Here is a 72,089-nt window from a genome sequence, read left to right on the forward strand (position 1 = left end):
GGCTTTTTATGAAATAGAAGAGGTCATCTTGGTGTGTCATTTTTTGAAAAATTGTGCATTTATTCTCATTGCCACACAACTATACTTAGAGTCTGAAAAGGATCTTCTATGAGAAATAGTCATTTGCCCTCGATTGTTCAGATCTTAGGCAAGGTCACCGAAGAGTCAGGCACAGCCTGGCTATTTATTCATGTATTTAATTAATATTTCGTTAGAATTGAAATGCCAGGGACTGATGAGGGACTGGAGGATCGCGTTAGTGATTTAGAAGTGTGGAGATGTGGAGATGAAGAGACAAAAAGTAATGTCTAAAGGAAGCATGGAATTAAATTCTGATCATCTTCTCTAAGACTTTAAAGACATTTAACTGGGCATGGAAATATGCCATTCCTTTATTTTAAACATTGACTCACTTATTCATTTAACACATATTTACTGAACATCTGAGCTGTGACATAGATTGGCTAAATCGAGAGTACAAAGAAGTTGTAAGATTGGAGAAATGGATGTGAAGTTTAGCACTTACTCTTTGTTTAAAAGGCACAGCCCAGTCTTCCTGCCTCCTAGACTTCTAATGAGCTAAAAGCAAAATTAACAAGGTTACCATTTAGGGGGTACCTTTGTAACAATAATAAGCGACTTTCTGGAAGGATGGAATGCCAGCATCAGTCATTGCGGTAAGACCAAGGAAGGCATTGAATGTGGATCTCTCCACTGCTGTTTTATTTTGTAAGGCAGTGCAGAGGACTACCTTGGAATCATTTATTCATCTTTCATCCCAAATGGTCACCACGGTACACTTGTAGGAATAAATTCAGCAGTGAATTACTAAATGTGTAAACGAATCCTGCGTCTCATTTTGGGGGTGGTTCAAAAGCCCGACTAGTGGCTTTCCCCCATGGTTGCAGGTCAAACAAACATGATTATGAAAGGTGTGCTCATACGATTTTCAAGAAAAGTGGAAATGGATGCAACGTTTACTCAGGGGGTTGAAACAAAGAAAAAAATTTCCCCAACCAATGCGTAATTCATGATAAAGAATTCTTTATTCTTAATAATTCTTTATTTTTATTTATTTATTTATTTATTTTTGGGTGGAGGAGAAGGGGCACAAAGAGAAGGAGAGAGAGAATCCCGAGCATGTTCTGCCCTATCAGCACAAAGCCTGACCTGGAGGCTTGAACTCACAAACTGCGAGGCCATGACAGGAGCTGAAATTGGGAGTTGGATGCTTAACTGATTGAGCCACCCAGGCACCCCAATAATTCCTTATTCTTAATGGCGTGTTGATACAGAGTTCTTTGTTCTTACTAAAGGATTCTTGATGGTGTCCTTGCTATTCCACACGCACCCTTGCTCTTATTTCAGCTCCGTGTGCAGGTCTGCCCTGCCCTTAACAAATGGAACCCACAGACAAAGAACAGCACAGCCCTCCCTGCTACATAGTCTTAGTGAATCCCCTCCGGCAGAAACTGTCCTCACAAAGGGGAGATGTGCCACCATTTGAAATGCCAAGCTGTGTTCATTGAGCAAGAGGGCTCCTGAAAGTTTATTTTGGCATCACCATTTAAGTGTTTTAACATCCTCTTGACAGCATTGTTTGGTATGTCTACAGAGCGTGAGGGGGAATGAGAACTCTTCCATCTCAAGATGGAAATTCTTGATAGGATGTTTGCAGAAGCTGCAGAACTGGGAAGGAGGTGGAGTGCTCCAATCCAGGTGACCACCCTGCCTGAGCAACTTTCTATTCTCCACTTCCTCTCAGGGGCCAGGGCCTAGCTAAGGAAACAGGCCTTTTACTAGGCTCAGGAGCCCCAGTAGGCTAAATGGGGCTTGTTCAAATTCTTCTGTGCCCTTTACGTACCCCTTTCATTTCCTCTGGATAGCTCTCATCTATGCATGCCCCAGTTCCTCAAGGCTCACCCACCACGAAGACCCAACCCACACAAGTCTTCCCTCAGTGTGGGCTCCTGAAGGAAGTGTGTGTACCTGCTCTGCAGCACCGTGAACTCGTCTTCTCATTGAGGCCTTTTCATAATGGTAGCCTTAATGCTACTTGGAAATTGTGGCCTTAGAAGACAGTTTTTCAGGGGTGCTGGGTGGCTCAGTCGGTTGAGTATCTGACTTCAGTTCAGGTCAGATAGCACAGTTCCTGGGTTCAAGCCCCGCATTGGTCTCTGTGCTGACAGCTCAGAGCCTGGAGCCTGTCTTCGGATTCTGTGTCTCCCTCTTTCTCTGCCCCTCCTCTGCTCATGCTGTCTCTCTCTGTCTCAAAAATAAATTATAAAAATAATTTTTTAAAAAAAAGTAAGCAGTTTTTCACAGTGACTCTTATAGCAGAGGGCTTAATACATCAGCAATGACTGAATAAAAGCAAAGCATTTCTAGATGAATCAAAAATAGGATCCTGAGGTCACTAAATCTATGGCACCATGCTGGAACTTGGAGGTGGTTTGGACATGTGGGAACAGAAATAGGTGAAATGACATGAGGAAAATATAGGAGAAGGAGGTGGGGGGAATCATGATTCATTGAAAATTGTGTCCATTATTACCATGTAAAGACTTTGAGGGAGAAAACTTAATACTTGAATGTACCAAGATAGGTTTGCTCAGTTTAGATGAAATCTCAGGAGACAAGGGGACAGATAACTGAACAATGGTCCCAGAGGGACTGTATATGAGTGTGAAAAGGTCAACACCACACACACATGTAGGACTCCTGGTGTTTTCAATAATGAGGAATGCTTGTTAAGACACGGTTATCTCTAAAGCCATGTGTCGGTCTGCTAACTGAAGTTTAAATGGCCTTTCTGCTCCCACCATGGACAAGGATAGACATATGGCTGTCCAGTCATCTGATATCCCATGTGCAGAAATCTCCTACAGTATGGGAGAGAAGGGACGAGAACGGTACATGTTTTTCAGGCGGATTTATTGCCAGTGTCTTTCCAGATCCCAACGTGCGCTGTATCTTTGCAGTGAATTTTCTCTCAAATTCTATCTGGCTTGGCTTTTTCCAGCATCCTTTGGAATACATTTGTCTCACAAATGCAGCAGGTCGGGAGGAGATGGTGAGGAAATGTGTTAACTGTGGTCATTGAAAGGGCATATTTAACATGGTTAAAGGATATGAAAGTTATTTTCCAGGGACACTGTGTTTGCATAAAATTTCATGAACCTTCTTTAATCAAGCAGTCAAGAAGCATTTATTAGTACTGCTTTGCCCCTACGTTAGTATTTCACTTTGAAGTGATCTGTCTACTTCTCTTCATTTCCACGGCCACCGTCCCTTCAGCCACCGTCTCTTATTTAGTCACTGCAAAGGCTTTCCACTGGTCTGCCCCTCTTGGCTCCTTAAAATCATTCTCCACATACCACCCACCTATGAATGAATTTTTACAACATACATCAGCTCATGTCACTCCTTGCTGAGACATTCAATGAATCCCAGTTGCATTTTATAGACAATTCCAGTTCCATACCATGCTGTGCCAAGGCATACTCACTGAAAAATTGTAGATACTATTATTCTAAAAGAGTAATTATTGTGGCAGTGAGGATGATGGCAACAACCATTGAGATCTGAGGACATCATGAGCTAGAGCTCGCACTGTGGGGACAGAACTGTGAATGGACGGATTGCATTAGGAGTCAGAATTGGTAGACCAAGTAGACAATGAAAGTGATACAATGGGAAAATTAGAGAATGAGTTTTAGCGTTCTAATTTTATTGTAGGTTATTATTTTTTCGGTTTTTTTTTTTGAGACAGAGAGAGGGAGAGTGCATGCAAGTGAGGGAGAGGGGCAGAGGGAGGGACGGAGAGAGAACCTAAAGCATGGAGTCCAACGCGGGCTCAATCCCATGACCCTGAGATCATGACCTGAGTCAAAATCAAGAGTCATACACTCAACTGACTGAGCCACCGAGATGCCTCTAGGGCTCTGCTTTTAAATGATGTGATTGACTGCAATAGAGAACACAAGAGAAGCATGCTGGGCATAGCACAGAAAGAATGAAGAGGGAAATGAGGGAAGGGAAAGATTGGAACTTACATATTTTATATATATTATATAATATATAACATAATATATATTATATATATTATATATATATAATATATTGGAGCTTATATATTAACAAACACTGAGGGAGCACTTGCTATATTCCAGGCACTGCTCCAAACACTTGACAAGTATGAACTCATCTAAAATTCAGAGCAGCCTTCCAAGGCATCTGCTGTTAGTAGCCTGTGTCCAGATGAGCAAAATGAGGGAAAGAGATGGTCCATACCTTGTGTAAGATTCCACAGGTTACAACCAGTGGATGTGATATTGGAACCCCAGTGCCATGCATGGCTCCCAGTTCATGTCCCGATGAACATGGACATCGGACATGCCTCTCTGGAGGTCTCCAGTGGCACAAAGCACATTGGCACTGCCAGGCGGCCATCACCACCATTCATCTCCAGAACATTTTCATCTTTCCAAACTGAAGTTCTGTACCCATTAAACCAGAATTCTCCATTCCCATCCCACCTTAGTCCCAGGCTGCCACCATCCTTCTTCGTGTTTCTACAAATTTGAAGATTTTTCTTTATAATCAGGTACTTTCTTTAGGAAATTCACAGAACAAAAGATGCGTCTGCAACCTTCAAGGTTTGGGGGAGGATTGAACCCCTTTTAGGAAATAAGGAGTTTGCCTAATAGCAATGGCATTTTATGGCTTTTTCTTGTTCTTCTATTCTTCTGCCCTAAGTAGCCTGTCCCCATCTTCAGTAACTGTCCTCTGAGCACAGAGCATGGTTAATGACTGTTCCAATATTAGATTCAACCGCTTATGTATGAAGGAATTGGCGAATAGGGTTTTAATATGATTGATTACTTTGGTTTCTCTATGAAAATCTTCTCTGTGCTCGTGTAAGCTCAGAGGTTCTTCCTGGTAAAGGCACTGGATTTATAAACTTTTGAATTTCTAGAAGCACCATGAAAACCAAATATCTTTGATTTAACAGGAGAAAACCCCCCTTTTTTCTATAATTTTTCAGTGATGGCAAATCTATATAATCACTTTAAGGAAAGGGCTGAGTGTTGGAGAAATAAACATACAAAATCTGCATATTTAATCAGGAGATACTCTTAGGGGAAGCACAACACAGAATTCGGAATCAAATCATGGGTCTGCCATTTAGCCATGGATGAACTTGGACTAGAAAGTGTATTCTTCTAAGCCTAGTTTCCTCATCTGCAAAATGGGATCTCACTGGCTTATACAAGGAAAGACTGGGGTATTATATGGAAATGCATTCATGTATGAGGGCAGACCACAAAAGCCATTTTGGCTTGGCTTTATTTCTGGTACACCACATTTCTGTTGCAGATTTTGATCTGTTTGTTGAGGTTAGATGTTCCTCCCAAATAAAAAAGGTATCTTGCAATAGAATTACCTGAACGACATTAACTGAATTCAATCCAAAACATCTTTTTACATTATTCTTAGGTTTCATATGAAAGTAACAAATATAATTGTGTGTGTATGTATATATCCTGTATTAAGAACCCACCATAAGTGAATAAACATTACCAAACAGTTTGTGGCAAGATAGCATGATCTAAAGACAACATCTCACGGGTTGAAAGCAGTGACATCTCAATAAGCAAGAAGAGGGGCGCCTGGGTGGCTTAGTCGTTTAAGCGTCCGACTTTCGCTTAGGTCATGATCTCGCGGTTCGTGGGTTCGAGCCCCGCGTCGGGCTCTGTGCTGACTGCCAGCTCAGAGCCTGGAGCCTGTTTCAGTCTGTGACTCCCTCTCTCTCTGACCCTCCCCTGCTCACGCTGTCTCTCTCTCTCTCCTAGAAATAAATAAAACATTAAAAAAAATTTAAAAAAAAATAAGCAAGAAGAGTGTCTAAGAGCTGGAGACGGCAGGTCTATGGGACAGATATCAGATTCTAGAACCTTCTAGGCTTTACCCAATAAAATGTCATTCCTTTTTAAATTAAATATCCTATTAAAAGCTTTTAACATTATTTCACAAAATAAGTTAAAAGATGTAAGGGATTATGTAGACTTAAGTGTCTTCTAATTTCTACTTGGTTTTAATTCCACATATTACTGAATTTCCATCAGTTTGAGTGGTTTGGAGCACAGCGTCAGCTCTGAACAAATATTAAGCAGGCTGAGGCTCTCACGTACCAAAAACTTTGCAACGAGCTGTCCATTTTGCAAGAATTCTTGTTTTATTTTATGAACTTGTGTACCAATGGTTTAAATTTCTGTGTTTCTCACTTAACATGAAGTGAAATCATGGAGGATACAGTCAACAGGTCGGGTTTCCAGAAGAATCCATATTGGGTTGAAACATGATGAAAACACTATGGAAGAGGTGGCCAAGTCTTGAAGTAAATGGTATCACTTCCCATTCTCTGCTCTAAGAGGAGAGGGGGGTGGGGTTCAACACTGCATTTCTTTATAACAGAATAGGAGTTCCATAATACTTTTTCATGAATGAGTGATCTTTTCAAGAGTCTAGCACCGGCTGCAAGATAAATCTGCCTTTTAAGAACCTCTCCTCTCCTCCCTCTCCCCTCTCTTTCTCTCCTTCCTCTTCTCCTCTCTCCTCTCCTCTCCTCTCCTTTCCCAATCCTTCTACCATAGTCACCAGGAAAGGAATATTCCACTTTACTCAGTCTGGTTTCTTGGAGAAAACATGAATTTTAGGGGATTTTTTGGCTAAAGATCTCCCTTCACATACATATGAAAAACACAACTTTAACACCTGCAACATTTTCTCTGTCTGTGATGTTAAAAAGTGCAAATGAGCAGGGCATTTGGGTGGCTCAGTGGGTTAAGCATCCAACTTCGGCTCAGGTCGTGATCTCGTGGTCCGTGAGTTCAAGTCCCACGTCGGGCTCTGTGCTGACAGCTCAGAGCCTGGAGCCTGCTTCAGATTCTGTGTCTCCCTCTCTCTCTGTCCCCACCCCGTCAAAAGTAAATAAACATTGAAAAAAAATCTTTAAAGTACAGATGAGCATCACTACACACGTCAATGGCTTGTTATTTTCTTATCCAGTTTAATCTTGAAATGGTTAATCTACTCTTGGGAGAAGAAAGAAGTACACGTTCCCTGTTGAGATCTTCTGTGTTCGATTTTATTTGGAAGGAAATGCATACCGGCCCTCCGGGTTCACCTTGCCTGGCCCATGTGGCTCTGTAGTCCTCTGTCTACACAGAACTCCAACACACGATTTCATTGTTTCATTGCGGCCAGGTGAACAGCTTTTGTTATTCTCGTTGTCTGCCATCAAATCACAGTTAACTCCTCTATCCGGCTTGGGAGTAAGGGTTTGACCCAGACTTTACTACTAATTAGCTAATTTACTACTATGCAAACTCGCACACGTCCTGCCTTTGACAAGCCTCATTTCTGCATTTGTAAAAGGAGTAAATTAGACAAGATTATAACCCTCATGCCATCCAGCTCTAAAAGTTTATGTTCTCAATTATTTATATATCTAGTTATCTATAAATGTGCTCAACAGCATTAAATGCCACTTAGGCCATTCCTATACCACCACCCCCCCAACTTCGTTCTTTTTGACTCTAAGTTATTCAGTGTTGTCACAGTGGTCTTTTCTCTGCTTCTAGTCACTTTCTTTCTACCCTCAAAGGTCAATTTTACTGCATTTCTTATCTGTTAATTTTACTTAAAGCAATCTACTAAGTCCACGGGATCGCAATTATAACATCAAAATGCAAGTTCAAACGAAAGAATAAATATGCAAAAATTGGGGCGCCTGGGTGGCTGAGTCCATTAAGCGTCCGACTTCGGCTCGGGTCATGATCCCACAGTCCGTGGGTTCCAGCCCTGTATTGAGCTCTGTGCTGACAGCTCAGAGTCGGGCCCCTGCTTCAGATTCTGTGTCTCCCTCTCTCTCTCTTTCTTTGCCCTTCTCCTGCTTGTGCATTCTTTCTCTCCCTTTCTCTCAAAAAGAAATAAACTTCAGTAAATAAGTAAATAAAAATCTTTAAAAAAACTAAAAAAAGAATAAACATGCAAAAATAATCAGAAAGATCTGAAAAAGAAGAGTAAGAAGGGAGAACAGCCCAAATAAATAAGAGGGGCACATGACGAAGACGTGATAGTTAAAGTATTTAGTGCTGGTGCAAAATATGATGTACAGGCTGATCAAACCAAACAAGCCTGGAAATAAACCCAAGAATCTAGGAGAACTTATTTCTTTATAACATTGAAGCTTCAAATCTGCAGGTAAGTCATAGCCTGACTGTGTGTTCACTCAGAGCCAAAGGAAGCTGGACTATTTATAACTCATAACAAGATAAATTTCAGATGAAATCAAGGTATAAATATTTTTTAAAACCATAAAATCTCAGGAGATGTGAATATATTGGTATAATATTTCATGACATCAAAACATATATAATTTCTTTTTTAAAATTTATTTTGAGAGAAAGAGAGAGCAAGTACAAGCAGGGGAGGGATGGAACTAGAAAGAGAGAGAGAATCCCATGCAGGCTCTGCATTGCCAACCCAGAGCCCGAAGCGGGCCTCGATCTCACAAACCATGAGGTCATGACCTGAGCTGAAACCAAGAGTCAGATGCTTAACTGAGGCACTCCTCAAAACATATATAATTTCTAAACATGGCAAGGAATCTGGAAGCCATAAAGAAAAAGTCAGATAATTTTGACATCAAGAATTTAAAAATATGTATGTGGAACAAACAAACAAACAAACAAACACTAGAGACAAAGCCAAAAAAAATAAATGGAAGAAACCAATGGCTTCATACCTGACAGAAAGCTAACTTGATTAATAAAAATGTCTTACAAATTAATGTGAAAAAAATTTGACCCTAAGAAAAAATAAACAAAGATTGACCATAGGAAAAAAAAAAGTAGAATATGGCCGATAAACAGATAGGCAAATATAAATAGCACTGATGCTCTCAGGCTAGATCAGTAACTCTGTGTACGTGAGGTGCTTGGGTGAAAAACATAGACCTTGGTGCTTCATATTTCAACCTCAGCTCTTCACTCCTTAACTGTGATCTAAACCATTCTGGGCCTTAGTTTCCTCATCTTTAATTGGGGAGATTAATAATGGTACACACCTCCAACTTTTTACAAGAATTCAGTGGGTTGATATTTCAGTGGCCCTCAGATCATTGTTGGGAGCTCAGTAAGTGGAACATGAGTGCTCTAACTCTAACGCTCTAGAAGACAACTAGGGGCAGGGCAGCAATAGAAGACTTGCATCCCTGTCACACATCCCACCTGGCTGACGAAGGGTTATGGGGCAGTTTGTCTCACTAATAGACCAAAAGCACATAGGACAGGGATGTCCGGGTGGCTCAGTTAGTTATGCATTGGACTCTTGATTTCGGCTCAGGTCATGATCTCACGGTTTGTGAGTTCGAGCCCCGAGTCAGGCTCTGCACTGACAGTGAGGAGCCTGCTTGGGATTCTCTCTCCGTCTCTCTCTCCCTTACCCCACTCTGCTCTCTCTGTCTCAAAAGTAAATAAGTATCCTTTTCAAAAATGAGAGACCAATGGAACGCATGTGCTACTTAGACATTATTTCTTCATATTTAGTACACATTGTTCTTTTTTGAGGAAATTGTACTGGGCACTAAAATTTTCAATTTTGTGACCAATTTAATCCTCAGGAGAGGTTTTAATAAGCTGGGAATCTCTTCTCCTTCATGTTGTGGAGTGGGAAGTGGGTGGGTGGAGTGGGGGAGGTGGGGGTGGGACGGTGTGGGAAGAGGAGAGATGGAGTTGGGGGTGGAGGGGTCACCCAGGACTGAACATCTCTGGCCCCAAGGCTCCTGGGAAAGCCACACAGTTCCAGTGGGCCCACCCTCTGCTCTGTGGCCAGCTCAGGCATCCCAGCACCCCACTGGCTGGCCCCGGGTGCACTGCTACAAAACCTCAGTATTAGAGGCCCCATTTTCACCAAGCACCCCTGGCAGAGAGCCTAGAGCCCTGAACTGGAATGATTGTCCTGAAACCCATGTAGCTTAAGCCAAAAGCTTATGGACAGATGCAGACCCAGAATGGCCAAGCGCCTACTAGATTCTATCCCAGTCTGGAACTCATCATCTTCAAAAGTCATCCCACCATAAATCATTCACTGATAAAGAGTTATAACCCTCTGCGGTCCCAAGTTCATATTCTCTATAGTAAATCAGAGGATTGATGGGTCCCATTTATTTGTTTTTTTTTTTTTTCAGACTCCTAATTTAATGCTGAGGTTATCATTACTTCACCTCCTTAAACCCGCCACCTATCACTCAGAAGGGAGTTAGACCCTGTGAAATACTTAGCTCAAGTGCATTGCCAAACAACTTCTTTTCCTAAACCTTTCGTCTTCGGGAGAAGTTTCCAAATGCACATTGATGAGAAAAAAAATCGCAGGGGGAAGCTTCAAGCACTTTTTTCTGAATGTTTTTGCATTTCCTATCAAACGCATGCCAGGGAGGGCGCGTACCTTCCCGTCAGTTTGATTTATTACATAAATAATATTCCATCCAGTGTCAGAACTCCAGGGTCTCCGAGTTACTCTTCACACAATTCAATGAGAAAATTGCTCAAAAGAGCTGTTACGGTATCTAACAGGACTTTCTGTAAGGAAGCTCAGGGGATGGTTGGCCATACTTTTCTACGGGAAACAAAACAAAACAAAACAAAACAAAAAACACCCAGTAAATGTGGGTTGGCAGGAAATGCCTGGAAAATGTGAAGTGAGGAAGGAGTGGGAAGGCAACGTGAACGCAAAGGTCGTGTTTGTGACAAGAAGCGTGAATGATGCCATTGCCAAGCTATTTCCAAACCAAATGGACGATGAGCAGACGGAAACGGGCTGGCGCAGGCTTTAAATAAATCCGCTGTTTTCCTAACAACCACCTCTCCCAAACCACGGACTATCTTTAACCGTAAATCACTTACAGTCTTAAGCGCACATCTGTATAATAATTTAGGTTTACAGGGTACATTCACAGATTCGCTGCAACCTTCTATATTTGCTGTCAAAACGAACAGCACTGAGCATGTATTTAAATATAAGGGAATGAAATTCTGAGAATATAAACAACAATAAAAGAGCCTATGACACTGTCTATATTTACAGCCAACGGCTTTATTTCGGATGGGGCAGGAAGAGGCAGGCAGGCAATTCTAGAAATATCAATAAATCTCTTTCCTGTGATGACATTTTTAAATTGTACAAACCTATTTTTACCTGTTTCTAGATGTGTTATATAATTTTAAGGCTTTCGTGACATTTTTGGCCGCAGAAAACCCTAAGGCGGAACTGCCCACCTCTTCAGTGTCAATTTTTCCAATATCCCATTCAGTCATCCATCCCCTTAAAGGGTTCCTCAGGCTCCCTGTAGGCCACAAAATCAAGTGCAGAGACTCTGGAGACCTCACTCAGCCCTTTATTTGCCCAGCTTAGCTCAGAGGTCTTGTCGCAGACTCCAGCCTGTCCCCGGCTTCCTGCTCCATCGTGCGAATATTCCCTGTTGTGTGAATATGGTACATACACATTCTGTCCTTCCCTGTTCCCATTCAGCCAATGATCAAATGATCGTCATTCTTGACTTTCCCAGTGAAGAGTCAGCCTGCCCTCCTCCTTGCTCCTTGGGGGGTCTCTGTTCGTAGCTGTCTGTGGTCCCCTAACATAATCATCCATTTATTTTTCTGCCACCTTTACTAGACCTGCCAGACTTCTCGTGTGCATGTGCTATGTCTTATTTTGGCGATAATTCAAACTACCAGAGGGACCAAGAGGAGCTTAACGGGCTTGATCCACAGCCATAATCTAATGAGAGTATTTTATAGCATAATAACATTATCTCCATTGAGTGAACATGTCCTTGGTTGAAGAACTTCATTCAGTTTTCTGAGCAGGATCAGACGGAAGCATGTTTTGAATTTGCACTGCCACAGTGGTTTTTCTTAAAATGATGACATCCATGCTGATGGCTGGCTTAAAAGTCTTCCCTTGTCTCACTTAAACTTCTCAGGAACCCAGAACTCTTCCTTGTACCTGAGGAAACTGCCTCTCAGGGCAAGTGAATGACCACAGGGCCCAAAGGTGGGTGCTTAGTTGCGTCTGATGCCAAAACCACAGCTCTCCCCTGTGTTCTCGAGGACGGATACAATTTCCTTGACGTGGTTTGTGAAGAACTTTCCTGACTGGCCCTTGTTTATTTCTCAAGCCCAATGTTTGCCACTAGCCTCTTGAACACTAGGTCAGTTGTCACCCTGAGCGCCATTTTCTCTCCTCCTGTGCCCTGGGCCCCGGGCACTGATTTGCCCAGAGTGGGAATGCCCCACAGCCCTTTCCCTTGCTCATGCCACCACTCTTTGCTTTTTTGTTTGGGAACAATGGGCTCCCAGAGACCCCAGGATTTAGCACAGTATTCTTTTATGCAGCAAAACTATTCAATGAACTCTATTTGTACTGGAGAACTTTAATGAGAAAAGTTAGGGAAGCTCTCCACTTTGTTTGTAATTAGAAAGTGATTTAAGCTTTGAGAACAGGAGTTTCTAAGCACAATGGTGACAATTTAAAGGACAAGTCAGGAAAGGGCATCCTAACAGGAGAGATGGTGAAAATCCTACAACCTGGAAAAAGTCTCAGATTATTATTATTATACCCACTGACATAAAAGTTTTTCAGTATCAGAAAAGTATGATTATCAAAAAACCATTTGGTGAATCTAGTTCATCAGAGTGCATGTTGTATTAAAAGCATGGGAAACATATGTATCTAACTTTGAAATAAGAAGATTAAATACGTTTTACCTGCACAACAGGAAAATTGCCTCACTTAATTCATGCAATGAAAAAGAAGCCAGTCATTACCTAGATATTTAACCAGTAACCAGTGTTACAAATACCCCATATATTAAGTAACGTAATTGGATTGTGTATTTGTTTATCTGCTTATTTTATTGAATCAACCTTTAGAATAGACGTTTACTCATGTAAGAGGACCCAGGGATTTTCCACTTACAGGTCATTGTTATGGTAGCCATATAGGTACCAACGGTTTCTTATGTGCATTGGTCCATAGATCTCTGTAAGTATATAGTTTTCTTTTATTTTCTTTTAAGTTTACTTATTTTGAGAAAGAAAGAGCATGATCAGAGGAGGAGCAGAGAGAGGGAAGGAGAGAATTCCAATCGGGCTCCTCACTGTCAGCACAGAATCCCATGTGGGGCTCGAACCCACAAGCCATGAATTCATGACCTGAGCGGAAAACCAGAGTTGGATGCTAAACCTGCTGAGTCACCCAGGCACCCCATAATTTCCTCTGAAGTACTGGGTTTTTTGTTTGTTTATTAATTTTGACAGACAGAGACAGTGCGTGAATTGGAGAGGGGCAGAGAGAGAGGGAGACACAGAATTCGAAGCAGGCTCTAGGCTCTGAGCTGTCAATACAGAGCCCAACGCGGGGCTCAAATTCACGAACCACAAGATCATGATCTGAGCCAAAGTCTGATGCTTAACTGACTGAGCCACCCAGGCTCTCCTCTAAGGTACTGACTTAAATAGTGAGAAGACTCTGGCTTATTAGTAAGTGGACTTATTTCTTATTGAAATTCAGATGATGGTAAATCTTAGGTCACTTCCATTGGATGCCTTTAACTCATCATCCAGGCTTTCCCCACTCACTGTCACTCTCAGTTTAAGGCCATCCCTCAGATAAAGACAGAAAACTCTTCCACACCGTGCCTGAATCGGTCCCCTTATTTCTCTGGGAGTAAGATGTGAGCCTTCTTTTATGCCACAGGTGACATGAATGATCTCTCTCTTCCCGCGACAAGCATGGAATTCTATCCAAGATGAAATACTGCCTGGTACTCCACTACCAGAAAATGCATGGGAAGGGAAAATTCTTCAGTGTGAGCACTGAAAACCGCTCATCACCGAGACCTGTTTGGTTGGCTCGCTGGACCACCACGTGATCACGGGAGATGAAACAGAATTCATAGTCATGAAACATGTTAAAGTTACATCCTTACCAAAACCTCAATCTTGACCTTATCTTCTGATTGTTCTCTCTTTTAATAAAATTTGAAGTTTATCTTCCGGTGGTTTGGGGAACAGGGAAATGAGTGTGAATCCAAAGACAATATAACTGACTCCTTATGGAGTGCTTAGAAGGATCCTTTTTAATGTTTTATTTATTTCTGAGAGAGAGAAAGAGAGAGACAGCGTGAGTAGGGGAATGTCAGAGAGAGACACACACAGAATCCGAAGCAGGCTGTAGGCTCTGAGCTGTCAGCACAGAGTCCGATGCGGGGCTCGAACCCACAAACCGTGAGATCATGACCTGAGCCGAAGTCCGACACTTAACCAACTGAGCCACCCAGGTGCCCCTGGAATGATTTTTTTTTAACTTTTATCTGGAGGTAAAACTAGAGCTAAGCCTTTCATATTATATTTACAAAATGTTTTACAGTTGTATTTGGCATTTTCCTCCTGTTTTCCTATACAACCCTGTGAGTTGAAATAATTAGCATTGCCGTTTTGTAGATAATTAAGTGAGGCTGGAAAGGCTGAGTCGCTAGTCTCCGCCAGCCGGTGGCAGGCAGTGCTGGGAAGGTAATCCATCTGCTAAGATGCTCTGCAACTCAGTCCTTAAACCTCTGCCTGAACTGACAGGTAGGCTGAGAGCTACTTTATGTAATGAATCTCTAGATATTTTAAGCCACGTGCCTGACTTCTAAGGTTTTCTTGAGTCACTTGACAAAGAGAAAAAACAAAACAGAACCCTTTTCCTCTACCCTAAAATGACACAGTGGCCGGGGCTCTTAATTGAACAGACAAAAGACAGATTCATAGGAGAAGTTTACTTCAGATGCAAGGGGGGGTGGGGTGGGGGGGTGGCGCTCACAGAAAGGAAACAAAAACCCCAAAGAGGCAGTCAGATTTCTATACGATTGGAACTCAGGGCAATGAACTTAGAAATGACAAGGCAAAGGAAAAGGCTTTTGAGCTTTAAGGGGCAGCAAACTTCGGGAAGGTAAATATAGGGCAAACCTAATGGAAGATTAGGGTTATTTTAGTCAAGTTTGTTACGCACATTTCTCTTAGTGCCTCTCTGGGCAGGTAGGAGTCATTCTGATCTTCTTGGTAGGGGACAGGGGAGTGGATGCCTTCACAAAGCAAAAAGTAGGAGGGTAAAGAGTTTTTTCTGCAGTCTGCTGTTTCCCAATTATCTTTGGGTAGAAGCAATCGGCACACCACAGGTGGCCTAGCGTGGGGTGGCACCCAATCTCCATCACACTCAAACGCCAGAGTACATAATTCTCCAAAGCAGGGGATCTCCAGTCACCTGTCCCAAACTTTCGTGCTCCAAAGATGGTACTAAAAGGGCCCTGGCTCGTGAAATTTGTAAAGAGCAAAGAAGAGAGGATGAAGAAGCAAGAAGGACAAGCCTCCTTGGCAATAGCATTGTCTCTGAGAGCTCTGGTCCGACCCAATCGTCATCACCCATCTACTCCTAGGTGACCAGGATGACAGATGCTTGTAGGAATCCACTAAACATGTACACATACGAATGCCCTGTGACCAGTTGATTGATTTGAAAAGACTGGCAAACTGAACGGGGGTCAATTGTGCCCACGTGACTACATCTATTGCCAATGAAAACGTTGTAAAACTTCGCAGGAAAAGTCGAATGGGTTTAATATGCTCTAAACAAATTGATGCAGGGAATTAACCAATTATCCAGTGGGTTGAAATCAAACCATCCTCTGCCCTTCCCCTCATCAAACAGCTACCTCCATCACTCTCCCGCACCGCACACTCCTCCCCATCAAAGAACAGCAATCAAATGACTTCTGACACCTTTTTCGTGGCATGTAAAGCCACTTGTAAGTCCCAACCATTTGGGCGGGGCTTGCCGTTAAATCCTGTGTTTTGATTCTGCTAATTCCTCTAATGTTTGTCAGGAGTTTAGAATTAACTGGATTGAGTTATAATTGAAAACAGTATGTAAAAAGTAAACCCCACAAATGCCCAAGGCGGCATCACCTCACTGCTCTCCTGTCTTACCCATTCCAACATGGCTGACTGACAGACAGCTCTTTCTGGTGCATGTCAGGAGGGATATGCAAAGAAGAATAAAACCTTTACATATTTATTTGTTCTCGATTCGTATTACCATGCATACACTGCCAGTTAATGTCTGTGGAACAGGAATAAAAGAACATTCAGCTGTTTTACTGCCTCGAATCCCGTTTACCTTTGCAGGCTGTTGCTTTCACCCTTTTTTTTTTTTTTTAATTTTTTTTTTAATGTTTTATTTATTTCTAGGAGAGAGAGAGAGAGAGACAGCGTGAGCAGGGGAGGGTCAGAGAGAGAGGGAGTCACAGACTCCGAAACAGGCTCCAGGCTCTGAGCTGGCAGTCAGCACAGAACCCGACGCGGGGCTCGAACCCACGAACCGCGAGATCATGACCTAAGCGAAAGTCGGACGCTCAACCGACTAAGCCACCCAGGCGCCCCTGCTTTCACCCTTTCAAGGGCTTCTATCTTTCTGCAGCCCTGAAGCTCCAAGCCATGGTTGCCACCAGCCCTTGAGACCTGAGCACAAGGTCCCTCATCCACTCAACAGGCCAAATTCCTACTCTGATCTTTGCTTCCTTCACACTACATGAGCTAATTTGGATCCAGAAACACTCGAACACAGGAAATACATCTTGAAATCCTTAGGCTCAATGACTTACAATGTTATTTATCCTGGGGCCCGGGCCAGGGGGTTGAAAGTGGGTGAAACATCAAGAAGATCCTGTGACTTTAATGTTGTAGCTTGAGGCATTTTCATAGATATCCTTAGGCAGTAAGAAGACGGCTAACACCTGCCAGATTGGTAGTACTTATTGAATATTCCACCAATTGGAAATACATACTGTACAGTGCTCAAAAATATGTAACAAAGAAATAAGATTCAAAGATTAACAGGTTCTGGTTCACACATGGGTCAAGAATGAGAACCAAATTAAGTAGAGGACTTCCAAATTCTCTTTTCATTTAGTCCCATGGGGTCAAGTCAAGAGTGAAAGAAAGTCAAACAAATTAACTGAACAATTTAGGCCACAAAATCTGCTACCATGAACTTTCTGAGCTTAAGTGCACAGCTTTCAACTTTACATTGTGGATATGTATATGAAGATACCACGTGATTCCAACCTGTGTCTTTTAAAATATGCAATATAAAGGGTGCCTGGGTGGCTCAGTCAGTTAAGCTTCAGGCTCTTGACTTCGGTTCAGGCCATGATCTCATGGTTTGTGAGCTCAAGTTCTGTGTTGGGCTCTGTGCTGACAGTGTGGACCTGCTTGGGATTCTCTCTCTTCCACTCTCTCTGCCCCTCCCTGACTTGTGCTCTCTGTCTCCAGAAAATAAATTTTTAAAAAGTGAAAAAAATAACATACACATCAACATCTGAATCATAATTCAGATCATATTGCAGTCTATGATGCAGGAACACATTTATTTATTTATTTATTTATTTATTTATTTATTTATTTATTTTTAAAGTTTTATTTACTTTTGAGAGAGAGAGAAAGAGAGACAGTGCACAAGTTGTGAAGGACAGAGAGAGACAGGGAGACACAGAGTCTGAAGCAGGCTCCAGGCTCCTACTTGTCAGCACAGAGCCCCATGCAGGGCTTGAACCCATGAACCATGAGATCATGACCTGAGCTGAAGTCAGACGCTTACACAACTGAGCCACCTATGCACCCCTACATTTATTTAAAATAACGAAATAGGATAGTATTAAACCTTACCTGATAATTCTTATTAACTGTACATGGAGCTATTATCTGCTCAGAATCTGCATCCAGAAAAGTAAAAGGCCAAACTAAACAACAGCTGAGGCAAATAGATTTGTCTTCGTCTATATCCTGAATGCCTTCTGTTGAGCAAAAGGCCCCACCAGAAACCAAAGTCTCTTCTGCAGAGATTAACTGGGAATGACCCAATCTCCCTGGGGACAGCAGGGGGCACTTTCTTAAAAGTCAAGTGGAGGAGGAGGGCCGTCATCAGGTTATTAATGTTGAAATCCTACTTGTGCCTCAAAGCTAGGAAATTGACTTCCAATGTGCTGTGAAGTATGTGAATAATTCTCTCAATAACCAAATCTTGGGCATACTACACGAGGGTTTTTTTTGTTTTGTTTTGTTTTTACTCTTACCTGCTATATTAGTCTGCTAGAGCAGCTCTGACAAAATATCATAGACTGAGTGGCTTACACAACAGAAATGTATTTTCTCATAGTTTTGGAGGCTGGAATCCAAGATCAAGGTGTTGACAGGTTTGACTTCTCTGAAGACCTCTCTCCTCTGCTTGCAGATGGCCGTCGTCTCGCTGGTCTTCACATGATCTCCCTTCGGGGCAGGTACATTACTGGTGTGTCTCCTTCTAAGGACAAGTCACACTAATTAGAGCATCTACCCTATTAGCTATGCGTCTTTTACTTTAAAGACTTCCTCTAAGACCCTAGTTCTAAATACAGTTGTATCGTGTGTTCGGGCTTCAACAGACGAATTTGCCAAGGGATACAGCCCAGTCCATAAGACCTCCCCTACGGCAGAGCTTGAATACATAGGAAGGAGGCACTACAGTTTCCTGTGTAGCATGGAAATACTTGGAATTCACTTTTGAATCTCTACTGTGATGTGTTTGGAGGGCATGGACAATGGCGATATTATTGACACCCAGTATTTGTGAAATATTTTGTATTTTAGATGGCACTTTTATACCTATATTGTAGGTTTGGCAATCCACATTATTTGCACATAATAAATACGGAAACAGATTCAGTGAGATTAAAATGCTTAGTCCAGGGGCACCTGGATGGCACAGTTGGTTAAGGGTCCCACTCTTGATCTCGGCTCAGGTGATGATCTCTCAATTCATGAGTTCGAGCCCTGTGTCAGGCTCCATGCTGACAGTGCAGAGCCTGGTTGATATTCTCTCTCTTTCTCTCTCTCTCTCCCTCTCTTTCTGCCCCCTGCCACTCTCTTTCAAAAATAAATAAATAAACTTAAAAATAAATAAATACAATGTTTAGTCAGTTCTCGTTATTTACCTTAGTGCCCCTTCTGTATTTGAGAAATTTCTGGTTAATGGGATGTCTTCCCACTGTACTATCTAGAACAGCACCAGACCTCTTTTTTCCCTCTTTTTTATTATCTAACTCAACAAGTTGGAAACACCTTACAGGCTGCTACAATGTCAGTGTGATGTTAATCCTGCACTGCTGAATGAACATTGAGATCTGAAAAGAGGGGTTGGCTCTCAATGCATCACTAAGACCCTGAACTCAGGGTGAGGACTGAGCATGAAATCCAGATGAGAAAGCAAATGGCAAAACAACATTTTATGGATCTACATGGGTAATCATCACGACCCAAAGAGTCACATGGCTACAGCAGGCTACTAGAGTGTAATAAGCTACTAGCCCAGAAATGAAAGATTCAACCACACCTCATTGTTAGCATGACAAAACACACAGAGAGACCAATGTGACCCTGAGAAAGTTGTCTATCTTCCTGAACCTCAGCCTTAGCCCCCATGAAATGGACTTCTCGGCTTTGCACAAACCCAGTAACAGGGCAAGAACCAATCAGTGTATGAAATCTGACAGGTGCACGCAGGGTTTTGATCACCACCAGCCATTCTTTCTCCTTTCCACTCCCTAGATAAGTGTTTCAGATGTGTGTCGGAAGAAAATAAATCATGTTGAGTTAAGTCTGCATCCTTCCAACCAAAACCAATATAAATTGTCTATTTTCCTTGAGTTCTAAACACTTCCACTCTACTACCTTTAGCACGTGGCTTGCTGGTCTATAGGCACAGATACACCGAAAGTAATGCTCTCATTTTATTTATGAACACAGAGATGAAGGAATGGAAATGTTAAACAACTTAAGGGGAGCACTGTAGACCGAGGTCAAGAGCATAGGCCCTGGAATCAAACTGTCTGGGTGCTTTGCCTGCTGGCTATGCATGAAGGGCTACTTGTATAACGTGTACTTCTGTTTCCTCACCTTTAAAATAGGGATAATAATGGCAGCAATTGGAAGAGTTGTTACAAGGATTAAAGAAGAATATACATGGGGTGCCTGGGTGGCTCAGGTCATGATCTAATGGTTTGTGGGTTCGAGCCCCCACATCTGGTTTACCACTTTCAGTGCAAGAGCCCTCTTTGGGTCATCTGTCTCCCTCCCTCTTTGCCCCTCCCCCCACTTGCATTCTCTCTGTCTCTCTCCCTGCCTCTCTCTCTCTCTTTCTCTCTGTCACTCTCTCTGTCTGTCTGTCTCTCTCTCTCAAAAATTCTTAAAACATTTTAAAACATGAAGAAGATACCTGGATGGTGCCTGGCATATATTACTTACTGTCTCTGTGCTCAAATAGCTAAGAGAAAGCAGAGCTGGCATCAGACCCTGTTTGGAGTTTCCTGAGATGAACCAAGGGTTGTAACACTGCTTGTCTACAGAGCGGAAAGTCAAGAAATTGCAAGAAACTGGGGAATTTGGTCCTTAATGATGATCACCCTGGGGACTGTTCTTCCTTTTCATTGAATGACAGAGCAGAGAATGGCGCGAGGAAATGGTGACTTTCCCAGGAAAGTCAGAGACACGAATCACCTTGTCCCAGGTCTCTGTGTACCAGTCCACACAGCAGTCTCTGTCCTGACTACACCCTTGCTGCCGGATATGCAACTCGCCTCCAGATCTGGAGCCACCACACTGTTCTCCAAATCGCATCATTAGAAATGCGTCCTGTATAGATTTTCATGTTTCTGAATTTTTTTCGGATCCCCCCGTTCCCAAGGTAAACATGCTTTTGAGCACTTAACCAAGGCTTTTTCCCGAGGAGCTCAAAGGTCAGTGTTATAACTCAGAGCTCTGACATAGGCAAGATCTAATTAGTAATTTATCAGCACTCACATTTTCCTTCTTATTTTTTTTCCGTAGCTTTTACCACATGCTAATTTTGGTCTCAGTGTTTGGACACACAGTGCCCATGATTGTCTAAATCTTTGCTCACTCTAAAGCTCGTTTGAAATGCTGACCAAAAAACCGATCACAAATTGACCCTGCTTCAAAGAGATTCTATTTGCCCCCGAATTCTTATGCACTTGAAACATCAAAAATTAATATCTTTTTATTTGAAATGTACACTGTATCTTTGTCTTCATATGCATGCATGTGTGTAGTATCGACCTTCTTAGCTAAAAGATGCTTTTCTCAAGGACAGAAGCACTTGTTTTTTAGTCCCAGGTGTAATCCTTAATATTCTGCTCATAGTATAGAACCTGAATATATATTGTGTATGAATGAGAGTACAAACTCTGCTATTAGTAAAATGAATATATTCTTTTAAAATTGTCCTTTTTAAAAGTAATATGGTATGGCAGGTGGACTACACAAAAAAATACAGATGTTGGGGTGCCTTGGTGGCTCAGTCAGTTAAGTGTCTGACTTCGGCTCAGGTCCTGAACTCACAGTTCATGAGTTCGAGCCCCACATCGGACTCTGCACTGACAGCTCAGAGCCTGGAGCCTGTTTAGGATCCTGGAACCTGTGTCTTCCTCTCTCTACCCCTCCCCTACTGATGCTTTCTTTCTCCTTCTCTCTCTCTCTCTCTCTCTCTCAAAAATAAACAGTGACAAATTTTTTTAAAGATACAGATGTTTATGCAACATAGTTCACACGTTTCAGTAGTTTTAGTATTTAGATATTTATCTAAAATCTTTGGTATTTATCTAAAAAAAAAGAAAAGAAGCTTTCATGGACTCTTGAAAAGTGTTTCCAGAAAAAATGTTATGTAGGGGTCCATCTGAGGCATACCAGGGGAAATGTGCAGGGTTTTCTTTAAAATCTTCAGGCAAAGAAGAAAACAAAAACTCAAGGGAAGACCATTGAGGCTAGATGTTGGGCACATGGCTTTATATTTATATATGTTTGAAAATTTCCAGAGTAGAAGGAATAACAAAGGAAGAAGAAAGAAAATATCAGAGACAATAGTGAAGACTCCTTGTTAACCACTTAGAATGCAGATGATGGCGGGGATGGGTGAAACAGAGGTTTATTAACATTCCCAAAGCAGGAGCCCCAAGTAGGCTGGCTCAGTAACACAATTGTAGCCATACCAAGAATGTTTAATTCTTTCTACGGATAATTCGAAGAATTGCTTTATGGTTTTGATGGCCCAGAAGATGATATGATGTAGAAAACAGTCATCAAGAGGTTCCTGGGTGGCTCAGTTGGTTAAGCATCTGACTTTGGCTCAGGTCATGATTTTTAAAATTATTTTAATATTTGTTTATTTTTGAGAGAGAGAGAGAGAGACAGAGTGTGAGAGGGGGAGGGGCAGAGAGAGAGAGAGAGACAGAGTGTGAGTGGGGGAGGGGCAGAGAGAGAGAGAGAGACAGAGTGTGAGAGGGGAAGGGGCAGAGAGAGACGGAAACAAAATCCTAAGCAGGCTCCAGACTCTGAGTTGTCTGCACAGAGCCTTAAGCAGGGCTCGAACTCAAGAACCAGGAGATCATGACCTGAGCGGAAGTCAGACGCTTAAACGACTGAGCCACCCAGGTGCCCCTCAGGTCATGATTTTTAAAATAAGGATGATATGGTATGCAAGAAGGACATTCTAGGTATGGAGAAAAGTAAGAGAGGTAAGGGAAGTTTACAATCGCAAGTCGACAGAGGAGGGACCTTCCATCTTATACATGTGGTCAAGCTGATAGCAGCTGAGGGCTGGGCCAGGGGCATCCCTGGTGGTCACAAGTCAGGAGTGAGCCTAATGCATACCTGGTGGTGTGCAGGAGAGTCTTCAAGGGCCATGTGAAGGTGGTGTCCAACCCTTTGAGCATGGAAGTCAGTGCAGCTACAACGAGGAGCCCGTGGGAGGGAAGAATTCTCTGAATTGCAAAGGATAAGCATACCCTTCAAGTAACAAAATACATATTTTAAAATATGTTTATAATTAATTAGAGCAAGTGTGGAATGTTTGCACAGCATAGGGATGTCTCAAGATTGGACAATATTAACTTTAGAGACATGTGATCATTTTCTTTCTCTATCAATCTATCCAAGTATCTAGCTGTATATACAGTGCATAATGGCTAAGTAAAGTTTTAGGGTTTAGATAGTGATAAAAACGCAAGCAAGGGAAGGATTTTAAAGAAATCATTTTCATGAAAAATACTACTTACATAAGTCTTTTTAGTTAACTGTACTGTTTACATTTCTCGTTTTAAGCTTATTTTGAAGTACCATTTTAACATCTTTCATTTTCTACTGTTTTGTCACGTATTTATTTTGAATATAATGCAGCACAAACAGTTTAGATTTCATTCTTGTCTCATCCTTAATATGAAATGTTTATAGTTCATGTCCTGAAGAGTCAAATACATAGACAAATTTGGAATACAATCTTTGAATTTGTTTTAAGAAACAATTAATTCAACCTCTTAAAGTTGTAAATAGGACATAACATTTTTTTTGCAATGTTTTGGATCTTGGTTTAATTAAGTTCATGGTGATTTAATTATTGTGGTGATTATGTGTGTAAAGGGGAAGTTCCTTTAATCTTTGTGGGTTTTTTTCTTTTTAAAACCTCTTTCTTCATCTGCTAATTACGATAACAATACCTCCCTGACAAAGCTTCACAGAATCCAGTGAAAGTGTATAAATACTGTGCATTTAATGATTCTTTGACAGCTATAGAAATGCAAGCAAGACAAATGTTGTGTGTCATTAGCAGTTTTCAATCCATGTGGTACCATCTTTGAATGCTATTTTAAAAATTTCCCCAATCTCCTTAGCAAATTGTTGGCATGTTTCCATTCATATTTGTCTTATTTGGATTTTCCCTTGAAGACTGAAGCTGTCGTTGACTACACACTCTCCCCTTGGCATGAGCACCCAGCTGGGGGCCAGGTTCAAAATGATGACTAAGCTGCCTTCAACTTCCTCAAAGATAGATAGTTCACTGCAAACGCTGGTGAGGACAGCTGTCAAATGGTCACCTCTGGGCCAGACAAGCGATACTCCAGAGACTATCATCGGAAAGCCATACCCTGTGCCAATCAGTGCCTCTGAAGTTTGACCACATTTATACAATCCTGCCTATAAAACACCCAAGAAATGCTTTCCAATTGTTGGTTGCCTTCCTGAATTCTATGTGGTTTTCAAAAAATGCATTTGAGACAAATGCTCTACTCCCAAAAATGATGTTAACATGCATCCACGGTTGCAATTAAATTCTGAATGACAAGGCTGTCCTTAAGATTTAGGCATAATTCACTGCTTCGGATGATCAAACAAGGACCCTGTGTTTGAAATATATAGCACTAGTTATATCTTTAAACCCATATCCATACCGTGAGCCATGCTTCCAAGGACAGGACTGGTCGAAAGTGACATCAGAATTTAGGTCACAGAACAAAACCCGGAGAAAATGGCCAAATCCTTAATGTATTTCTATTATAACATGTATCCTGGAAATAATGATAATTCAGGTAGTAAATGATACTGCCTGGCAAGAATTGGTCATGAGCAATGAATTCTTGGTAAGGTGGAAGTAGAAAGGCAGGAATATTTTCAATACCATTGATTAGGGGCTTCAGAAGGGAGCCTCCCTCCCAGGAAAACACCTTTTAAAATGAATAGCCCTGCTCTTTCCATTGTTCCCAAAATCCAACACTGATGGTTGGGACCAGCCCGTGGATGGTAGTTATGCCAATCTTTTAGTCCCATTAAAAAAGAATGCTCAGTTCATGAGTTTCAGACACTCCCAAACGTAGTCATTAACCACAGGAAGCCACATGTAGTCCCGCACACACAAGATACCTCACATGTAGGTCCCTTTTTGATACCTCATTTATAATTGTTCATATTTTCCGGACATATTTATTTTTTAACTTTATTGAGATAAATAAAGCTGTTACATAATTAGTATAAACAACTTGATGAGTTTGGAGATAAGGATACACCTATCAAACCACCCTCTATGTCATTAACATATCCATTACCTCCAACAGTTTCGTACCTCCCTATTTATTATTCTTACTACTTTTTTGTCATAAGAACACTTAATATAAGATGTACCCTCTTAGCAAATTTTTAAGCATATATCATATCATTAATTGGCAGTATGCCATACGGTAGCTCTGTAGAACTTATCCGTCTTGTGTGTCTGCACAAGGACTAACATTGCCTTGTTTCCCCCTCCCCCAGGCACCACCGTTCCACTTTATGCTTCTGTGACGCTGACCATATCAGATTCCTCACATATATTTGGTTTCAGGTAGTGTCAATCCTTCTGTGTCTGGCTTACGTGACTTAGGGTGATGTCCTCCAGGTGCCAGGCATTATTAATCACCCTAATCTGTCCCAGGCAAAGAGCAAGAAATTTTCTCCAACCTTCTTTTATATTGACCTTCCCTCTCTGCCAGTGTACAAACACCTGGTCTCCTTGTGGCTTGTCTCTCTGTGAGGCTGTTAATCCCATGTAAATCCAACAGGCCTCCTTCTGGCGCTTTATAGGCCGTACGTTACTATGATGGCAAAAGAATTTTGAGATATTTCACTCCCAGTAATCCATGGTTCCTAATTTTGCCACCATTGGGTAGATAGGAGAGGAATGGATATGGTCTAGAAAAAGATTTGGTACCTACCTTTCAGTGTATTTCCTTGTTATGGTTATATATATATATATATATTATTTAGTACTATATATATATATATGTAGTATTTAGTACTATATATAGTATTTAGAAAATCATATATATATATAATCATGTGTGTGTATATGTGTGTGTGTGTGTGTGTGTGTGTGTAGAAGAATTTAGAAAATCTTATATGTATAGGAGAGGACCCTGACTGTATGTATGTGTGTATATACACACACACACACACACACACACATATGGATATATATGCTTTACCATATATATACACCAGGATTTTCTAAATTCATAAATTCCAAAATTTTCAATATATATGCCCCCATTTTCTTTTGCCAAGCAACGCTTGGAGTTCCAAACACAGCTTTATCAGGAGTCAGGATATGTGATTTAATCATTTGAATGTGATTTAATCACTGTTTTTTCACAACTAGACGGGAACAGCAACATGGAATTGTCACTGTGTAAGGCATTGTTATGGGCTGAATTATGCCCCCCCCCCAACTCATATGTTGAAGTCCTAACCCCCAATACCTCAGAATGTGACTACTTTTGGAGATAAGGTCTTCATAGAGGTAGTCAGGTTAAAACAAGGTCACTAAGGTAGGTCTGAAAGCAGTAAGACTTATGTCTTTATAAAAAGGGGAAATTTGGGGGTAGGCGGGAGAAAGTGATGTGAAAAGGAAGAAGATGGCCACAAGCCAGAGAGGCTTAGAACAGATCCTTTCCTCATTGCCGTCACAACAATCAACCCTGCCAGGTACTTGATTTTGGAAATCTAGTGCCCAGAACTATGTGACCACAGCTTCCTGTGTGTCCGCCGTCCAGTCTGTAGTGCTTTTTTCCAGCAGCCCCAGCAAACGTGTACAGACAGGTAGGTCCATTCAACAAACCTGAAATAAAGGGTTTACAATGCACCACGTCCAAGATGGGCTTTGGGGATAGAGCCATGAATGTGGTTCCTGCCTTTATAGAACTTAAAACTTAGTGTAGAAGATACTAAGCAAACCATGTAACCTAACTGTGTGTGTGTGTGTGTGTGTGTGTGCGTGCCTGCGTGCGCACGCCGTGCTCAGTGGTCCACTTACATTCGGGGCTGCTTTCTGCCCTGCTCTGCCCATGACCATTTGGAACTCCTCAGGGTTCTGGGGTCAGGGGATGCCCTTGAAGTTAAGAAGGATGGGAAGAGAAGCCTAGGTGAAGAGACTGGGAAGAGTGTTCTGGAGAAAGGGAGTGGTTTTTAATAGCTCTCCCACGTGTTCTCAGGAAGTTCAGCCCAAGTTCTCATAGCTAGGAGGTTGTCAGGGCTGAGGTACAAGCCTGGCCTCTCAGCCCTTATGGTACACTGTGTGCCAAGTTCCCTGCCATGTCCTCAGGAGGGAGACCCAAATGGCTGAACCTAGCACACTGCCACTGTGTCATCATGAAGCAGGGAATGGTGAAACCACAGGGACGAGCAACCATAAGACAACCATTTACTGAGAACAAAGCACGTGCATGACACTGCTGAATGCCACGACGTGTACAAAGATGAATAAGAGATGTCCTCCACTCATTCAAAATTCACTAGATTTTGACTAAGAAAACCCTTATTAATTGTTCACTTGGTAGTGGTTTGGTTTCCCTCACTCCTGTGATTCTCTCCAGTGCAAGTATCACTTCAGGGCTTCTGGGGGGTGTGCGGCAGGTATGGCGTCTCTTCGAGAATCAGCTTGGGTAGTGAAATGCTCAGATAAGAAATTTCTGCCTCGTGGAAAGTCCCACTGCTTGTCCAGCCCCATATCACAATGGAAGTGACCAGATGCACTCCTCTGTATGGCCCTTTATTTTAATTATGGCTTAATATCACTCATGGTTCCAGGTCTAGAATTCATGGAGACTATCAGAATCATAGATAATAACATCTAATTTCACAACCAAGGACGCTATTTTATTATTTAATTAGTTACCACTGAAATCTGCACTCAGGCTCTGGCAGTGACGAGTTGGAAATAGAGTAAGTGCTTTACAAAATAATTTTGCCTCTCTTGGATATATATGCCAAAGACGATATTATAAGCAATTCAAAACTAAGCTTTGCAGAGAAAATATTTGTTAAGCTTCATTTAAGTGAACACATGTTTATAGTCAGGAGAGAGCTTTCTGCATATCCCCAGCTCAAAGCAAGCCCGGAGGACTTTTGATATGTCCCTCTGTGATCTAATTAAAAGATAAGTGGAAGCTGGGAAATAGGAAGAAAAAACACTTTTATGGAAGGGAAATGCAGAAAGGAGGAGGAAGGCTGGGGAAGGAGCGGACGACAGGAACCGGGGACAGCTTTACTGGAGACAGACTAACAGGAAGAGGTGTAGCTACATAAAAAAAGAAAACATCACTTAAGACCCAGGTGATCAACACATTCCTGAAACTACTTCAAAAGATTAGAAAAGCCTAGCACTCTGGAAAAAAACCCAAAATTATATAGATCTTTTTCATCTTCTGCCCATTATGTTTTCATGTCCTCTTACCAAGTAAAAACCAAAAGATGCGCAAATGATAGCAGGAATCTAGTGGCCTTGCCTGAACCCCCTCTGTGGTGGGATTGCGTGAAAGCGAGCCCAACCCACAGGCTCACATGCTCACTTGGGTGGAGGAAGGCAACAGTAAGACCTCACTGGGAAGGCTGAGTCTACAGGGCTAAGTTCCCTACTTTTTGGGGTATTCTCAAAGCCAAATGCCCCTCTCACCCCAGCGCTGCATAGATTCCTATGAAGCCCTCCCTCCAAAGCAGAGGGAGCCAGGCAACTGTTGGGTGTGAGGAATAATCTAAGGTAGAACCTCGCAGAGACTTTCATAGGTCGCCTTCCAGCCATGGGCCAAGCAAAGGAGAACTTTCAGCCATCCTTTCCTCCAGACACAACGTTAAGTTAGTTTCACGTGTGAGTGAATTAAAAGATGGACGATCGTATCCATTTTTCAGTTCTGTTCAGTTTATCATAAGTGACATTTGAGGGAGTTTATGAATGGCAAACATCAGGCTTGGAGGATATAATTACGCCCTGGAGTTATGTTTAAGTAACTGAGGGGCAATGTTTAGATGATATTTATATCTAAGTGGCTCACATTAAAACCGTACCAAGACCATATCATAAATGTAAATTATAGAGGAGATTGCCTATTTGTGGAAATGAACTGCATGCTGCTTTATTAATTTTTCTGACATTATTTGCATCCCATTACTGGTACATTTATGATTATAATAATTATCTAAGCGGCCCTGATTCTAATCCTATAATACTTCAGCCGGATTTCACCGCTGACTAGCCACCGCTTCTGAGAATATTCAATGTTATAATAATAATAGTGATAAAGAACTCTATTGTAGGGATATACATTTAGAGGAAATATGTAGGGTGAAGGAAAACATACTTCAGGATTACAGACAAGTGTATAAATAGAAAACAAACCAAAACACTTGCCAACGTCCATGATATAAGGTGATGTCATACTCTCTGCACATAACTTCTAAATAAGAATTTATGCTAGAAAATAGAAACGCAAGTGAACATTTTCAATTATCTACACGATTTCTTTTAAAAGAGACTAGTACTGGGAATTCTAGCCTTCTGGGCTCTTTTGACTATCAGCTTCATCCTCTTAATTCAGAGAATCTGCCTAGATCTGTCTGGGTTCCTTTTTCCTGCTCAGTGGCCTGGAAACTTCCTCAAGACAGCAAGCTGGGCCAATTGTAGGGCTTACCTTGTTTCCTTCTCTTCACACAGAGATCACTGTCCTTCACTCCCTGATGCCAAGTGCCCTGAAAACTATCGTTTCACGTCCATTTTGTCTGGTCATTCAGCTGTTTCAGGAGAAAGAGTAAATACAGCCTCTATTACTCTATCTTGGCTAGAGGTGAAAGCCAGAAAAAACCATGCAAACATTTATGGGGTAAATATTGATAAGAATATTGGTAATACATATAGCAGCACTTTGAAAATTTAACACCGTCTCTTCCCGGTAAGACAAGTTTCATGTTTTTAATCATTGCCATATTTCCAAGGCCAGAGACCTCTCTTTCCTGACTTACCCTTTTTCTGAGGAATCCAAAAGAAAATGAAAACAGATGCCCTGTGAAAAATCAGGGCAGGGTCAAAGTGGGAGGCCTAATGAAAGGGAAAGAGGCGCTCAACAAATACTAGTAATATTATTGACATGTGTAGGATGCTGACCACAAAACATTTCATTCAATATGTACCTTTCTAAACAATTTTTTGCTTTAGATTAAGAATAGAGCTCGGGGTACCTAGGCGGCTCAGTCAGTTAGGTGTCCGACTCTTGATTTCGGTTCAGGTCAAGATTTCATGGTTCATGAGTTCAGGCCTCATGTCGAGCTCTGTGCTGACAGATTCTACACCTGGGATTCTGTCTCTGCCCCTCCCCCACTCAGTCTCTCTCTTTCTTTCTCTCTCTCAAAATAAATAAACAAACATTTAAAGAAAAAAGAATAGAGCTCTGTGATTGCTCACAATTTAGAAAGATGTGGACAAAATATGTCACAAGAACTGTAAATCAAAGGCAATACTAAAGAGTGGGTTCAGAATAGTAAAGCCTCCAATGGAATAAAGCTGGTAAAAAGGTAAGAAAAAATATTTGCAATGCTTGTGCCTCCACCCCACTATTTGGAGTAAAATGTACAAGGAAAATCTAGGCCCACTAACTTGAATAGAGATGGAATCATACTAGAGTAGAATGGACAGGGGTGGGGGACCCTCCACATCACAGTCAGTGTGGCTCTGGCACCTTGTGAAGTTGTGCAGGGACACTTAGCATTTGTGTGAAATTCTGTTTGCTCAGGACTGGTGTGCAGGAGTGAATGATTTGTTCATGAACATGCTTAGTCACTCATTCATTCAAGAATTGAGTGCTACTCAATGAAGTTTTGTGGTGCTCTGCTCCTTATATGAAGCCTGAGAACCTTGAGGAAACAGAAAAATCTACTGCTTTATAAAAAGCAAGAATTTGACCCTGAAAACAGGACCTACTATTGGTGCTCATGAATTGATAAGGAAAAAAAAAAAGGTGAAAAATCTAACAAAATGGATGGCCTTTTTTAAGCCATAAGCTTAAATCTTTAAAAAATTTGAGAAAATCATTTCAAATAAAATATTTTTGTACCTATGACATTAATAAACTGCATTTTATATAGATCTGTGAATCCGTTTCAGTAAGTATTTCTACTAGTACAAAATTACTCATCTGCTGAGTCATGGCCTGTAGTAAAGGTATACCCAGTGGGAAAATTTCATTCACCAGATCTCCTCTTAGAAAAATCCCTGGAGGCACCTTCTGACTTAGTTAAGCATCTGACTCTCGATTTTAGGTCAGGTCACCATCTCACAGATTGAATGAGAAAGCACAGAGCCTGCTTGGGATTCTCTCTCTCTCTCTCTCTCTCTTCTCTCTCCCTGCCCCTTCCCAACTTGTTCTCTCTCTCTCTCTTTCTCTCTCTCATAAATAAGTAAATAAAATGACATTTTAAAAAGGGGGGAGTTCTCCTCTCCCTTCGAAAGAAAGAAAGAAAGAAAGAAAGAAAGAAAGAAAGAAAGAAAGAAAGAAAGAAACAGAAGGAGGGAGGAAGAAACGGAGGTAAGGAGGAAGGAAGGAACTGTGTCTGCCTAGAAGAAAATCAAGGTGTATTGTGGAGTGGAATGGTTGACATGGGCCCATTTGGGAGAACAGCAGAATTTTTCTTCAAGGGACAGGTGCATAGGAAAGGAGGAGGCTGGGATGAACTGAGAGGCCTTGTCGTCTCATCCTGTCTTTGTATTAATGCCTATAATGCTGATGGATGCTCTTTCTTCCATTTTGATGTAGACTTTCCCTTATTTCCTGTGTGAGATCTTCAGGAAAGTGTACACTGCTCAACAAGGGTTTATGTAAGTGAATTCTTTAATCCAAAATTCGAGTTTCCTACTTGGGTGCAAGTAACACAGCCTAGAAACAGCACACACAGAACACGGAGCCAGAAGGCCAGACAAGACATGACCAGCTTTTATTATTTATAGACATCTAAAGGGAGAATTTTGTAGTTTTGACACTATGTCATTCACAGGATTCTGAGTAAACTAATTGAAGATTTCTGTGGCTTAAGAAAATTCCACTGGCATCAGAATTATGCATGAAATAAATGTGATTCTGAAGAAAAGTAGAAATGCATATTTTCATAAGTTTTATCCAAAGATTCAAAAAGTATTTATATGTATCTCTGATGAAAGTCAAGAATGCCTTATGATTAACTTGTATTTGGGTTTTCTTTTCTTTTAACATTTATTTACTTTTGAAAGACAGAGACAGGGGAGAGGCAGAGAGAGAGAGAGAGAATCTGAAGCAGACTCCGGGCTCTGAGCTGTCAGCACAAAGTCTGATGTGGGGCTTGAACCCACAAACCATGAGATCATGACCTGAGCCAAAGTAGGATGCTTAACCGACTGAGCCAGCCAGGCATCCCTGGTTTTATTTTCTTAATGATGAAAGTAGAAACAGATATGATTAAGGGGTAAATGAAATTAGCAATAGGATACAATAGGATAGGATACAAACAAGGTAAGAAGTCACTACCTTGATGGAGTTAATAAGACCTAACCAACTATACCTTCCAAACTTAAAATATAAGCAAGTGGGTTCATGGAAAATTAATTTTTTAACTTTTGAAAGGTTATAGAAAAGAGGAAGAATCTCACGAAAGGTTGGATCTAGAAAACACAGACTACCACTTGAAGTCTGTGATCCTCCAGAAAATAGTAGGAATGTATTATCAGACCAAAGATTTGAGGAGACATGAAGAAAACAAATAGTGATTTCTAGGAATCTCCAAAATTCAACACTTTAGAAGAAGAAAGAGGATTTGGGAGTTTTCTTCTCTAATGCTGAAATCTTGAAATCTTAAAATCAATCTTAAAAAAAAATCCTACAATCAATCAACAAAGATATATTCATTTATGGTATGTATCCAAAAACTGGGGTGCCTGGGTGGCTGAGTCGGTTAAGCGTCTGACTTCGGCTCAGGTCATGATCTCATGGTTTGTGAGTTCGAGCCCCACCTCGGGCTCCATGCTGACAGCTCAGAGCCTGGAGCCTGCTTCGGATTCTGTGTCTCCCTCAATCTGTGCCCTCCCCTACTCATACTCTGTCTGTCTGTTTCTCTCTCAAAAATAAAAATAAAACATTTAAAAAATTTTAAAAAACAAAAACTACCCTGTGCCTGCAAAGGACACAATTTCCTGATGGGGAATGTAGCAGGAGCACAAAATGGAAGATTCACTGATGGATCACCTCCAGGCTCCCCTCTGTCTCCCACAAATGCTCATCATTGTCTTCTTCATCTTTATTAAATTCTGAAAAGCTGGATCTTGTGAAGTCTCTGCTGCTCTGAACGGATGACTATGATTCTTTTGGGAAAAGTCTCTTGGGTTTGGAAACACTATTAGTCTTTGAAGAGAAGCCATGTATGTCTTCAGCTGCAGTCTTTATCAGAAAAGTCCTAAGAAACTGAGAAAACTTCCGGTGGACGCTTCTCTGTCTCTCCCAGAGAAATCTATTTGGTCCTCAGCCTGAGTGAGGTTCAGGCCACACTCACCCCAGAGGGCTAGTCTGCTATAGCTTAAAACCCCCAAGTTGACTCCAGCTCGGTCTTTGACCACCTCTTGCACTCAGGGTCCGGGTGTCACCTCTGGCTGATTATTAAGGTCTACCTGCATTGATTCAGGTGGGTATTTTAGGCCAAGTTCAGTTTCCCATAAACATATTGGGACACCCTTCTTTCCTAACCTAGACATTGTCCCACTATTCTGGCCCTTCCCCGGGAACCAGTCAATTCAAATCCATCTGTCTGTAGTCCTAATAGGAAACCTGTGAAATTTTTTTTCTTAATGTTTTATTTATTTCTGAGAGAGAGAGAGAGAGAGAGAGAGAGAGAAAGAAAGAGGCAGCATGAGCAGGAGAGGGTCAGAGAGAGGGAGATACCGAATCTGAAGAAGGCTCCAGGCTCTGAGCTAGCTTTCAGTACAGAGCCCTACATGGGGCTCAAACCCATGAACCGTAAGATCATGACCTGAGCCGAAGTTGAACGATTTTTACTGACTGAGCCACCCAGGTGCCCCGGAAACCCGTGAATTCTTCCAGCAAAAAAAAAAAAAAAAAGAAAATGAAAACCATGGAATGTAATTATATACGGTGTTGGAAAAAAAGCTATGACTTCAAGTTCCCTCTATTTTCCTCTGTGGAATGAACCATATTACAAATAACTACCTAGAGATAGATTTCTTACTCTTGAAATTGAAAATTATTAGGCACAATGTCCATATGATCTATGTTCTGTTAGGAAAAAACAAAACAAAACAGGAAAAGACATGCTTCATTTTTGAGGATGCGGAAGATTACTGTGAGCATACCAGTGATTTAGCATGAATACACATAACTACAAAGAAGCCAAAGGTATTTTCACATTGATGTTCTTAGAAAGAAAGAAAAAGCTGGAAATAAAGCATTCATAATTTTCATTCAGCTGAACAACTCAAATACCACCTTTACATGATTGTATTTGAATCAATACATTTGTTCAGTGTAGTAAGTTTAGAAGGGGATTTCCGAGGATATAAAGAACATGAGAATGCCATTTTAATTGTCTACAGAAAAACAGAACAATCTTTGGTTTTTCTTTAAAAAATAACACTACATAGGGGCACCTGACTGGCTCAGTCGTAGAGCATCCGACTCTTGATCTCAGGGTTGTGAGTTTGAGCCCTATGTTGTAGAGATTACTTGAAAAATAAAATTTAAAAAAAATTTTAAAACACACTATATAATACTGGAAGTAAGTGAATAATAATTGCTCTACTTATGGATGCAAAACACCTATGAAATGGAATTGGAATGTGGTGTTACAGACATACAAACAGAAACCAAGTCATAGTTTCAAGTACATACTTAATCAAGTATTTTTTATACACACGACACAGGCATTCATAATTTGCTAAACTTTTAAACATGATTAATTATGCAGCACCAGGATTCCCCCAGGACCACATGCTTAACTGAAGAACAAAATTCTTTTGTATCACAAGTCTTACCCTCTGTCCAGGCACCATGTGTCAATACTTGTCTCCCCATATTTGTCTGAATATCAAAAGGTAAGTAAAATGGTTTTAAAACTATGCAGGATAAGGTGTTAGATTTAGCAAGGAGCTCAACCCTGGCTGCCCTTTAGAATCAAGTAGGAAGCTTTTTAAAAGAATTCCTGTCCAGGTTTTTTCCAATACTATTTAAATCAGACTGTTTTTAAGGTCAGTCAGGGCATCAGTATTTAAAAAAATTTTTTTTCAATCTTTATTTATTTTTGAGAGAGTGAGAGAGACAGAATCTGAAGGAGGCTCCAGGCTCTGAGCTGTCAGCACAGAGCCTGACATGGGGCTCAAACTCAGGAACCATGAGTTCATGACCTGAGCTGAAGTTGGATGCTTAACGGACTGAGCCACCCAGGTGCCCCTGGGCATTGGAATTTTTAAGATTCCAGGTGATTCTATTATGCACTGGTGGTTGAAAGCCACTCTACATTGTCAAATGCATTTAATTGACACAGCAATAACCAGGATGTGCCTTTCTCATATCCTTCCAGTCAATTAAAAATGTCAGAAAATTCAGTTAGCTTTATAAGCAATACCAAAGCAAACAGGCAAAGACAACAGAAAAACAAACAAAAAAACCCCACAAAAACAAACAAACAAAACAACCCACCCCAGACAGAGTTCACCCATGTATACATGGATAATAAAATTACTTAGGATTAGAACTGAAGGGGGATTTGGAGGCCATATGTCACTTCTGCGAACATACAGGTAAGAAAGTCAGGTTCAGAACTGGAATACATCAGCTCAGGTCCCACAACAAGTGAATGGCAGACCCAAGTGACAGATAACAATTCCAGGTCCGAGGACAATGTGTGTGGCCTTGTCCTTTCAACAGACGTTGCTATCTGCCTGAATCATATTCCAGACACTACGTGAGGCACAGGGAGAGAAAAAGAAACCACCTACTGGAGCTGCCCTGAAAGGTTTTTAAGATCATCTCTATACCCAGCCAAGGGCTTGAACCCACAACCTTGAGATCAAGGATCAGAGGCTCTCCCAACTAAACCATTCAGGCACCCCTGCCCTGAAGAGTTTTAGAGTTGGTGAAGAAGACAGAATGGAAAGAACACACACACACACACACACACACACACACACACTGAAACAACAGCAAAGGTAGAAAACATTCTATGCCAGGTTCTGCTCTAAACAGCTTAGATGAACTCTCTCAACTAATCCTCACGATGATTTAGAGCAATATGTTTCAAACTTCAACATGAATAAAAATCATGGGCAGACCTCATTAAAATGCAGGTTCTGATCCAGTAGTTCTGTGGTGGAGCTTAGGAGCCAACATTTCTAGCAAGCTCCCTGGTGGTGCAGCAGTGGTTCATCCTTGGACCATTCCTCGAGTGCGGTGCTTGGATGGGGATTCCCAAATGCAAGCAAGTTAGATTCCTCAGGGTGGGGAGAATGAAACAGGCTGGTTCCTGGCCCTCCGAATTCTTTAATGGGAGGGAGAGCCATCAACTTTCAAGTAATAACACTCCCATTTCACAAGTCAAAAACCTGAAGCTTCTAAACAGACAAGGAATTGCCAAGGTCACAGGGCTAGGAAGTGATAGGTTTGGTATTCAACCGTGGAAATTGAGGTGATGAGCCCATAGTCACAGCCACTCACCAATGCTCTGTTCTATGAAACTGGAGCGTTAGGTTTTTAGTCAAAAACGAATTCCACGATGATATGTAGTATCGTCGTTTTTGACTGGGGCTAGCTTGTATTTTTTATTGGTGGACAGGCAACAAAACCATCTTCCTCAACTCTGAAAACATAAGGAAATATTCCCATCAAAGGCATATAGGCTTATTGCCCTCTCTGTGGGAGATGAGAATGGGAAACCCCAGGATGGTGGTGGTTCGTTGAGGGGTAAAATACGAGTTCCAGAGAACACTTTATTTAGCAACATCCTGTTTTGCCTTCATCATTTCACAGAAAACTGCAGATTATCTAATTGGCTAATCACACTGAAGAACCAATTTTCTTGTGAATCTACTGACTTACAGACAAATCCTCATAGATAACCACTAAAGAAGAGCCCATCCAACTGTTGAAGACATTGTGTTCAATAATGGGAGACTTTCAACCCCAGCACCACAAAGAAACAAATACCAAATAACATGATGTTTCTCCCTTCAGTCCCCTAAGAGAATGACATATGTGTGACTTAGCCCATTTTCATTGCATGATGTGCTAACATAGACAAATTTCTGTCACAAAAGCATAAAGAAATATCTTCTCGATGTCATTTGAAACTTTTAAAACATGAAAACCTAAGAATGTAAGGTTTTAATTTCACATAAGATAGCTCACTCTTCAAGTAATAAGGAAATAATTCTTGGAATTAGAAAACTAATAAATTCTTCCAAAAATTCTTTTCTGTTAGCCTCAGGGTCTCATTTATCAGCCTCTAATGAGTACAGAATGAAACCGTACGTGTCCAGCCCAATTACTATTCTCATGAGATCTGATTTGCATGAATCTCCAGAGAAGGTAACATTTCCAGCTGGTACAGAGAGAAGTGCTCCTGAAACCCAAGGTGACCTCACCCAAATTTAACTTATGCTTTGTGCTTGTGATTTAACTGATGAGCTCTGTGTTTATGATTTAACTGATGAGATTCTATCTCAGCTCTCAAGATAACATTTGAACTTTAAAAAATGTATATATTTACCAACTTTCATTTAGCTAGGCATGAGTTGTCCAAAAATATTATCCCCACAGAAATACAATCTTCTCTATCTTCCCCCTTGGGTATTAGTTTGGTGAAAACATAATTAGAGTCCAATGAGAAACAATAGTAAGTTTTCTTTGCAACTTGACTACTGCTTTTATTTTTTTTCATTCTTTCTAACTATTTGCTAAAAGATACATTGAAAAAAACATTTGGGTAAGAGTTAAAAACAAAAGTTTCGGGGCGCCTGGGTGGCTTAGTCGGTTAAGCGTCCGACTTTCGCTTAGGTCATGATCTCGCGGTTCGTGGGTTCGGGCCCCGCGTTGGGCTCTGTGCTGACTGCCAGCTCAGAGCCTGGAGCCTGTTTCAGTCTGTGACTCCCTCTCTCTCTGACCCTCCCCTGCTCACGCTGTCTCTCTCTCCTGGAAATAAATAAAACATTAAAAAAAAAAAAAGTTTCATCTTTCAGCAACAATGACCACTAAAGGGGTAATGATCAACTAGAATGACTTTGGAATGTCAGTGAATAAGCCAATTAAAGGAAAAGCAAAAGACACTTTTGTGAAGACACACAGGCATGCTGGAAACTCCACTATATCTGTAATTGGTTTCCTGTACTCTAACAGATTAAGCGCAATTTTTTTTGGACCTTCCGAAGACTCAGAAATTTCCTGTTCTGGCCAAGATGGCGTCATCCCATGCTTCTGTGTGCCCTGCTATACAACTAGGAAACCCTGGGCATGACAAAACAATAAACACAGAAAGTCTCTGAAAGACAAAAGTGGGCTGCCAAGGTACATTGGAACTTGATGAACAACGTAGCATTGAGTCTACTGTTTTTGTTATCGCCTCCCATACATCCCAACAGGGAAATGTGGAAGGGCCAACCCAGAACATACCAACAGCATAAACAGAAAACATCCAAGGAAGCCCCAATCCCCTGGCTAAAAGACTGGAAGGTCTTTGGTTTAGCAACCAAAAACCTTTTTAACAATATTCATTCTGAGGGCCCCTGCCTCCAGAAGGTTCTGAGGGGTGGCAACATGGCCTGGTAAAACCGTAGGGGTAGTGGCCCGACCCTTGAAGATTGCTGTGAGGAAATGGCAGCCCTGATGATCTCCAAATTGATTGTAGGTCATTCTTCCCTTTTCCTGAAGAGTAGTGCATATTCTTCACACCTGAACAGCTCTACAGTCCCATCTTATAGTGGCCAATAAAGTCGACAACCTCTTGTTATTTGATCCCATTCCCCCACCCCTTCAGTTTAAACCAGAAGTGTTTGTGTCTGTACCATCCTGCAATCTCTTTATCACATGATAGTCCAACAGCATTCTTGATGATCTCTTCAGAACACACTCTCTCCCTTTTGCAATATGCATAGGCTGAGAGTTTTCAAATCTTAAAATTCTGGTTTCTCTTTGCTTCACAATGCCTTCTTCAATTCATCTCTCTTTTCTCATATTTTACTCTAAATAAGCCGGAGGACCCAAGCCTCGCCTTCAATACTTTGCCTAGAAATCTCTGCTAAATATCCAATTTCATTGCTACCAAGTTCAACTCTCCATGAAACTATAGAACACAATTCAGCCAAGTCCTTTGCCACTTTGTAAAAAGGATCACTTTCCTCGTTTTCAATGGACTGTTCTTCATTTCCATCAGAGATCTCACAAGAATCGTCTTTAACATCTTCTTTCTTCCAACAATCTGTAAGTAGTTATTTAAGTATTCCCCAAGAAGATGGAAGCCTTCCCTCCAACTCTCTACTTTTCTTTTGGAACCTTCACTGGAATTACATTGAGAGTCCATATTTCCACCAACAGTCACTTTATGGTAATCTAGGCTTTTTCTAGCATGTCAGAAGTTCTCCAGCCTCTTTGGTTCTAAAGCCACTTGCACATTCTTAGATATTTGCTACAGCAGCATAGTACTTCATGGTACTAAATCCAGTATTAATCTTCTTGCCTTGACATAGAAAAATACCGCATACTGTGGCTTAGACAACAGAGATTTATATTCTCCTTTTGGAGTTAGAAGTCTGAGATCAAGTTTTCAGCAGGGTTTGATTTCTGGTAAGAACTCTTTTCCTGTGCTGTGTCCACATATGGCCCTCCTTCTGTGTCTTCATATAAATGTTCTCTTGCTCGCTCGCTCTCTCTCACTCACTCTTTCTCTTTTCAAAAAAAAAAAAAAAGTTTGTAAATTTCCCAAATTTGATGAAAGACATAAACCTACACATTCAAGATACTTAGTAAACTCAGTAAACCCAAAGAGATCCACGCCAAGAAATATCACAATTAAACTTCTGAAAATTAAAGACAAGGAAAAAATCTTGAAAGCAGTCAGGGACAGATGACATATTACTCACAGGACACCAATTCCAGTGTCAGTGAATTTCTCATTAGAAACAACTGAAGTTGAAGGAAGTGCCACAGCATTTTTCAAGTATTGAAAGAAAAGAACTGTTTGGTGCACATACAATCCCTTTAAGAACCAAGGAGAAATGAAAAAAAACTTAAGAGGAGGAAAATCTAAGAAAATTTGTTGCTACCACAAACTATAGATGGAGTTTTCCCTGCTTTATTCTACTTTTTATGATCATTCTTTATGTTTGTTGTTACCTTCTCCTTACAATTATCACATTACAAGGAGTCATAGTTGCAAAGGAGTCCTTCAGGTCACCTTATATATTGTACAGTAAACACCTGTTTCATTTCCAGAACAACCACGTGACAAAAATGATGCATAAGTGAATTATTTGGACTGCTTCTTAGAACTTCCTCTCCTCACAAACACACTGCAGCCTTTGAAGTGAAATCTTTGGTGTGTAGATTGGAAATGTTATAATCTTAAAGGTTAATCTAGAAAGAATATTTAGGATTCTAAAATATAACAGAATTTGTTTTTTAATTTGTTTGAACATTGCTCATGCGATCTTTCAAGAATTAAGACTTGTGCTTAGCAAGGACAAAATATGTACTGGGAGGTACTTGGAGAGGAGGTAAGGTTCCCACACAAGTGGTTAGTGGGAATGATAGACAAATGACCAGGAGCAAGTCACCTAGGTCAGGACAGAGCATCTATACATGAACTTAAACCTGAGCAAAACAGGAAGTCCAGAAGGGAAGATGTAGATGTACCTAAAGGCTATTAGGGCTTAACTTAGCTCAGATGGCAACCCCCTCCATCCTTACACATGAGAACACACACACCATGACTTTTACCTACACACACACACACACACACACACACACACACACAAGACTGCCAACTTCCTTCAAGGAGATACAGCCAAAGAGAAATGCTATTTTAATCTCCCTTTCTGTCTACTCTCTGAGAAAACCTATTATAACCAGGAAAACATATTCTTCATAACCCTCTCGACCCTGTTCTAAAAGAGAAGAAAAGCCACCCTAAGCTTTTCTAGAGTCTGGACTTAAGAGCTCATGAGGCCGTCCGTGCCTGCTGGGAACTGGCGTCGCTCCCCTGCTCTGCCTGCATCGGCCATGGCAACCGACTAGCTCTTCTTCTTAAAAACACTCAACATTTTTATCATATTCCAGGATCCAAGCAAGAGCTGGCACCTTTCCTGAAGCCTCTTCATAGAGGCTTCATGATGTCACAGGACATCAGGATCAGAGGTACTAGGCTGGGATCTACCCTAGGAACTGCATCATAGTCTCTTCTCATGGAGCTTATGAAGCTCTTGGGATAGACAGTGGCGGGGCCAGAGATGAGTTACGTGCCTCCTGGGAGTGTGGGACCACCTGAGCCTTGCAGGTTGTAACAGCAGACACCACAATAGGCCCTAAAACCAGTGGTTCTCAACGTGTGGTCCCTGCACCAGCATCCTTGGTGTCCCTCGGGAACCTGCTAGAAATATAACAAGTACCTGTGCCACTCACCAGACATCTGAATGAGAAACTAGGTTTGGATCCGGTTTTAACAAGCCTGCAGGTGTTACTGACGGGGCTTTAAGAGCCACTGGCAAGTTTTCCCACACTGGCCTCACCAGAAGGATCACAGGGGAGGCCTCTTGATGATACGGACCCCTTGACAAAATCTCCTCATGTATACTTCTGGGCAGGACACGGGAATGTGCGTTTTCACGAGTGTTTTTGGTGATTTTTACCAGCATAAGCTCCTCTGAGGACATTGCTCCTTCTTTCTGTGAAAACGTCCCCTTTTTTGGTAATTACCTGTGTTCGGCAACATTCACTCACTCATAGTTAAGAAATATTTATTGTTCTTTTTACTTAGAAGAAACATTTAACAAAGTGTTGAAGTGCGCTTTCTTCCGTTACCAAATATGATTGGTTACCATTACCCGACCCTGTGAATTTTTTCTTTACTGTGTGGGAAGAAAGGAAAAACTCATAGGAGCTGTTTTCTCCAAGTTCTCCAGGAAGAGAATTAGGTCACAGACAGCTGGGCCATGTATCTCTTCAACCTGGTGGGACTTAGAGCAAAAGAAAGGTATTTTGAAAAGATCTAGTCTTAAAGGAACATATATTCTGAGACTTCGAATCGTTTCACCCATCGCTTGAGAAAAAGATAAAAGAAAGCTTACCTTCAGACTGAGCCAAATGACTCTTCAACCAAAACAACAATTCAGAGTCTATTATCCAAACTCCTCTTGTCTTGGTGAAAATTTTATAAATGTCTCAACTGCAAAAAGACTCTTATCTCTTTCTTTGTTATACTCTCTGAAGATCCATTTCCCAACTGTATATTTTTGCCAGATAAGTACAAATTCAGAGAAAAGGTAATGGTCAGCACTGTGTGCTAATGAATCTAAGCCAGACATAAAATTACACTCGTTTAAATATTTTTAAAAAGGAAACATTAAACATACGTAAATATTTGTGGAATATTGATTCTGTCGGTTTACCTTAACATCAATAAATTATCTAGTTCCTTCAACCCCACCATCATGGTCCTGGCCTGACTCTGCAAAGGTAGGGTTTATTTCTGCATATATTCTAATACATGAGCCTCAGATGTACAGTCACCAGACAGAAGCTTCTGATGATGTTTGCAGTGTTTGGATTTAGAAGACTCTCTCTTGTACAGACGGGGATAACTCTGGGGACCCTATCTAGAGGTCCTGTATCCCTGTCATGCAAAAGAGCAACGTGCAGAGAGAAAGAAAGGATATTGCAAAGTGATGTCAAAACACCAGAGATTTATATGCAGAAACAATAGCCTGGGAAGAATTTCTTTATCTGAGGGAAGGTAGATGGGCTGTCCCTTTCTCTAGTCGATTGATATCTCTATGAGAGTAAGTTGTCCATCCACAACTTCTTGTCCTTCTTAGTTGTTATTGATTTTAGCCACATTTCACTCACTATAAAATGCTTTGTGAGCATTTATATACAAGACCAGCCACATAATTTGCAAGGCCCAGTGCAAACTAAAAATATGGGGAGTCTTGTTCAAAAAGTTAAGAATTTCAAGATGGCAGCAATGGAGCATTAAAGCAAGCACAGGGCCCTGTGAGCTTGCTCAGTCCTCAGGCCATGATGCTGGCCCTGATCGCAGTGTACCTCAAACACAGTACTTGCAATGGATGATTTTGTTGTGGCAATAAGCCCTGTCTTTGGGGACACCTTTTAGCATAACCATGTGACACTAATAAGACAGAAGTTACGCAGTATCATTTTCTACCTACCATTGCCAACAGCAAAAGATTGGAAAAAGATATCACAGACTGCAATTGCCAGCCCAGTGGGTTAACTGATATGGCAAACTTGGAGTGCATATTATCTGGGAAATACAATGCAAGAATCAAATCTGGAAAATGGCATTTGTTCACAGAAGAGCTGGTTATTCAGGAAATTGTGTTATTCTTTTCCATCCTTTGTTTACGTTTGTTTGTTTTCACTAGATGCTTGTGGGAAATTGCCTTACATTTCAACCATATGAGACCCTCTATTCTGTTGTATGAAGCCTATAACTTACCATGAAAATGGCATAAAAAGCAAAAGAGGCTTACAAAGTACAAATGGAACAAGTGTTATTACTTCCATTGGTGTCATTATATACATATTTTACTTATAAATATTTTTGTTAGAATTTCTAACAGAATGGTTCCAAATGATAACAGGCAAAAGGGGAAAATATTTACCCACAAAAAAAATATGTTTTATGTTGTAGCTTTCATGCTAGTTTTCAAAGAACAAAGTTCTCAAGATTAATTTTTTGGAATGGGATAGCTGTAGACACAGTTCAAGTTTTTCATCTTACCTTGAATAGAACTGTTTTAAACAAGATTCCCTGTGTCTTTCTGGTATATGATGGGGCACTTAGGCATTCTATACCGCATATGAACCCTCAGATCCCCTTTTGACCTAACCATTGCCCAAGCCTCTTGACAGTAGGCAGCTGCTTACAATGTCCAGCTCTTGGAAAAGCTCCTTGATGACACAATGGCTCTTGCTGAAATTTTAGCTGTGGAAACGGTGTCCAGGGTGATTCTGAAGTGTCATGAAAGTTGGTTTCACCACCTGGATGGTGTCCAGGTGTTCCACAGGCCAGATGAGTAAGGAGGGAACATGAAAAAGGAAAGACCATTCTGGAGCCTGTAGAAAAGTTGTGTGGAAAGTTTATGGCTCTGTAGCTTTTTATTTCCCCTGAAGAAGAAAGCTGAACCAAGTTTCAGTGAAAAAGTTTTCAACTATCATGTTCTTTTATTCATTCATTTATCAAACACTAAACATGCAGTGGGCTCAAGGCACTTTGCACTCTGGGTGGGAAATAAAAAGCAAATACTTTGTCCTCAAACTATTGTCTACTACAAGATAAACCAAGAAAAAAAAATATATATGGAGGGGTGCCTGGGTGGCTAAGTTGGTTAAGCATCTGACTTCAGCTCAGGTCATGATCTGTTGGCTCATGAGTCCGAGCCTCTCATTGAGTGAGCTCGAGTACCCCATCAGGTGAGCTCAAGTCCTACTTGCTTTGGTCAAACACAAGCCCTACTGTGGGTGAACCCTGCTTCTCTCTCTCTCTCTCTCTCTCTCTCTTTTTCTCTCTCTGCCCCTCATGGGATTCTCTCTCTCCCTTTCTCTCTGTCCTTTGCTCGCTTGTGCTCTCTCTCTCTCTCTCTCTCTAAAAAAAAAAGATATAAATGGAGAAAGAGCTATGATCAACAAAACTCACAGAGTTGTGAGAAGGGGAGCCATTAGGTAAATGTCTAGGCTGAAAGGGCAAGCTGGATTTAACCAGATGAAGAGGGCCATCCAAGGCAGAGGGACAGGAATGTGCCTGAAAGTTTCAAGCAAGATAGGGGAATGGTGACTGGCCATGGGCCTTTGAAGGTAAGAAGACGTTGCACTATGGAAGCTTTTAATGACCCAATAATACTTTTTTTTAAAAAAATCTTACCCTGAAATAATGAGACACTATGGAGATATCTCAAGAACGGGCAACTGAGAATATGTTACAGTCATGATTAGTCCTGGAAAAGGCACAAGCCTACCACGTTGAGTGTCAGCTAATCTGGACTTAATTAAGAGGAAAGGGGCCACTCTAGGGCAGTGGTTTCCAAAACTTGTCTGCACATCGGAATCTCCTGGGAGAATTTCAAAGTACATGGATGGATCTCACCCCCAGAGGCTGCCTTGTGGCTGGAGATCTGGAATTGTTACAAGAGCCTCCAGTGATTCTCCTGTGCAAGCAAGTTTAGACCCTATTGCCTAGAGGGAAATATAGAATTAGAGGACACAAAAGTGGAGAAGAAAAACACAGTAAAAGCATTGGTGGAGGAAGAGGGGACTGCAAAGGAGAATGAGCAAACATGAAGGCAGATGAGAACGGGGGGAAAGTACTTTCTCCGAAAATGGGGAAGGAAGAGGCAACACGGAAGGACACTCAACTAGAGTATAAGGATGAACAAGTAACCAATGGTTTGTCCTTTAGAAAAACTTGGGTGGTCTGGCCAGGGCAGCTCTAAGTAGGTTCTGGATTGTGTTGGGTTCTAGAGGCAATGGAAAATGGTAAGGCGGAGACTATTTTCAATGAACTTGCCTACAGAGGAAGAACTGGAGATGTAGCTTATCAAACTACTTCAGTAGGTAGTAGAAAGACAGGTCTTCTCCCTCCAACATTACTAGTGGCCTTGAGGCTTATCCACACCTTGTATATTCTCTATATGTCACCCTCTACACAACTGATCCCCATAAATCTCTCTATATAAGTCTGGTAAAAATTTCTTTGTAGCCTTTAACTGACCCATTAAAACATTTCTTCTGTATTAGTGCTTTATTCTCAGCTCTGTCTTCCTGTCGGCAAACATAAGTTCTATGGCTGGAGAAAGTGGTTAGAATTTGGCATACAGAAATGGAAATCGACTTGTGTGTGCTTTCATTGTTAAAGGAGCCCTCTGTTGTCTTGGAAACGACAGTCTATGTGGAAAAAGCAGTGTATTTTGTGGGGAGATGATCGAGCAATCAGGTATGCTATGTGTAAACATTGTGCATCTGTGTGAAGAAGCATCGGCCAAACTTTGTTGGCAGGAAGACCAGAATTTGGTTTTGGTATAAGTCACATGTCTGCTAAAGTAGATTTGCAAAATGTCTCTTGGGAAGAGCAAATATGACAAGGAAACATAACTTGGTGAGTTTTCCTTTGAACCCACGCCTCAGAGAAAGTATGGCCAAAAGAGGGAAAGTGACCCAAAACCTAAGCCACATCTTCAAGTCTTCCATTCATTAATTGTGAGTATTCTAAGACGTGTGAATATTACATCTGTTCACTCTGCATTACTGTGAATCTCATAGATTTACATCATAAGTCACAGCTACTAAGTAATAGGAACCTGGTGATTTTATCACTAAGGGAGATAAAAGTATTTGGGCATCTTGAGGGAAGATGGAAAAATCATAAACTGCAGTGGTTGTTATGCCTTGGGAAGACAAAAGACTGTTCTTATAAATTACTTTGAGGAATTTTGGAAAATAGTGATTCAAAAATAGCTTTAAAGGCTCTGACCTGCATAAGGTCATGTCGGTGATCGCTTTTCATTTATAACTTTCTCTTATGAAGACAAAAGTATTCCTGTAAATAAATTCAATATATTTGTTTGGGTAATTTCTCCTCCTTTTACACAACAAGGATTTATTAAGTAATCATTTTGTTCTTGGTCTATAAATACAAGAATCATCAGCCATGACCTTTCCTCTCAATGAGCTTACGGTGTGTGTGTGTGTGTGTGTGTGAGAGAGAGAGAGAGAGAGAGAGAGATCCATAAGTTGGTAAGTCCAATGAAGTATGAACAGATAACACAGTGGTCCACAGACAGAAGCAATCAGTTTAACATGGGGGAAATATAAATATAAAACAACAACAATAAACTTCTAACAAGAAATGACCTTAAAATTGGAATTTTAAACTTAAGTAGCCTTTGCCAAGTGACAGTGGATTAAAGATCTTTACCTCAAACTATATTCCCAGATACTCATCTCTCAGACATAGGTCATTTTAAGAGCTTGGTGCTTAATACCATTTAGGCCATGATGGAAACATTTCATTAGTAGTTCAGTCTTTTATTATCAGGCTTCCTGGTGGCTTGAAAGAGTCAAAGTACCTCCTTAAATGCCTTTATGCAGAGGGGAGCTTATTCAACTAATGGCATCTAACCAGGTAAAAGCATGTGGTGACAATTCGTTCATCTTTTTTTTTTAGCTCTGTAAACTCACAGTGACCTCCTTTCTCTCAAAAGAAGTGCAGGTTCTAAAAATTCTTTTTGCTCTGATGTACTATATTCATTCTTCTACTTTTTTAAAGACTAGCTGTGTGTGTGGATGTTAGCGAGATGTGTCAAACAAGGAGAAAGGAAGATATATAGGAAGAAACCAGGCTACTACCAATCACTAGGAAGAGTTTTAAAAATTATTTTCTCCAATAGTGTACTAATATCACTCACTTTTGAAGAACTGCCCTGTATAGTCCGTTGTAGGCAGACAGATTTGGCTGCAGTTTTGTTTATTTGTTTGGTTTGGTTTGGTTCATCTTCACTATCAAGAACCTTAAAACTAAATCAAATCATAGATAGACAAATCCCAAATAATATAAATTACTTTAGGATGGTATTCACATAAAAGTGTATATGTGCACACACATTTATATATAAAGATACATGGCATATAGAATATGAAAGTGTCAAAAAATATATGAGTTATTCAAGAGAGACCCTTGAAGGAAGTGTGTATTGATGGGAACACAAATTAAACAGGAAAAAGGGGACTTTGGTTTTAAGAAAATATAAAACAGATTTTTGCATCCTCCTTGCTTAAGATTTAGCTCAACAGAGCAAGGGGAAGACAAAGGAGCATCCCCAACTTCAGTAAAACCAAAAGCACCCATTACCTCAAACTGCAGTATGTAGAGCAAGTATTTTAGTAGAAATTGATTTAGCAAAGAGCAAAATTTGAAACGGAAGTCTTTGCAGAGAGAAATACTGTTATAAAACAAATAGCTAAGCCTACAAAGTTTGTTTCATGTTGATCACCGGAATCACAAAGTACAATGAAAGGCGGGAGTGAGGCAAGGGGCTGAAAACAGAATTGATTGAAACCATCTAAGTAAGAGGTGCCTCTGTTCCCACCCCAGCCAGCACAGTTTGAAAGGAGAGCAAAATGGCAAATGAAAAGATTATGGGATAAAGAAGGCATCAAAAGAAAACATTAACTCAATTATCTTCAACATTTGACTAAAAGGACTTGGGTGGGGTGAAGAGGGGGTGAGGGAAGAATGTAAAAACATTGCCTAGATGAAAGATGTTAAGTTCTGACCAAATCATGAAATTTCAGAACATGAAGGGCAAAGAAAAATCTCTGAATATCCTAAGGAGAGAAAAAAAATAGATGTCGCCAACCAAGTTCGGGAATGAGAAAGTCATTGAACTTCTTAGTAGAATATTGAATGCTAGAAGATGATGGAGCTGTACTGTCAAATTCTTAGTGAAAATGATTTTTTAACCAGAAACCTCTACCAGCTAAATTATCACTCGTCTGTGAGTTAATGAGATATCAGACTAGAAACGTCTAAGAAAGATTTATCTCTCTTCCTCCTACCCTTAAAAAAATTAAAACAAAAAATAAAACAAAAAACAAAATAGTATGCTAGTGAAGACAGATCCCAGAACAAATGAGTTGTATATAGCTGAAAACATTGCTTCTCAAGCTGCCTTTGGAGAAAGATCAGTTGTTATTTTTGTTTTTATTTTTTACCCCATCATGGATGAATACGTTTATAAATTACAATAAAAGTGAACTTCAAAAAGAAAATGATTAATGATCTGGGATACTATGACGATGTCAAATTACGATCAACATTTCTGAAACTCACTTTCAATTTCTGTACTTATTCTGTTATGAACAGGAAGAAAATAGTCCTGTCACTGGTACCAGTATAAATATATTATTGAAATCGGAAAGTAAATACAAGGAAGCAAATTAGAAAGAGTTGCTGCTGGGAATCAGATGGAGAGGGCAAGGGAGTGAAGAGGGATGAAGCAGAGATCACTATTTTTCATGTAATTATTTTGCCCAGTGAAATATGAACTATGAAGGTGTATTTTATGAAAATTAAAATTTAAAAATTTATGGAGCAGAGGGAAATATACTGGGGTAAGTGAGAATAGGTCAAGTTGCCTGACTTATAAAGCAGCTCTGGAGATGAGTCAGAGCTAAATGTTAGAGGAAGATGTAAGTGACAGATTATGTTCGACTAGGGCTAAAAATCCAAGGAGATAGGAGGGGAAAATTCATTCATTCATTGTCTCAACAGAGATTTATGAACTGCCTACTTTGGGCTGGGTACTATTCTCCATACTATTGAAGATACAACAGGAAAAAAGTCTTGGTCACTATGGAGATTTTTTCTAATGGTAGGGAGCCTGACCACAACAGAGAAGTAAGTAAACTATGTGATCCATTAAGTGGGTAAGTGTTGCTGAGAAAACCAAGTAGTGAAGGAAGATGGGGTAGAGCAGGGTGATGGTTTTGGTTCACCATGATTCTGATGCAAGTGGTGCTGTACCTCTGAACCCATGACCAGGGAGTTTTACCTCTTCTTTAATGAATTCTAAGGAAAAATACCACGGTAAGTACAGGGAACAATTTTTTGTGGGATGAGTGCACTTGGTATAATGCTTTGATGGAAACTGATATCATTAATTGAACGTGAAAGATGCTTAAAATGTGAGCCTCTTATAAACCAGGAAGAAAGTTTACTCTTCCCATACCAAAAAAAAAAAAAAAAAAATCAATATTTTCTATTTAAAATCCAAGGGGAATATTATTACTGAGGGTAAAGGAGAAAGGAACTGAAAATGCCATATGATGATGTGTGTGTCCCTGAGTCCAAAGTCACAAAGTAGACATCAGATCTAGAAGGAGCTACAGGACAGTACATGGTCCCCATTTCCCTTCCAGCAGTTTTAGGAAGGACAAGATGGTCCAGAAGGAGAGGGAGAGATTCTTTCTCAGCTCCCCATTTGTGCCAGCCACCATCAGGCACTCTACATAGATTTTGTCATTTAGTTTGGTGGCCCTTGAGAGTGGTATTATTTTCTCCAGTTCAGAGGTAAGTACACTCGCACTAAAATGGTGACTACATGGGACAGGGGTGGGGGAAGCAATCTCTGAAAACCAGAAATCAAACCAGGTCTCTATCGAAAGAGTAGGAATGAAGATAAAGTGGATGCATCCTAAAAACAAGGAAAGCATGGTGCCATCCATTTTCCTTCCTGTGTGGTGGGTGGTGTAGTAACACCTTCTTCCACTCACCCCCCACCATCGCTGCTCAGGACTGTCACACAAAGGAGCAAGGACTGCCTTCCCTTCAGTTTCCTTCCCAGAGCTGCTGAGATGGTGCAGAAGCAGATAAGCCGGCAGAAAGGCACACACTTGGGAAGAAACACGTCTTCACACTCCTGGAATAGCTGAGCGAAGAAAAGCAAATAATGCTTTAACAAAAAGCAAGCTTGAGACAAATGTTTTTATCATTCCAAATTTCTAGGGGGTACTGTTTCTTTCTCTTCTCTCTCTTGACCTACTTTTATTCCAAATGGCTGACCCCAGGGTTCTTGATTATAATTCCTGCTAGTTTATAACAAAGGCTTTCCACATCGGTTTGACTCGTGTTTTGCTTAGACCCTAGTCCTCAGCACCAATTGCTTTGAAATTATAGTTGTTGTTCTTGATAGGAACAAGCACCAAGGAGAGAGCAGGCTGGTACTATCTGGCGGAGGCCACACAATCATCAGGAAAGAATGTGCTACTGAAAATATGGAGACAGGAGAGCCAAAAGGCTCACAAAGGAGGCAATGGCTCCGAAATCTTTGGAAAAGCACCCTTGTTTTCGTTATTGAAAATGATAATGTCAGTTATTAGGGGAATCTTTAGAAACGACATTCTGGGACAAAGTCCTTTATATGTTGTTCATCTTCTTGCTGGATTTCTCTTTGCTCAGATCTCTACAGCCTCGTCCCTGGGAAAGTGCTGGTGAATGCGGGGGAAACAAAACTCATATGAGTGTCTTATGCAAAACGGCACAAGGTCGGTCCTCTCTTCTCTTTCTGGACTTCTTTGTGATTGTGGATAATCTGTAATGATTTACTCTGATTGCTTCCCCTCTGTTATGGGCTGAAATGCGTCCACTCGAAATTCATATGCTGAAGCCCTAATGCCCAGTACTCAGAATGTGACTGCATTTGGAGGTGACATCTGTTAAGAGATAACTGAGTTAAAATGAGGTCGTTGGAGTTTCAAACAGAGAGGGAGGCAAACCATAAGAGACTGTTAAATACAGAGAACAAAATGAGGGCTGATGGAGGGTGGGGGAGGGGGAACATAGGAGATGGGCATTGAGGAGGGCGCTAGCTGGGATGAGCACTGGGTGTTGTATGTAAGCGATGAATCATGGCAACCTAGTCCCCAAACCAAGAGGACACTGTATATGCTGTGTGTTAGCTAACTTGAAAATAAATTCTATTTAGACTAACAAACTAACAAAATAAGCAAATAATAAAAATAAATAAGTAAAATGAGATCATTGGGGTGTGCCCTAATCCAATTTGACTGATGTCCCAATAGAAGAGATTGGGACACAGATATGCACTGACGGAAGACCATGTGAAGACACAGGGAGAAGGTGGCCATCTATAAGCCAAGAGGAGACCTCAGGAGACACCAACCTGCTGACAGCTCTGATTTCTAGCTCCCAGAACTATGAGAAAATAAAATTCCATTGTTGAAGCCACCCAGTCTGTGTTCCTTTGCTATGGCAACCTAAGCACACAAATGAACTCTTCCTTCTACAGCCTCCACCCGCCAACACCATTGCACAACCTGCTAGAGATAATATGACAGCCTTTATGATGGAAATTAAAAAGGAGTGGGTTCCAGCCTCATAACACCATCCAGAGTTTCATGACCTTTCACCCTTCAACTCACCACCTTTCTTCCTTCAACTCACCACCTTTCTTCATCTATGTTTTGACAATGGTTGGTGGGTATGGTTTGGGTAGGATTAAGTCTAAAGGAAAAGGAAAGGCTTTTCTACAAATTTATTTTTGAGAGGAAAAGTGCCTTGGGGAGTGAAATCCTGGACTTTCCGTATGGGCCAACCAGCTAGTGCAGTCAAGGCAACTCTTCTCCTACCGGCACTGAAATGATGAGCGACATAAATCTCAGCACAGTGGATGGGCTCACCCACTCAGTGGGTGAAAATCAGATAAGTGCCTCTCTCCCAGGTCCAGTTCACCAGTTCGCCACAAATCTTAGCTTGTACATCGACAGCAATAAACACAGGAAGTGAATGCGCCTGAGTTCAGCTGGACTTCTTTGCCATCTTTGGCAGGATTGAGATTTTTAGGATGAGTATTGATGCCTTACTTTTTTCTTAGCATAAGACCCCACTAATGCTTTATCCAACTGATAGGTATAAACACACACAAACACACACACACTAGCTTGACTGGAAAGGAGAGTGGATCCTATTAGGAATCTTCTCATCAAATGTAAACAGCTTCATGACAAAAGCAATTTAATGGTTACACAGTCCTCAATTCTTGATCGTTTAATGGACCCAAGCTTTATACTCAAGTCATGAAGCACACATTGAAGAGCCCAACAGAGTACTTATCATCAAGAGATAGTATATTCAGAATAGAGATGTCAAGAGCAGCGCAAGTAACTTAGAGTGAAGTCCTCTCCCTTTACGGATTTTAAAAAATAAAAGCTTAATAAAATCAGCATTACTATACAGTCTCACCCATTGACTAGAGACTAAGGAGAGAAAAATTATATCAGCCTTTGTTTTGCAGCAAATTAAGTGGTACTTTATGAACTTTCCATACGCAATCTGAATTTAGTACTCCAGTGCTATCCTGACCAGTCCTTTTATGTCTCTATATACTCATCAGCCATTAAAGAAACTAACACGACATCGAAAACCACCAAACCTGCATCTGGTAGGTGAACTTGACTTCTGGTCTACAAAGCCATTCTCATCCAGGTTCCCTCGTGACCAAAGAATTGGAAAGAAGCATAATGGATGATCAGGTGGATCTCAAAAAATTAAATTACACTCAAAAGCATCATTTTCAGTGTTTGTGTGTGTGTGTGTGTGTGTGTGTGTGTGTGTCCTGGTATTCCATGATACTCTTAAGAAGTTCACCCTGAGTCTAGCCAACCTATGAAATAACATAGAACTGCCATACTCTTCTTATTCTGATGCCTGAAAGCTAATGTCAGAATGGTTCCTGTTAAACCAACTCATACTAATCATTTCAAGAGTGGAGTATAACTGCTCTCCTCACTTTCTATTGCTACAAATGCCAGAACATCACTTCTTAGTGACAACTCCTATGTGGCATTCGTGTGGTGCTTTGTAACTGCAAAGCCCTATACATCACGTGACCACATTTGATCCTGAAAGTGACTGTAGGAGTTTTTGAAGGCAAGCATTATCCCCTGTTGTCTGAGGATGAGTCTTCCGGAGACATGCTCTGAGCCAAAGATTAAAATGCGAGGGATTTATTAAGGAAGTGCTCCTAGGGGTGACTGGTAATGAGCACTTAAGACTGGACAGGGGAAAAAGTCAAGCAGGCATGTGGCATTAGGGGAAGACCCAGGCTCAGCCTGGTCCCACAGAGGAACTCTGGGTGTAAATACTGCTTCATGGTCGGTACTGAGTCAGAAGCTTTTGTGTTCTGGCATCCACTGGGTTAATTAGCTAATGGTACCCAGAGCACGTGCCTTCTTTCCATGTCCTACAAGAGTTCTAGGTGCTGTGTGTGACTTATCAGGAGTGCCAGCAGTGGTTAAAGAAACCTAGGGGACCTAGCAGAAGCAGGGACAGAGTCTCCTCCAGCCACTGACAGTGGAGACACTTCAGCTCCCCAAGAATTCTTTGTGTGCTGGGAATTCCCAGCTACAGATCCGCTAAAATGCTTTGTCCTGCCACGCTGTTGCCCACTTGGTCAGCTCCTCATCCTGCACGTTCAGTACAAACCTTATCTTTTTCTTGAAAGCATTTTCCAGCACCATCCCACGGCGAGGTCCTCCTTATCTTCTTTTTCTCTTCGACATGCACAGTATTATGGCTTTGATTACGCATCATCTTAAATACGATCTCTTTTGGTCGGTGCTGTTGATCAACCGCTGAGCTTATGGAGGTAAGGTTAGCAACTTACTCATCAAGGTAACCTCAGTACCATTCATGGAGTCTGCTTGTCAACGTTGCTCAATGCACATTTGATGAGTAGACTAGGCCAATCAATGAACTTAATCGATGTGAAATCCAATGATTTCTCCATAGCAGGCAAGTGAAAAAACCTTATACCACTTCTTTTTATTTTATTTTATTTTTTAATGTTTTATTTATTTCTAGGAGAGAGAGAGAGAGACAGCTTGAGCAGGGGAGGGTCAGAGAGAGAGGGAGTCAAAGGCTGAAACAGGCTCCAGGCTCTGAGCTGACAGTCAGCACAGAGCCCGACGCGGGGCTCGAACCCACGAACCGCGGGATCATGACCTAAGCGAAAGTCGGATGCTTAACCGACTAAGCCACCCAGGCGCCCCTACCACTTCTTTTTAAATGTGATTCAATACCCCCTTTTTCATATTTTCCCCATATCACTTTTTTTATTATAGTAAGATCACTTAACATGAGATCTACCCTGTTAATGAACTGTAACTGTGCAAAACAATACTGTTACTTTTTGGCACAATAGTGTACAGCAGATTTCTAGAACTTAATCATCTTGAATCCTGAAAATTTATACCTGTTGAATAATCCTTCACTTCCCTCTGTCCACGGCTCCTAGCAACCACTCTTCTAATCTCGGCTTCTCTGTGTTTCAATATTTTATTTACCTCATATAAGGGGTATCATGAAGTATTTATTTTCTGTGACTGGGTTGCCTCACTTAGCATAGTTTCCCTAGCTTCATCTAGGATGTTGCATATGGCAGTTTTTCATTCTATTTTTTTTTTTAAGGCTGAATTCTCTTCTGTGTGTATCCACCTCTTTATCCATTGCTGGACATTTAGGTTGTTTCTACTTCTAGGCTATTGTGAATAAAGCCACAATGAACATTAGATGTATAGTTATCTCTTCAAGGTCCTGATTTCAATTCTTTTGGGTAAATACCCAGAAGTGGGATTTGGGTATGTGTATTTTTAATGTTTTGAGGCTCTCCATGCTGGTTACCATAGTGACTTAACCAGTTTTCACAGTTTACGTTCTGACCAACACAGTGTACAAGGCTTCCGTTTTCTTCACAGTCCCACCAACACTTGTTATTCTTTTGATTTTTAGATAACACCCATCGAAAAGGTATTACCCACTTGTCTTCCTTGGAGAAATGCCTATTTCTTGGGGCGCCTGGGTGGCTTAGTCGGTTAAGCGTCCGACTTTCGCTTAGGTCATGATCTCGCGGTTCATGGATTCGAGCCCCGCGTCGGGCTCTGTGCTGACTGCCAGCTCGGAGCCAGGAGCCTATTTCAGAGTCTGTATCTCCCTCTCTCTCTGACCCTTCCCTGCTCATGCTGTCTCTTTCTCTCTCTCTCCTAGAAATAAATAAAACATTAAAAAAATAAATGTCTATTTCTTTGCCCTTTTCTTAATTGAGGTTTTGGTGGTTTTTTGTTTTATTTTGTTTTGTTTGCTATTGAATTGAAAGACTCCCTTATATATTTTGAATATTAACCCCTTATTATATGTATAGTTTACAAATATTTGCCCCACTCTATAAGTTGCCTTTTCATTCTTTTAATTGCTTTCTTTGCTGTGTGGAAGCTTTTTCATTTGATGCATTCTCTTTTTTTAATTTTTTGCTTTTGTTGCTCGTACTTTTGATATCACACTCAAGAAATGATTGCCACTAAGTACAGTGTGAAACTTGGAGCAGGTCTCTTATTTTCCCTTGCTCCCCATTTCATCACATATAATGAGAAAAGCAACATATAGTTAACAGCACTGAGCTGAAGAGTAAATGATATGTTGCACCTAAGTAAGAGAGACTGTAGGTATTTGAAGAGGTGCACGTTTTACTCCCATTTTGTCCCAACAGAACCAGCCTGGAGTCATACCTCCATAAGTCTCAGATCATACCAACTCTTCAAAGAAGACTAGAATGGCTCCACAGAAAAGTACTTAGTATCTACTTGAATGTAGAGTATAGTTAGTCTACCCATCTTTCTTCTTTCTGCTGGAAAACTAGCAGTCATTTGTTACTGAGAAAAGTTGAAAACTTTTCAGTCAGATGCACACGTAATCTAGCAAAAAAGAAATACGAAGAGCTATAAGACAGGAAGAAAGCCACGTGATTGAGTGCTTAGATGTAACATTGCCCAATAAACAGGGCTCAAATGATGCTCCTGAGTCACCAACAAGAATATCTGATTATAACCTGTACACAATGCTTAACAAGGGCAACGAGCTGTGTGGAAACCATTTTTAACGTGTCGATGTTTTTTTGATGAATTTTTCTTATTTAAAGTCAACACCAATTAACTAAACATCCCATGATCTGGAACTTCACCTATATGAATTAAGGCATCTCTCAATAAAGATGAATCGAAGCTGCATTTTATATGCTATTTGTCTATCATTGAAACCAACAAGAGCCAGCAGTATCAGGGGGCTTGTGCACTACTTCTACGGTCAATAGTTCTACATGATACATCTATATGGTATAGCATAATGACATTGAATGACAATAGTCAAAAGCATTACAGTTTTGGGGCACCTGGGTGGTTCAGTTGGTTAAGCATCTGACTTCCGCCCAGGTTACGATCTCAAAGTTCATGGGTTCGAAACCTGCCTCAGGCTCTGTGCTGACAGCTCAGAGCCTGGAGCTTGCTTCAGATTCTGTGTCTCCCTCTCTCTCTCTGCTCCTCCCCCACTCATGTTCTGTCTCTCTCTGTCTCTCAAAAATAATAAAAATACATAAACGTTAAAAGTATTACACTTTTAAATCCAATTAAACCAAAGACAAAGATAAAAAAAAAAAAGATGACTGTTAATCCTGAGAATAAAGAAATTACAAATGTGAATAAAAGAATCTGAACCATGACCCTCCGTCTCTCACACACAAAAGTAAAGATGAAATGGAAAACAAAACCCACACGATTTGAGTTGGTTGGCTAACCATCAAAGTTTGACCCAGAACATTATGAAGGATTGTTTTCCCCAGATATTAAGAATATTTCAAGAGTATTTCCAAACCATTTTCCAGGATAAAAGGAAGAAATCATCCTAACAAATTGAAGTCCAGGCCAGATGGCCTCACTGATGAATTCCACAAAACATTTAAAGATGAATTAATGCCAATCCTTCTCAAACTCTTCCAAAAATTTAAAGAAGAGGGGATAAACCCTAACTCATTCTACGAAGCAATATTACCCTGAACTAAACTCACAGAAAGACAAATACTGTATGATTTCATGTACATGTGGAATCTAAAAATGAAAACAAATGAACAAACGAAACTCGTAGAGAGAATAGATTGGTGATTATCAAAGGGGAAAAAGGTTGGGGGTGGGTGAAATCAGAAAAGTGGGTCAATTTTATGGTGATGGATGCTAACTAGATGTATTATAGTGATCACTTCCTCTTGCATACAAATATCAAATTATTATATTGTACCCCTGAAACTAATATAATGTTATGTATCAATTTAGTTCGATAAAAAAGGAAAAAGAATACTGTGCATAAGCCAATCTCCTTTAGGAGTATTGATGTAAAAACCTCACCGGTTTACTAAACCAAATCCAACATCATATTAAAAGGATGCCATGCCATAACCAAGTGGGAATGCACAGAATATCAATCAGTGAAATATACCACATTACGAGAATAAAACAAACCAACTGTAGGGTATATCGATTGATACAGAAGGAGCATTTGACAAAAATCTAACATCCTTTCAGGATAAAGCCACTCAGAAAACTGAAAATTTCCCAACATGATAAAAGGCAATAATGGAAAATCTACGACTAACCTCATACTCAGTGGTGAAAGTTTTTGAAGCGTTTCCGTATTGAGACATAAATCAGTAACTCTTTCATTTCTATCACTGAATAATAGTCAACTTTATGTGGAAGAAACTCTACACGAAAGATCACATGTAGCATGACTCCGTTTGTAGACATATCGCAAATAAGCAGATCATACAGACAGAAAGCAAAGTAGTGTTTTTTTAGGGACTGGGGAGAAAAGGGAACAGGGACATCGGGTTCCCTTTTGGATCTAGATAGAATGCTGTTTGCACAAGAGTGAATATGCCAAATACCACTGAACTGCTCACCTTAAAATGGTTGATTTTATGTTAAGTGACTTGCTCACCTCAATCAAAAAGAAAAAGGAAGAAGTATGCTTCTATTTCTCGTTGTTGCAAAATAACTTAAGTTCGTGGGGATGAAGGGAACGCAAAAGTAAGGTTTCTCTCTAACTTAAGTAATTTTAATTCAGGAATTCCAAACCTAAGGTCGCATTTCTGGAAAGGACTTCAACCTGTTTGGCAGCCCACCCATCTACTCTGGCTCTGCTCTCTGATGCCAGCAGGCCGACCCCCTGTGGCAGAACATTCCCTTCCTGCACACTCCTACTAAAAAATTCCTTCATGGAATCAGCTGAAATAGGTCCTTCCTGTGTGGCACATGTAAGAAATAATGAGTTTCATCTCACAATAGAAGTGGGGTCAGCTCTGCGACCTCCTGGGTTGGCATCGATGATACATTTTACAAGTATATGAACTGGCTATTCAAAAGCAAGTTCACATTCAGAAAGAATCATTCTGGTTTCCTTTCTTTTTTTCCTTCGTTAAAACAGATTGCAAATATTTGGGTCAACACACCCAGTGATGCCTTATTTGATAATTAATTTCTTTTGAAGCTTAAATTCTCAACAGTGGCTCTGAGGCTTCTGACCCGGAAGTCCACGCCAGGCATCACTTCATATCAAAGACAAGACTGGGAAAATAGAGGAATGAGCCCCCAGCATGGAACAGTAATGTGAGCTCTGATGTTAAGTGAACCAGCACATCAGAGAAAACAATAACCATTAAATGAACTGTAATGCCAATGCTGACACACACATACACACTCATGCAAACACACACACACACACACACACACACACTGTTAAATGCATTACATATACTATTTCATTCAATCCTCTCCACAACTCCATAAGGTAGGTACTATATAGTACTCCCATTTTATAGATGGAAAAATTAAAATGGAGATAGATTTCGGAATTTACCAAAGGTCAGGCAACTAGTAAGTAGTGAACATTGATACAAGCTTAGAAGTGAAGGTCTTTACTACTGAGATATCTTGCGTGACAGTAGAAAAGACATGAATGAGGAGTCAGGGACTGACCCTAAATTCGAGTCTAGGTGTTGTTATTCATTCTCTTTGCTTTGGGCAAAATCACTTGATTTGTCGCTTTGTGACCCTCTCTTTCCTCCTATCTCCCTCCTCCCTCTCTCCCTTTCTCTCTCTTTTTCTCTAAAACAATAAAATTGCACTAGACTATATCTTTGGCTCAATTTTCCCCCTACACAATTTGTAAATCTATACTATGGATAGCTAAGTGCACATAGTACGTATGGGGCAGGTGCCTCTGAGAATATTCTTGGAAGCTTCCTTTTTCATGATGAAAAATCATTTATGTAAACGGAACTCAAAAGGGCTTACTGTTCTCGAGGAAAGAAGAATGTACAACTGCAAGAACTTGCACCACCTTTGACTTTCCTTGACTTGCAATTCCATCATTTTCCAATATGAGGCTGAAACAGATAAGTCAATTGACCAGAAATGATACAATCCTATCGTTTCAGAAAGTGAATGTTTTAAATTAACTGTAAATAAGTTCTGCTACTGACATTGTTGATTTTCGGTTCCCATTGTGTAGTTCCTCCTTCTCAGTGGCTGTCACTGAATATTTTCGTCCTGCTTTTTTTTGCACGAAAAACAATTGTGCATCATGCAAAATGAGCACCCCCTGAGTCAGAGCCATTGAGAAGTGGTTGGGCTTTCCATTTCTCTTTCATATCTAATAACTACCATTATAGTGTAATACCTATAGAGAGGAGCCTTAAAATAAACAGTCTTCCAGATTTCCCCTTGAACTGTAATTATATTCCAAAAATGAAAAATCACATTTTCATTTTTTAAATATAATTGCCTTTGCTAAGATGTGAATGAATGATCAAAATACAGCTGTTTCTAAAAGCTTGTAAATGTCTTCTCATAATTTTTGGTAGCTGCACTTTCTTTCCATCTAACACAATTTTCAGACATTTTAGGGTCCACAATCACCTCTCATTGACACAGACATAAATTTCGTCTGATTTATTTGCTCGTGGAAGAAACAAGCCCCTTTCGTAAGGTTTCTTGCAACAAAGTGTCGCTGCTAACAGCGCACCAAAAACCTACATGCACAATTAAACACATAAAAATACATTTTCAATCACATTTCAAAGCAAAGGCACTAAAAGAATTATTTAGAAGTGTGGAGTGAGGATGGGCAGTGGGGGCAAAACTGTGTATATCTAGCAAATGCAGAGGATCAAAAGAGGTAATTCCAAACTTTTTTAAGCACCAGCTTCCCACTGTCGCTGAAGAACTTCCGAACTGTTTAATTATGTACAGTGCCGTGCAAAGGATCAAGCCGGGAATTACATACAGCTGCTCGAGCATGATAGGTGTGCAGAGCTGGGTAGAGGTCTGATCACAGAGGCACCAGGAAGATATTCTTGTCTCTTCAAAATAATATTCTTACGAAAACACTGAAGCAACTATTAATTAACTATTAAAATATTTTCTCAATGATAACATGCCACAGCAAATGTATGGTAATGGAATTGTTAAGATACTGTATTAGGTAAAACTTTTATAGTTCATGTAACATACAGTGATTGATCAGTGCACCCAGGGGAGGTGGGGCTCAGGTGGTTAAGCACCCCACTCTCGATTTCAGCTCAGGTCATGATCTCATGGTTCATGATTTCGAGCCCCGCAGAGGGCTTTGTGCTGCCAGCATGAAACTTGCTTGGGATTCTCTGTCTCCCCCTTTCTCTGCCCCTTCCTCACATACGTGTGTGCACGCACTCGCTCTCTCTCTCTCAAAAATAAATACATAAACTAAAAAGAAAATAAAATGGTTGATCAAAACTCCAAGGTAGTATTTTTAATATTTAATTCAAAGCCAAGCTGGTGACCAAACTGAAGATCCGTTTCCAGCTCCCACCCCAAGCAGAAGGTGATCATTTGATTATTTCTGGCAAACGGGCTCTTCACACATTTGCATTAAAATATGAGTGCAGTTGATATGCATACACCTGGAGCAGTGTGTTATCTGTGACCTGTGGCAGTTGTGTCCTGGCATGCCTGTGACGGGGACGGGGGATAGCAGGGGCATGGAAACCTCATCGCGGCCCCTCTGGGCAGAGGCCCTGCCTCTTTATGCTTGTGTCCTGTATCTATCTGAACCCTCCCTGGGGGAGTCAGTGATCACTGACTCACCCGGTGGCTTCCTTAGTTTGTGAAATGATCAAAATGGTAAGGACGTTATCGTTTATACTGAGTGCAGATTTACGTTTTGGGAGTTTTTGCTGACTCATTGTAGTCTCCATTCTAAAGCAATACAAGTTTAATACTTCTTGTATAAGAAAGTTGCTCCCTTATTTGACTACTTTTTTAGATGTTTATTTATTTTGAGAGAGAGAGAGAGAGAGAGATTGAGCAAGCGTGCACGCATGAGCCAGGGAGAGGCAGACAGAGCGAATCCCAAGCAGGCTCTGTGATGTCAGTGCAGAGCCCCACTTGGGGCTTGATCTCACAAACTGAGAGATCATGACTTGAGCCAGATCAAGAGTCCGATGCTTAAGGGACGGAGCCACCCAGGTGCCCCAGCTCTTCCCTTATGTTAAAAGAAACTCACTTGGGGCGCCTGGGTGGCTTAGTCGGTTGAGCGTCCGACTTTCGCTTGGGTCATGATCTCGCGGTTCGTGGGTTCGAGCCCCGCGTCGGGCTCTGTGCTGACTGCCAGCTCAGAGCCTGGAGCCTGTTTCAGTCTGTGACTCCCTCTCTCTCTGACCCTCCCCTGCTCACGCTGTCTCTCTCTCTCTCTCTCCTAGAAATAAATAAAAATTTAAAAAAAAAAATAAAATAAAAGAAACTCACTTCAAACTGTGCATCTAGACTTTCTCCTACCCTTCCTCATGGAGCATCGTTTGCAGATCACTGTGTAGCTTGATGGTCTCTTCAGATTGTACTCCTGTTGCCTATGATCCTACCAACAGCATGATACCAGAACCTTCCCTACATGACAGGGTACAAAGTGCTGACAGATGGCCCATGACCTGGCTCTGGCTTCTCCAGAGTACACTGGGTTGTGACATGTTTTGTCAGTGATGAGCAAGCACTGAATAAGCACCAAACTCCAGATCTTGCCAACATCATCTCCTTTGACTCCGAAAACAATGTTAAAAAGTCGTGTGTTCATTTTCTACTGCTGCCGTAACACAGCATCACAATTTTATCAGCTTAAGACAACTCCATAGGTCAGTTCTGGGATGGTTCTTGGGTTAAAATCAAGGGCTCTGCAAGGCAGTGCTCCTTCCTGGAAGCTCTTGGGGAGAACCCATTTCCTTGCTCATGCAAGTTGTCGGCAGAATTCAGATCCTTGCTGCGACAGGGCCAAGGCCCCGTATCCTTGCTGGTATCAGCTGAGGGTCATCCCTGACTTCTCTGGGCAGCTTGCCACCCTTGGGTAGCAGCTGCCTTCCTTCACTTCCATGCGGGCAGCAGGGGATCTGTTTCCTCTCATGATGCACATGGCTCCTGCCTAGTCTCCCACGCTCCTCTTCCATCTTCCTCTTCCAATTTTAAGGGTCCATGGGATTACATTGAAATGATCCAGATAATCTAGGATAATCTTCCTCTGTTAAGGTCAGCTGATTGGTATCCTCAACTCCACCTGCAACCTGGATTCCCTTTGCCAGGTAATATAACACTCACAGGCCCAACGATAGGAAGTGAAGATCATGGCAGAGAAACTCCTGCTCATGACAAGTAGGTGTTAGTGTATCACAAACAGAGAGCATTGGGACAGAAAGAAGAGTGGCTGGAAGCAAATCTAGAAATATCGTTCTTAGATCTGGATTTCAATGCACCATGTAATGAAGCTGTAGTTTAAGAACCAAAACTAATGAACCCCTAGAGACTTGACATTGTAAATGATCTTAATGCAGCGATGTAAGTTTTGGTCTCAGTTTATTAGTGCGTTTGATTATGGCAGAATGGAGAGTGACCCAGCTCGGCTCACCTGGTAGTATCTGATAAGATTGCAACATTAACCACAGAAAACGGGTTCCTGAGCTACTGCTGAGGCAAAAGACACAGCCAGAACCCTCTCTCTTTGCCTGAGCTGACACTGCTGTACCTGTTGGGACTTACAGATGGGCCGTCACCTCACTGACCAGAGAAAGCAGAACTCAGAAACAAGGAGACCCACTGCATACCAACGCAAAATCCCATTTCCCTTCTCTTCCAAGAGCGTGGCCCAACACCGGCCATGCTGGTGGGTTTGTTCCTGGGAACATGCACAAGTCACAGACCTTAAGAAATGTGCTCTGTCTCGGAACTCTCGTGCACTCCTGGTGGCGGAAATGTGAAGTATGTGACTGCCATGGAGAACAGCATGGCGGTCTCTTGAAAAATTAAAAACAGGGGCGCCTGGCTGGCTCAGTAGGTTAAGCGTCCGACTTTGGCTTGGGTCGTGATCTCACGGTTCATGCTTTAGAGCCCCATGTTGGGCTCTGTGCTGACAACTCAGAGCCCGGACCCTGTTTTGTCTCTCTCTCTCTCTCTATCTCTCTCTGCTCCTTCCCCAATCACACTCTGTCTCTCTCTCTCAAAAAATAAATACTAAAATTTTTTTAAATTAAAAATAGAATTTCTATATGATCCAGCAATCCCACTTGTAGGTATTTATCCCAAAGAAGTAAAAGCAGGGTCTCAAAGGGAAATTTGCACATGCATGTTCATTGCACAATTGTTCACCATAGTCAAGAGGTGGGAGTAAGCTGATGTCAATCAAAGGACCAATGGGTGAAGGAAATATGAGGAATACACGCAGTGGAATATTCTACAGCTATAAAAAGTATAGAAATTCTGGCACGTGGTACAAAGTGGATGAAACTTGAGGACATTAAACTGAAATAAGCCAGTCACAAAAGACACATAACGCACTATATACTTATAGAAGGTGTCTAAGAGAGTCAAACCCCTCAAAACAGAAAATAGAATAGTGGTGGCTAAAGGCAAGAGGAAGAAGATAAGATGGGGACATTTTGTCCAATGGGTAAAGAATTTCAATTTTACAAAATGAAAAAGCTTTAGAGATCATAACAGTGTGAGTATAATGAACACTACTGAGCTGTACACTTAGAAATAGTTAAGATGGGTGAATTTTATGTTATAAAATTATGTTTTTAGCACAATAAAAAGCTATGAAATGCTAGGTCTCTTAATTATGCAAATTTAGTTTGCCGCCTCGGATTTCAGTGAAAATGCCTCAAAAGAATGACAGCTGGTGCATTCAGCAAATCTAAGATTCTCCACTATAAATATAAAGTTCTAGAATATAAACTCCTCATGAATATTTCCCTGAACACCATATGCATTACTGGGAAAGTACCAGGTGTCCCACAAGAATCTGTTCAATAAAGGAGGGGAAAAGCAAACCAGTAAGTGACCGATTTAAGAAAAAAATAAAAACTATCTAAAGAAAGTAAAAGAAGGGGAGGCTGGGTGGCTCAGTCGGCTAAGTGTCCAACTTCAGCTCAGGTCATAATCTCATGGTTCGTGAGTTTGAGCCCTGTGTCGGGCTCTGTGCTAACAGCTCAGAGCCTGGAGCCTGCTTCGGATTCTGTGTCTCCCTCTCTCTCTGCCCCCGCACTGCTTGTATTCACTTTCTCTCAAAAATAAATAAATAAACATTAAAAAAAAAAAAAGTAAAAGAAGGCAAGTCTGTAACATATGTGGATTGGGACAGATTTCCCAAAGAGGGGATATAGGTTACCCTGAGTTAGCTTCAATAGTGATAAGAACTAATCTATAAGAATACTCGGCAATTTTCTTCTTTCTCAAAGTAATGTTTTCACCCGAGACTGAATATAGATGATTTAATGTAATCTAGATGTTCTGTTCATAGTGACCACTGATGTCTTGACCACTGTTGCCTTTGTTTTTTCTAAACATGACTTAATATTTAGGTAGAAGCTTGATAAAGCACCAGAAACCAAGAACTTGAATGAGCCCTTGCTGGCTAAATCTTTTATTGTTTTTTTGTTTGCTTTTGCTTATTTTTGAAATATATCCTTACCTTTATTGTTCTCTCCAGGAGTATGAGATTGGCATTAATTATTTGACTCATTACAAGCAGTAATGCACCACAAAAGACCCCACAATGGCCAAGGCAATCCTGAGAAAGAAAGGCAAAGCTGGAGGCATCACGATTTCGGACGTCAAGCTGTATTACAAAGCTATCGTCACCAAGACAGTATGGTGCTGGCATGAAAACAGACTCATTGATGAATGGAACTGAATGAAAATCCTGTAAATAAATAGACCCACAACTATATAATCAACTAATCTTTGATAAAGTAAGAAAGAACATCCAATGGAAAAAAGACAATCTCTTCAGCAAATAATGCTGGGAAAACTGGACAGCAACATGAAAAAGAATGAAACTGGACCACTTTCTTACCCCAAACCCCGCAAATAAATTCAAAATGGATGAAAGACCTAAATGTAAGACAGGAAACCATCAAAATCCAGAGGAGAACATAGGCAGCAACCTTTTTGACCTTGGCTGGAGCAACTTCTTACAAGACACGTCTCCAGAGACAAGGGAAACAAAAGCAAACATGAACTATCGGGACCTCATGAAGATAAAAAGCATCTGCACAGTGAAACAAACAATCAGCAAGACGAAAAGGCAACTAACAGAATGGAAGAAGTTACTTGCAAATGACAAATCAGATAAAGGGTGAGTATCCAAAATCTATAAAGAACTTACCAACCTCAACTCCCAAAAAACCAAATTATCCAGTGTAGAAATGGGTAGAAGACACAAATAGACACTTCTCCAAAGGGGACATCCAGATGGCCAACAGACACATGAAAAGATGCTCAACATCACTCATCATCAGGGAAATGCAAATCAAAACCACGATGAAAAACCTCACACCTGTCAGAAGGGCTACAGTTAACAGCACAAGAAACAACAGGTGTTGGCAAGGATTTAGAGAAAAGAGAACCCGCTTGCACTGTTAGTGGGAATGCAGACTGATGCAGCCACTACGCAAAGCAGTACGAAGGTTCCTCAAAAAGTGAAAAATAGAACTACCCTGTGATCCAGCAATTGCATTAGTAGATATTTACTCAAAGGATACAAAAATACAGATTTGAAGGGGTGCCTGCACGTAACTAGTGTTAACTAATGTTTATAGCAGCATTATCAACAGTAGCCAAACTATGGAAAGAGCCTAAGTGTTCATCGACTGATAAATGAATAAAGATGTGGCAAATATATACAATGGAATATGACTCAGCCATCAAAAAGAATGAAATCTTGCCATTTGTAACAACATGGACGGAGCTAGAGTGTATTTTACAAAGTGAAATAAGCCAGTCAGAGAAGACAAATCTCATATGATGTCACTCCTATGTAGAATTTAAGAAACAAAACAGAGGAACATAGGGGAAGTGGAAAAAAAGAGAGAGAAACAGACTCTAAGACACTATTAACGATAAAAAAAACAAAGGGTTAATGGAGGGAGGTGGGTGGGAAAGGGCTGGATGGGAATGGGTATTAAGGAGGGCACTGGTTATGGGTACTGGTGTTGTATATGTGAGGAATTACTGAATGGTACTCCTGAAACCGGTATTGCACTGTATGTTAACAAAGTCGAATTTAAGTAAAAATTTCAAAAGAAAAAAAAAGTATTATGCATTCGGAGCACTGATCTGTGTACTTTACACCGAGATGATTAAACAGACATAGCACATATAGGCATCTGGGTCTCCAAATGCGCTTCACTTCACAGCACAATGTGAGTGCGCCTTACCCAGTCCCCTTGGTGGCCCTAGAAGGTCAATGGCTGTGTGTCCTGCGTTTAGTGACAAGTTCACCCTGAGGAATAACAGAATGGGAACAATCCTACTTCTCACCTCACGAGAAATAAAACAGGTACTTCTCCCTTTAGAAAGAACTGAGAATTCCGTGCTCACCAGAGAACCTACGTGTGAGACAGATAGGAAGCAGGGATCCCGGAGCAGACTCCTCGGATAACCCAGGGCAAGTCCTTGTATCTGCATCTCAAGACGCCTGGCGGATATCACTCCTTATCCCCGCAGCAGATCTCTAAACCACCAGAGCTACTGGGGGGGGGGGNGGATAACCCAGGGCAAGTCCTTGTATCTGCATCTCAAGACGCCTGGCGGATATCACTCCTTATCCCCGCAGCAGATCTCTAAACCACCAGAGCTAGGGGGGGGGGGGGGGGGGGGGGGGCAAGATGTCCACCTCGTTCCTAATGAAGTTGTAACTGGACAATGTGGCTTTGCTCTGCTAGCAGAGTCAGCTTTCAAATACCACGCCTCTGAATGAGGCTGAGTCCCCAGGAGGGAAGGTAGCCCTGGCACACCTGGATCCTCCTCCTAGGGACACATCACTTCACAAGGGGAGGTGGGCTGGGGGGAGGGAGGGAGGGAAGGTAGGCGGGGCTAAGATGCGAGCCTGTCATCCCAACTTCCCTCCCACCCCCTGCAGGGAAAGAATGAGGGGGAAGTGGAGGCAAGCAGGGGTTAGGAAAATCCCTCCTCCGGAGACCAGAGAGAGGAGTGTGAAAAAAACAGTTTCCTTCCAATACTGTGCTTGCCAAATACAAGGAATTTCCTGGAAAATGAACGATTTATTAATGAGGTCAAAAGGACATGTGGCCGGAGCCTGTAACTGAAAGAGGGGGGAGACAGAGAGAGAAGAGAGGGAAGTAAAGAGGAAGAAAAAGAGACAAAAAGAGTGGAGAAGGAAGAGAAGGAGGGAGGGAGAGTTTTTATGAGCCATGTGCACACATATACATTCTGTTGTATATACTATATGTAATGTATACACATTTTTTTAATGTTTACTTATTTTTGTGTGTGAGAGAGAGCGAGCATGGGTGCACGTGCGTGCAGGAGAGCGGGGGAGGGGCAGAAAGAGAGGGAGATACAGAATCCAAAGCAGGCTCCAGATTCTGAGTTGTCAGCACAGAGCCAGACAAGGGACTTGAACCCACAAACCACGAGATCATGACCTGAGCCGAAGTCAGACGCCCCTGAAATTGTGTTCTTTATTCATGTAACTGTTGACTTGTTTGCTGAGTCCCAACCACTAGAGTAAAGCTTTGTGAGTGCAGGAACTCTCTCTTGCTCTCTGCTCAGTCTGCGCCTAGAACAGTGCCTGGTGGATAACAGGTGTTCGGGAAATATCTCCTGAAAAAACAAATAGGAAGGCAACCATCACACATCAAGGCAGCTCCTACTTTTAATGCAAAATAAAAGAAAAACCATGTCGTCAATAAATCTTGAAGGCAACAGTGCTTATTTCCACTGGTCACTTGGTTTTGTCTGTAACTTTTATTATCCAAACTTAGCTGGTCTCACTCTTGAACCTTTACGTCATCCATCTCCTGGGAAATACAAAACACAGACCTTTTATTTCTTTCTGATTCTCTAGCATCTCATGGGGGGCGTGCGGTGGTGGGGAAACAACATCCATGCATCTTCACTGCTGTAACGTCTCTCAAAGTCAATATTAGGATCATAATTATCCTTTCTGAAGCATTGCCAGCCTGCCCTTTGAAGCAGGCATAGCCAGCGTCTTAATGGAGCAGACATTCATTTCATTACGTGCTAATAAATAGAGACCCTCAACACGGTGCCAGATACCCAATACCTAAATTTATCTTCTGGGTCACCTTTAGAACTAAATGTTTCTAATATTTTTTCTTATACCCTAATTAAGTGTAGGACAATAAGCAAAGAAAATATAAAAGCAAGAAAATTCCAGAAGCATCGTTGATCTTTTTGAAAACGCTGCAATAGCAAATAATTTATTACAAAGCAATGCTGACATTTTGAGAAATAGATAAAATCCAAAAACTTAGTTTGCTGTATTATCTCTAAGATCTCTTGAGTTATTCATATTTTAAATGTCAGACACATTAGCCGGATTCTGCCAAAGCAGAAACAAAATGCTCTTTTAACCTTGTGAGCACTGTGGGTACACATTTATTATAATTCTGAGCAAATATCAACATCGCTTATTATTCTTTCACTTTAACTCAAATTTATGAGCAAGTCAATAGTCTATTATAATCACAGCATCTTGGCACGTACAAAAATTATGCATACTGTGTGGACGCAAATAAATGTCCAAGCAAGAATGATAAGTGCAGAAGGAGGGAAAGAGCTTTTTCAGTCGTGCATTAGGAAAAAAGAACCCACAATTACTGGCTTTCTAAATAAATAATTCTTCATCTTTAGGAGTTGGCTAATAACCTAGAAGAAAAATAGGAGACTGGAAATACTCCCCAACCTTAGTATATTGCTTTTAGCAGTCCCTTGCACACAGAGCCATTTGTTTGTTTGTTTTTAAGATTTATTGATTTATTTTTGATAGAGAGGGAATGCATGCACAAGTCGAGAAAAGGCAGAGAGAGAGAAAGAGAATACCAACCAAGTTCTGCACTGACAGTGTAGAGCTTGATATGGAGCTCAAGCTCAAACCCATAAACCGTGAGATCTTGACCTAAGCCAAAGTCAGACCCTTAACCGACTGAGCCACCCAGGCGCCCCCATTTTCGTTTCTTCTACTGGTATCCTTGCCATCATTCTCAGAAATTCAACAGGAACCTACATGATTCTTCTACCAGACTGACCTGTAGTCACAGAATCCCCTTAATGCCCACCACGTTCACTGCAGCCTGACAACCCATCGCCACTGAGGCATCTTTGACTTCAGTATCATTTAAATGATTGTGACCACACCTGTGTATCCCACCTCCACTCCTACTTTAAGAATTTGATCTTATATTTCTTGAAAGCTCTTGATCACTGCTTTCAGTCAAGCCATCGGCCCTCTTCTGGTACCTGTGTGTCCCTTCCCAGCCTGGACCCTAACGTTGCTTTCGCCGGGGCCCCAGATAGTATTTCCCTTGTTTCACTATGTGTCTATCACACAGAGACACCCTTTGCTTCTGCACCAGCTGAACTAGAGTAGCTGAGTATACGAAATGGTAAATGTGCATTGACTGTGCATATAAATTCATGTTCTCCAACTTCCGCCTTAGGAACTGTCTACCATGCCCTTGGAACTCAGCCATAATTGACCTGTCACCCCTCTTTCTTGTTTTCTCCATGTGTTCATTGCCTTCAAACTGTTGATTGTGACTTGTGTGCCCCTTAAATGCTCACTGCACCTGAGGGATGGCCTCTGCTTTTGTTGGGGGTCAGCTCCACAGGTCCACGCCCCCCGCCTCCTCACCTTGGGTGGGCAGCTATTGTCAAGGTACGCATGCCTCTTGGGGTAGAGGGTTGGGTGAGACAGGGGATGGAGATTAAGGAGTGTTCTTGTCCAGATGAGCACAAGGTAATGTACGGACTTGCCCAATCACTATATTGTACACTTGAAACTAACGTAACACTATATGTTAACTAACTGGAATTAAAGAAAAACTTAAATTAAAAAAAGGCACTAATACTTTTCTCTTCCACTTCGGTCAGATGAGACCATCATTCCTTGAAGGGAAGCCTCATATTTAACAATTTAGTGTGGGCCTCACCACCTCACTCCCCAGACTATTATAACAGCATCCTAACAGTCTTCAGCCCTTCTGATTTTTCCATTCTCTGGTCTGTGACATGCATTGCCAAGAGGTTACACTTCCTAAAGAACATGTCCAGCAGGTCACCTCCTTGCTCACAATGTTCTGGTGGGTTACATATTTTCAAACAAGTCTTGCATCTAAGAGACTTCGGGATTTGTCGTTGTAAGTCCTACAAGGTCCTATACTGTGACCTCCAGGACCTGGACACTAATCAGAAGCTAATGCCATGCCAGGGTCAGTGAATTCCTGTGAGCTTCTATTGTGAGGTTATTAAATTAACTGGCAGTTTCTGTGCTATTTACTACATTTTCAGTTCAGATGGTAAAACGTTTACTGAAGATCACTCCATTACCATTATTTTTAGGTGTAAATAACCACCACTGTTTAATCTTTACTATGTGCTGAATGTTTTACTGTATACTTTATGTGCATTATAATTTAACCCCCTAAACCATCCTGATAGATGGTTGGTATATTTCTTTTAAAGAGAAGGAAATGTTCAGAATAGCTAAAACATTTGCACAAGGTAATACACATGTGTGGAGCTAGAGATCACATTTAGAGATGTTTGGCCCCAAACTTTGCTGAATATTATTTTTCAACAGAAAAATCTTGGGAACCTCATTTTATCTGTAAAGAAAACAAGTGTCACCCCCCCATCCCCACCCCAACACACATATTTTGAAAAGTCCTTGATGTTGAAACTAATAAATTCTAGAAAGTAAAATGTAATCAAGGGAAGAATATGCCATTTTGAATGTTCTCCATCTTGGGTTGCCCTCAAGGCAAAATGGTCTCTCTTGACATTTGTCTGATCTCTTCCTAGAGAAGTGAGTTAAGGGAAAAGGGAAGACACAGATGGCTTCAGGGGCCTGTCTCGGTAGTTTGCAATGTGGCAACACAAGACAGCCAATAACGAGTGCCTGACAGAGTCCCCGCCATGCGGAAAGTGCCGTATCAGCTACATCCTCCTTGGCCATGTGCAGCTTTGGCTACATACCGGCTAAGCTGACTGCAGCGGAGGGTCCATTCTCTTCTTTGTTTGCTGAAAATCT

This window comes from Hyaena hyaena, unplaced genomic scaffold, assembly GCF_003009895.1.
Source record: "Hyaena hyaena isolate Hyena2069 unplaced genomic scaffold, ASM300989v1 scaffold_495, whole genome shotgun sequence".
Taxonomy (NCBI): Eukaryota; Metazoa; Chordata; class Mammalia; order Carnivora; family Hyaenidae; genus Hyaena; species Hyaena hyaena.